At 32.7% G+C, this 72,089-nt stretch overlaps 7 protein-coding genes across 7 annotated transcripts; 4 read left to right on the top strand and 3 right to left on the bottom strand.

Moving 5' to 3' along the window:
* Positions 1–7,534: 7,534 nt before the first annotated feature.
* Positions 7,535–14,261, bottom strand: LOC130941318 (indole-3-acetaldehyde oxidase-like). Its single transcript, XM_057869783.1, has 10 exons — positions 13,975–14,261; positions 11,765–13,420; positions 11,047–11,306; positions 10,733–10,942; positions 10,422–10,640; positions 9,328–10,293; positions 9,134–9,229; positions 8,872–8,970; positions 8,491–8,680; positions 7,535–8,066 (listed from the first exon to the last, which is right to left on the bottom strand). The coding sequence occupies exons 1-10, from the start codon at positions 14,201–14,203 to the stop codon at positions 7,849–7,851; spliced, it is 4,143 nt and encodes a 1,380-aa protein (XP_057725766.1). The 5' UTR covers positions 14,204–14,261; the 3' UTR covers positions 7,535–7,848.
* A 1,102-nt stretch (positions 14,262–15,363) lies between these two features.
* LOC130940919 (indole-3-acetaldehyde oxidase-like) lies at positions 15,364–22,057 on the bottom strand. The gene is made up of 9 exons (XM_057869204.1): positions 21,793–22,057; positions 19,058–20,767; positions 18,706–18,968; positions 18,422–18,631; positions 18,096–18,314; positions 16,771–17,832; positions 16,487–16,585; positions 15,931–16,120; positions 15,364–15,765 (listed from the first exon to the last, which is right to left on the bottom strand). Exons 1-9 carry the CDS (start codon positions 21,950–21,952, stop codon positions 15,533–15,535), a joined length of 4,146 nt encoding a protein of 1,381 aa, XP_057725187.1. The 5' UTR covers positions 21,953–22,057; the 3' UTR covers positions 15,364–15,532.
* A 9,394-nt stretch (positions 22,058–31,451) lies between these two features.
* LOC130941831 (uncharacterized) lies at positions 31,452–33,592 on the top strand. The gene is made up of 2 exons (XM_057870432.1): positions 31,452–31,633; positions 32,624–33,592. The coding sequence occupies exons 1-2, from the start codon at positions 31,528–31,530 to the stop codon at positions 33,448–33,450; spliced, it is 933 nt and encodes a 310-aa protein (XP_057726415.1). The 5' UTR covers positions 31,452–31,527; the 3' UTR covers positions 33,451–33,592.
* Positions 33,593–48,936: 15,344 nt separating this feature from the next.
* Positions 48,937–51,539, top strand: LOC130939310 (uncharacterized). Its single transcript, XM_057867423.1, has 2 exons — positions 48,937–49,138; positions 50,614–51,539. The coding sequence occupies exons 1-2, from the start codon at positions 48,985–48,987 to the stop codon at positions 51,537–51,539; spliced, it is 1,080 nt and encodes a 359-aa protein (XP_057723406.1). The 5' UTR covers positions 48,937–48,984.
* A 4,629-nt stretch (positions 51,540–56,168) lies between these two features.
* Positions 56,169–57,872, top strand: LOC130942082 (inactive protein RESTRICTED TEV MOVEMENT 2-like). The gene is made up of 2 exons (XM_057870766.1): positions 56,169–56,322; positions 56,864–57,872. Exons 1-2 carry the CDS (start codon positions 56,217–56,219, stop codon positions 57,748–57,750), a joined length of 993 nt encoding a protein of 330 aa, XP_057726749.1. The 5' UTR covers positions 56,169–56,216; the 3' UTR covers positions 57,751–57,872.
* Positions 57,873–60,123: 2,251 nt separating this feature from the next.
* On the top strand, positions 60,124–62,141 carry LOC130942127 (uncharacterized). The gene is made up of 2 exons (XM_057870824.1): positions 60,124–60,312; positions 61,423–62,141. The coding sequence occupies exons 1-2, from the start codon at positions 60,210–60,212 to the stop codon at positions 62,139–62,141; spliced, it is 822 nt and encodes a 273-aa protein (XP_057726807.1). The 5' UTR covers positions 60,124–60,209.
* A 93-nt stretch (positions 62,142–62,234) lies between these two features.
* Positions 62,235–67,470, bottom strand: LOC130942126 (molybdopterin biosynthesis protein CNX1). The gene is made up of 13 exons (XM_057870823.1): positions 67,216–67,470; positions 66,991–67,117; positions 66,064–66,194; positions 65,684–65,785; positions 65,407–65,490; positions 65,069–65,296; positions 64,705–64,883; positions 64,516–64,620; positions 64,117–64,422; positions 63,468–63,625; positions 63,270–63,376; positions 62,985–63,041; positions 62,235–62,697 (listed from the first exon to the last, which is right to left on the bottom strand). The coding sequence occupies exons 1-13, from the start codon at positions 67,366–67,368 to the stop codon at positions 62,479–62,481; spliced, it is 1,956 nt and encodes a 651-aa protein (XP_057726806.1). The 5' UTR covers positions 67,369–67,470; the 3' UTR covers positions 62,235–62,478.
* Positions 67,471–72,089: the final 4,619 nt, after the last annotated feature.

The raw sequence follows: 72,089 nt of genomic DNA, 5'->3' as shown, positions 1-72,089 counted from the left end.
GAGGTTAAACAAAATATCAACAACTTCAAGTTTATCATCATTGAAATCATAATGTTTATTTTGAATAAGATCGTCTGTTTTTATTTTCTTGATATTTATCATCCTCTTATCCTCCTCGTTAGTCCCTTCTCTCATTCCGTGACTTGTACCCTCAGATTCAAGTCAGTAACCAAATGGGTTTATTGCCTTTTTCTTACTGGAGAATGACACCTCAACTGCAGAGTCATCAGAATCCACGAGAGGTTCTTTCAGTTTGTTCTTGCCACTAGATGAAGAACGTAGTCTACTTTGGAACCATTAGCCACATAGTTTGGCTCTATTAGAGGTGCACATGGGCTGGGTGAAGCCGGGTTTTAGGTGACCCAGACTCGGCCCGAAATATAGACCGGGTCTATTTATTAGACCCGGACCCGACCTTAGATCCGATGAAACCAACAGTCTTTCGGGCCACAATTAAACCGGGTGAAAACCGGGCCATAACCAAACCTTCTTCAAAATTAAAACATAATCACAATCAATACCAAAGCATCATCACAATCAATAGTCCAATACTAATATTGTCTAATAACACTAAATATTTAAGTCAATACAAATAACATAATAATATGCATTAGTCTAAAGTCAATACAAATAACACAATAATATTTAAGTCAATACAAATAACATGTTAAGGTTTACAATACATAAGAATAATCATCCTCTATCAATAGCCATTAATGTTGTCAACTTGTTCCTTGTGATGTGGATGCATTAGTGAAACCTACAAAAGATATAAAATAACTCATTTTTCATATAAATGATTATTACTTGAAATAAATAAGTCACAAATAATAAAGATATCATAAATGTACCTTCAACAATCTTCTGACTGTTATCAAATTGATCAAACTCTTGATCTCCAACGTCTTGTTTAGAAGGGCACAACCAACTTTGAGTGTATATCAAAGCTTCAGCCATTAATGGTGACAAAGAGCTACGAAAGACATCAAGCACACGTCCACCGGTGCTGAAGCATGATTCAGAAGCAACAGTTGAAACCGGAATACCCAATGCAAGTTTTACACCCCAATGCAAGTTTTATACAGAGATTTGTAAGATTATGAAAGAATCAATGGGGAAAAACCTCAAATTTCTAATTCTAATTAAATCCATAAGAACAAGGAAAATGTACTATGAATCCACTTTACATGGAAACTATGTCTACTCATTCAATATATACTCTTCACTTAGACTAAGTTTGACTAATGTGAGACTTAATTTTTTACACTTCAAATTCCAATACAGCAAACAAATAGTCAAATAATAATAGAAATAGAAATAGACGTACATGTTTCCATTTGAAATAATAATTAAAAAAAAATAACAATGCTAGATATGTTGCATGAGAAATTTTAGGTGCTGCACTAAATTATCCCACATCCATTTACAGTTACAAGCAATCTAATAATAAGAAGAGTAATAAATAGTTGGAATCAATAACAAATGAACAATGATATACATAATTACATATATAAGGAGATAAGGTATTGCTTCCATCTTATAAAGAAAGATTTAATCCTCTAAAACTCCATGCTGAAATGGAGAAAAGGGGTCTATCACCCCAACAAACAAGTAAGCAACCATGGCCTTCTCTAATCATATATTTGTGTCCATAGTTGTGCAAAACCTCCTTAGCATGCAACTTATCATTGTCTCTCAAAGGCAGCCTCACAAAACCGGCCAGATCGAGCCGCCGAATCCAATTCTCAAGCTTCTCATACCTCTCCTTTCTCTCAAACCCCTTACAAAAAATAAGCTAAACACACAATCACACATCAACAGCCACACACACCTAATCAGAGTTCTAATAATGAAAATCAACACCTACAACCAAAATTCACAAATTCTGTTTATCAAAAATTCTAATCCTTAATCAAAATATTAATGACATAATAAAATTAATTACTTACCTGAACGGAAGACCTGAAAAGAAAATCGGAGAAGAGAGCAGAGCAGAGCAACGTCGCCGAGAAGCAGGACAGCACTGTACGTCGTCACTGTCGTCCATCGAACGAAGAGCTTCGGCGGTGACTGGGGTGAAACACGGAGGGTTGTGAAGAGATGAGAAAGGGAGGAGCCGGCGACTGCGTGTTGCGTGCTGCGAGAGTTGGAGTAGGCCGTGGGGAGAGAAGATGAGGTCAGGGTCACCGGATCAGCCTGCGCCGTGGGGAGTGGCGACTGCCAGAGCCGGAGTGGGGCGTGGGGAGTGCCGGAGTGGGGACTTGGGGTGTGGGGGTAAGCCTCAATGGCTGAGGGCTGAGGCGCTGAGCTGTTGAAGGAGGCACGAGGGCGAGGCAGTGAATGCGTGTTCTCTCATCTGTGTTGCCCTAGCCCAATAACGCGTTTCAGCGTTTGTGTGTGTGTAATGTTTATTTGGCCGGGCTACCGGGCCGGGTCCGGGTGACCCGAGCCATGGCCCGGTCCCGGCTTCACTTCCCTTTTTGATTTCACTTTTTTTCCCGGGTCACTTTGGGTCCGGGTCTTCGCGGCCCAAATTCCTTCGGGGCCGGGCCGGGTCGTCGGGCCGGTTCGGGTCTGTGCACCCCTAGGCTCTATGTATTTCCATTTTTTTTTTTAGTAATTAGGAGAACGTGAATTGAGCACAAATTTTAGAAAGTTAAGGTTAAAGTTTGGCTCTGATACCATATTAAATTCTTATTTTATTTTTATTTATTATCTTATCTTTTTCTTCTAGAAACAAAATTTGTCATGCTTATCTTTTTTTTTAAGTTTGTTATGCTTATCTTTCTCTTACAGAATCATCTAGATATTCTGGTTGTTTTAACTTATTTTAAAATTCAAAATCAGTTTAGTAATTAGTATAAATAGGTAGCATTGTTCTCCATACAACAAAATCACAACAATAAAATTTTTTCATCTTTTCTCATTCTTTCATAATTTTATTATGGTATCAGAGCCACAATATTCCCCTTGAGGGGGATACATAAACTATCATCTTTTTGATGAGAAATCACCATGCTTTTTTTTTTCTCGTCTAAACTTTCTAGTTCTGTGGGAAGCAATAAATTTTTTTCTTGACCTACCGTGACGGTATCGAAAGCCGGTTTTGTTGCGAATTCAAATCTGAGTGATGGAGAGTTTTTTTTCGATAAGCACAGCGATCCTGCTGCCACCCATATCACTTATCAAGTTCTTGAAATGTTGTGGCAATTCAGAGGGTTCTAAGTTGACTGGTTTCTTTTATTCTTTCTTGGACGAAGAATCCACTGAGCTAACGGTCTTCTTGAAATTCTTGTTTGAAACCCATTCTTGATCGGCACTCGGGCCTGAATCCACGGCACTGGGGCTATTTCTTTCTTGGTTGACTGGTTTCTTTATTTCTTTCTTGGACCCAGAATCCATTGAGCTAACAGTTTTCTTGGAAGCCTCCTTTAAAACCTGTACCTGGTCGGCACTGGGGTTTGAATTCGCAGCAATATTTGAAGTCTCTAAAGTAACCATCTCTAGGAAGTTTCCAGAGAGGTTAAACAAAATATCAACAACTTCAAGTTTATTATCGTTGAAATCATATTGTTTATTTTGAATAAGACCGTATGTTTTTATTTTCTTGATATTTATCATCCTCTTATTCTCCTCGTTAGCCCATTCTCTCATTCCGTGACTTGTACCCTCAGATTCAAGACAGTAACCAAATGTGTTTGCTGCCTTTCTCTTGCTTGAGAATGACACCTCAACTGCATAATCATCAAAATCCACGAGAGGTTCTTTCAGTTTGTTCCTACCGCTGGATGAAGAACGTAGTCTGCTTTGGAACCATTGGCCGCGTAGTTTGGCTCTATGCATTTCCATTCTTTTCTTTAGTAATTAAGAGAACGTGAATTGGGCACAAATTTTAGAAAGTTAAGGTTAAAGTTTGGCTCTGATATCATATTAAATTCTTATTTTATTTTTATTTATTATCTTATCTTTTTCTTCTAGAAACAAAATTTGTCATGCTTATCTTTTTTTAAGTTTGTTATGCTTATCTTTCTCTAACATAATCATCTAGATATTCTGGTTGTTTTAACTTATTTTAAAATTTCAAAATTAGTTTAGTAATTAGTATAAATAGGTAGCATTATTCTCCATACAACAAAATCACAACAATAAAATTTTTTCATTTTTCTCATTCTTTCACAATTTTATTATGGTATCAGAGCCATGATGTTCTCCTTGAGGGGGTCTATAAACTATCATCTTTTCGGTAAGAAATTACCATGCTTTTTTTTCTTTTTCTTGTCCAAACTTTCTAGTTCTGTGGGAAGCAATAAATCTTGTCCTTGACCTACCGTGACGGTATCGAAAGCCGGTTTTGTTGCGGATTCAAATCTGATTATCTGAGTGATAAAGAGTTTTTTCGATAAGCACGGTGATCCTACTGCCACCCATATCACTTATCAAGTTCTTGAAATTTTGTGGCAATTTAGAGGGTTCTTGGTTGACTGGTTTCTTTGATTCTTTCTTGGACGAAGAATACACTGAGCTAACGGTTTTCTTGGAATTCTTGTTTGAAACCCATTCTTGATCGGCACTCGGGCCTGAATTTACGGCACTGGGGCTGTTTCTTTCTTGGTTGACTGGTTTCTTTATTTCTTTCTTGGACCCAGAATCTATTGAGCTAACGATTTTCTTGGACGCCTCCTTTGAATCCTGTACTTGGTCGGCACTAGAGCTTGAATTCGCAGCACTGTTTGAAGTCTCTAAATTAACCATCTCTAAGAAGTTTTCGAGGAGGTTAAACGGAATATCAACAACTTCATGTTCATTATCGTTGAAATCATACTGTTTATTTTGAATAAGACAGTATGTTTTCGTTTTCTTGATATTCATCATCCTCTTATCCTCCTCGTTAGCCGCTTCTATCATTCTGTGACTTGTACCTTCAAATTCAAAATAGTAACCAAATATGTTTGCTGTCTTTCTCTTGCTTGAGAATGACACCTCAACTGCAGAATCATCAGAATCCACAAGAGGTTCTTTCAGTTTGTTCCTGCCACAGGATGAAGAATGTAGTCTGCTTTGGAACTATTGGCCGCGTAGTTTGGCTCTATGCATTTTCATTCTTTTCTTTAGTAATGAAGAGAACGTGAATTGGGTACAAAAGTTTGGAAAGTTAATGTTAAATTTTGGCTCTGATACTATATTAAATTCTTATTTTATTTTTATTTATTATCTTATCTTTTTCTTTTAGAAACAAAATTTGTCATGCTTATCTTTTTTTAAGTTTGTTATGCTTATCTTTCTCTAACAGAATCATTTAGATATTCTGGTTGTTTTAGCTTATTTTAAAATTCAAAATCAGTTTAGTAATTAGTATAAATAAGTAGTATTGTTCTCCATACAACAAAATCACAACAATAAAATTTCTTCAATTTTTCTCATTCTTTCATAATTTTATTATGGTATCAGAGCCATGAGGAAGATACATAAGTTATTATCTTTTCGGTGAGAAATCACCATGCTTTTTTTTATTTCCTTTTTCTCGTCCAAACTTTCTAGTTCTGTGAAAAACAAGATATCTTTGTTCTTGACCTACTGTGACGGTATCGAAAGCCGGTTTAGTTGCAGATTCAAATTCGAGTGATAGAGAATTTTTTCGATAAGCAGAGTGATCCTACTACCACCCATATTACTTATCAAGTTCTTGAAATTTTGTGGCAATTCAGATGATTCTTGGTTGACTGATTTCTTTGATTCTTTCTTGGACCGAGAATCCACTGCGGTCTTCTTGGAATTCTTGTTTAAAACCCATTCTTGATCGGCACTCGGGCCTAAATTCAAGGCACGGGGATTGTTTCTTTCTTGGTTGACTGGTTTATTTATTTCTTTCTTGGACGCAGAATCCATTGAGCTAACGATTTTCTTGGAAAACTCCTTTGAAACCTGTTTTTGGTCCACACTGGGGCTTGAATTCGCAGTACTGTTTGAAGTCTCTAAATTAACCCTCTCTAAGAAGTCCCCAAGGAGGTTAAACAGAATATCAACAACTTCATATTCATCATCGTTGAAATCATACTGTTTATTTTAAATAAGACAGCCTGTTTTTCTTTTCTTGATATTCATCATCCTCTTATCCTCCTCGTTAGCCCCTTCTCTCATTCTGTGACTTGTACCCTCAGATTCAAGACAATAACCAAACACGTTTGCTGTCTTTCTCTTGCTTGAGAACGGCACCTCAACTGTAGAATCATCAGAATCCACGAGAGGTTTTTTCAGTTTGTTCTTGCCGCTGGATGAAGAATGTAGTCTGAATTGGAACCATTGGCCGCGAAATTTGGCTCTATGCATTTCCATTCTTTTCTTTAGTAATGAAGATAACGTGAATTGAGTACAAATTTTGGAAAGTTAACGTTAAAGTTTGACTCTAATACCATATTAAATTCTTATTTTTTTTATTTATTATCTTATATTTTTTCTCTAGAAACAAAATTTGCCATGCTTATCTTTTTTTAAGTTAGTTATGCTTATCTTTCTCTAACAGAATCATCTAGATATTATGGTTGTTTTAACTTATTTTAAAATTCAAAATCAGTTTAGTAATTAATATAAATAGGTAGCATTGTTCTCCATACAACAAGGTCACAACAATAAAACTTCTTCATCTTTTCTTATTCTTTCATAATTTTATTATGGTATCAGAGCCATAGTATCCTCCTTAAGGAGGATACATAAGCTATCATCTTTTCGGTGAGAAATCATCATGCTTTTTTTTACCGATAAAAATAATTTCGTTCTTGCTACTAATTTGATACTTTCTCACCTCACCAAATAATCCATCATTTTCGTCTTATCCTTCCGATTCTAATGGACCCAAATTACCGTGCTCTATGCGCCCCCTTCCCTCTCTCTTATCGCGCTCTACGCGCCTTCTCTCTTATCGCGCTTCCTTCCGGCAATTCCTTCCCGGCAATTCCGTATGCGCCTTCTAAAGCTCTCTCTTTTCGCGCTCTACGCGCCCTCTAAAGCCCTCTATTATCGTGCTCTACGCGTTTTCTGAAGATCGCTACTTGCTCTCTCTCCCTCAAGCACGGCATCGCCTTTTATGTTTCTGCATTACCGCACCACACCCGTCTTCCTCAACCATTTCATCGGAACTTATCTAACCGGTGGATTATTGACATCTTCCATCCACCAACTTGTGAAACATATTAAATTCTTATTTTATTTTTATTTATTATCTTATCTTTTTCTTCTAGAAACAAAATTTGTTATGTTTATTTTTTTTTTAAATTAGTTATACTTATATTTCTTTAACAGAATCATCTAGAAATTTTGGTTATTTTAGCTTATTTTAAAATTCAAAATCAATTTAGTAATTAGTATAAATAAGTAGCATTGTTCTACATATAACAATATCACAATAAAATTTCTTCATCTTTTTTCATTCTATCATAATTTTATTACATTTTGTTGCCAAGGTGTGGGTTAAAAACAAGTTCTTTACCCTATTGAAATTAGACGTTCAGAACATAAAGTTTATAAAATCGAATATTTATATCTGGCTTAATAACAAAAACTACTAAAATAAATGTTACTAATAAATAATATAACTTCCTACCAACTACATTTCATGTTTTCCTCTCACCTACTCATTTTTGCATATGGAAAAAACCTGTACTAAGAACATTTTATGCCTAAGATATGCCAATCTAAAGCCAAGTTTCTAGAGTTTAGTTGACTCATTCTTGATACCAAAACTATTCATCTGCATTGACTTTTGTGTTTCTTATTTTAAACATACATCAAAACTTACGTATATTAAATCAAAACATCACTTTCCTATAACCAACCTATTCAGTGTTGTAGAATTTATTTATTGCCCACCTTCCATTTCAAGTATCTTTGTACAATGTCAAGTCCAATATGTTCCTTAACCACAGGCATGGTTGCAGGGACCTCCAAGTCAAATGTTGAATCTGGTCCAACAAAATTGCTCCATGAAAGAACCTGTTTCCTTGCTTCTTTAATAGCTGCTCTTGTGGCACAGTGAACTGAAGCTGCCAATAGTAAAGGTGGCTCGCCGGAAGCTGCATAAAAAATATTCTATTTTCTAAATTTTTTTTAACTTATCCACTTATGGGGATCTAGCTTCTGATATCATTATCAAATCTATGTATGTATATTCATGATATCATTCTCAAATTCTCATTCATCCTATACTAATTTGAGTATCCATCCTTTTTGCTTTTACCGGATTTTCAGATGATTTGATGGGATAGAAGTTACAAATTTAATGATGATAAAAACACCCCCCCTCCCACTTTATCACTTTACCAATCTCCTCACTTTTAGACTTTAGAGGATCTTTTTCAGATTTGATGTATGTTTGTATTTGACTTCTATGCATTCAATCAAACCACTCATACATTTATGAAGAACCAATGAAAGAGAATGTATAAAAATCCTAGTTTCAATAACAAGTTATATGCACTTAAGAGAATTCAATGTTACCCTTTGAAGAGAGAACCCTCTTCTGGTGATGACCACTGTTGAGGATCTGAACATTGAATTGTTTAGGTATGGTGTCAATTGTAGGGATTTTGTAGTTCCAAGTGCCATCTGCTAATACCAAACCATCAGCATTTGTTTCATATTCCTCAAGCATGAAGAACCCCAACCCTTGAACAAAAGCTCCTTCAATCTACATGCAATTATAAGGAGCACTTAGAACACTTTTTATAGCATAAGGACCAAACTGAAAATTGAATGAAACTAGAGATATTTTCAGAGTAATTTCACAAATAAAAACCACTCTAAGGCCTCCAGTTCTGGCACTGACATTAGTCTTGAGCTTGCATAGCAAATGTCTATTTATGTACACGGTCTGCTTACCTGTCCTAAATCAACAGCAGGGTTTAGACTCTGTCCGCAATCATAGATAATATCCGTTCGCAGAAATCTGGTTTCTCCAGTCAGAAGATCTATCTCCACCTGAGAAATAACTTCCATAATTTATCATAGCTTTATCTGATGATTTGGTTCAGTAATATGTTGTGTGACAACAGGACAAGCAATATATTCAAGAAAAGCAACTTAGGGGAACTTTAAGAAAATACAAAATTTGATTTGAGATGTGCACATGAAGAAAACTTACCTCACTTGCTGCAGCACCATAATTAAGGTACATCATGGAATCCATACCAGGCACATATAATGTGGATGCAGATAAATTCACAGCTTGCATGTAAGCCTGTAGGTTCATAAATTGTCAACATGTTAATTTAAGAGAATGCTGTCAAACAATATCAAAAGAATTAATGTATCTATTCATAGTTTATATCCAAATACCTGAAGAATAAGTGTCTCCCATTTGATAGATCCCATTTCCTTTTGCAGCCTTTCCTTTAGAGGCTTTAGCCTCTCAACCAAGATATTGCAACAAAGTCTAACTGCCTCACAACTCGACTCCGATGTAGTGCTGCCAGCAGTGAACCCCCCTTGAACCATGCTCACAGTATCAGATTGTACAACTCGGACCTTGTAAACGAGGCCTTCCGTTCCATCGCATTGGATTGCACTGAGAGCAAATGCAGTCATCTGTTTCACCTTTGTCCAAAGACCCTGTCCTATTTCTATTCCTCCAACTTCAGCTACAACAGAGCCGTCCGAGAAAATGCTTACTTTACCAGGGGTTGGCCTTAGACTCAGTTGAAACACAACCGGTATCCGGGAAATTCCCCTTTTTCTCCAAGTGTTAATCTTGTTGAACTCTTTCACCATTTTGGTTCTTTGATCATAGTTCGCCAAAGCAGCTATCTTGCTCCATATTGAAGGCAAGGTATACTCATGAGGTTCGCCGAAACTATGCTCATGGAACAACTTAAGACTCTCATGTGTATGAAGATTAATACTTCTGACAGAATCTACATCCAGTGAAAGCATAGCTGCAACATTTTCTATTATAGCTTCGGCGATATAAGATCCCTGCACCTCCCCAGGGCCCCTCATTGCAGATCTACTAGGATGATTTGTTCTGCATACCTTTATATCAAATGATAAAGCACCCCAATCATACTTTTTAATTGCACCAACTATGTTATGTGGCATTATTGCACTTATATCCACATATATCCCTGCATTGACCAGTATCTGAAGTTCTAATGCAGTAATTTTCCCATCATTCCTAAATCCAACACTGTAAGTTATCTTCATTGGATGCCTTCCCCCAGCAATTATCATATCCGCCTTTCGATTTAGATAGATTCTGACAGGGCGGCGTAATTTGTGCGCAGCGAGTGCACATGATGCTGCAACCTGCAAACATCATATAATTTATATCCAAATAAGAATCATGCTGCAGGAAAACTGATTGCTTGAATAACAAGTTAATAGAAATGTATGCAATCCAAAATCAAGAAATTAATGCATAACTAAATACTTACAGGTATGCTTTTTATGGCCTTGCCACCAAAACCTCCTCCAACCCTTCTTGTAATCATGCGAATATTATTTTCGGGAATACCTAAGCATCTTGCTATAGTTGCATGTGAATACTCAGGGCATTGGCTTGAAGAGTAAATTATAATGCAATTATCTTCATCTGGTACAGCAAGTGCAGTTTGTGTCTCCATATAGAAATAATATTGAGATCCAAGCTTCATCTGATTTTAAATTGAGATGATAATGAATATGGTTGAGCAATCTAACCGTTTCAACATACATAATTCAGAAGCAAACTTGCATAAACATGTACCTCTTTAGAAATAATCTTGTGATCTGCTTCAGCCATTCCTTTTGATAAATCACCAACATGTTTTGGATAGAGAAATGGAGGAACTTCGAAAAAGCTAGATTTTTCGACAGCATCTTCCACTGACAGAATAGGCCGATCAAGATCTTCAGTATCATAATCAACAACTGCAGAGTTTGCAGCCACATCTGCAAGTTTCTGAGTATCTGCAACCTACAGAAGCTGTACAGTGAATAAAATGGAATTTCCATGTATCAATGTCCAAAGAAACAAAAGAGAATCTCACACATTGTTGGATCAAAAAGTGAAGAACTCACCACAAAGGCGAGACGATCTCCAACACATCTAGCAATCTCTTCAGCAAACAAAGGTTCAATGCCAAATATAGTCTTTGATCCAATGTTCTCTCCACCAATGGGAATGTCTTTACTTGAAATTACTCCCCTCACTCCATCCAGTAGTAAATCCGGCCTCAGCTTTATACTCCTTACCCTTGCTAAAGGCTTCGCGCTATAGATATATGCTCCATATAAGCAATTGTTTGGTGATGGAATATCATCAGTAAACACAGCCTCACCTACATATGATAAATTCATAAAAATGTACTTGTTACTGAACAGAAAATACAAAGAAAAAATAAAATTGAAAAGCATAATACAAGCCACAAACTGAATAAAATAACACTGCTTGACAGACAAAAAGACTTGTCTAATGCAAGCGAGGGATACATCAATTCTTTGGTTGCTGTTATCTAAAATTCAGCTAGATACCAACCCGTGAAGCGAAAAAGGAAATGTAATTGTCTTGCTAGAATAAATGTGAGGCTGCTTCTGTAACTAAAGCAATTTGAACATCGGCTCCCAAGGCGAAAGCCTTACCATTTTAATGAGGCCAACCATCAATTCAAATGTAATTTAGTAAGAAACCTTTTCAATGTAAAAGTTGAAGTTTAAGACTTGAAAATGTTAATAGAAATGCATAAAAAGTAAAGCTATCAATAATCTTTTTAAGAAAACAAGTTGGAACTAAACAAACCTGAAGCTTGCAGTGTAGCTCCAGATTTCATGATTGGCTCGCCAACAGGGTGATATTCATTTCCTGCTTCAAGTACTTGGTTTCCAGAAGACAGCAAAGTTGGAATTTCATCATGGTGAGCCTGGTTAGGATTCGTATAACCGTAACCATTGGTTATTTTAGCAGGACTGTCAATCATGGGGTTAAAGAACTTAAAAAGAAAACCGGCTGCCAAGCTTGAACGGTAGCCAGCTTTTGTGGTACCACTTTCGGGTACAATAGTAGCTATAAGCAAATTGACAGCATCATGCAAAATACTAAAACTTAACAGTTTTCCATCTAAAAGTTGCTCAACATTTTTTGCTCTGATTGCATGTTTAGTTCCATAAGCACCAAAAGACAGCCTACAAGAATCAATCATGGTTCCCCCTGAATCTTTGCATTGTGAAACCTTGACTAGGAATGCAGCATTCAGATAAGGAAGGGCATTTCCGAGTGGCCGAGGAGAAGCTCGATAGGTTTCAAACAGGAATTCACTTTTCTGATCCGAAGATTTGTTTTTATTAAGTCCCAAACTTGGAATTTTAATGCTCAAAAGTACACTCTCCAAACTCAGTGGTGGTCTTTCTAGAAATTCCTCCAGCGCAATCCACTCGAGTTTTGTACCACTCATTATCTGAACCATTGAATCTACAGCAAGAAGTATTGTGGCAATGTCCGAAGGGAAATTGTTCTTTTGCGCTATTACTAAATTGCCACCTATGCTAGCTGTGTTCCGAATAAAACTTGAGGCAACTTTTTCCATATGGTCTGCAATCTTTACAAGTATCATAACAAAATCTGAGAGAAACTCACCACTGCTTTCTTCCTTTAGTACTTCAATAGCTTTAGATATAGTCACTGCCGCTCCAATTTCGATTCCAGTTTGGTCCTTCGTGATCTTTGAGAGCTCTGGAACACCCCTTAGAGCAATATACCTGTCATAGTCATAGTTATCTTTGTAATATCCCATAGCAGTATTACTAACAATAAGTTTTATCCGGTTTCCACTGACTTGGTTCGATTCGAATAAGCGCTGTAGCTCCATTATACTACTAGGACTATGCCAACTCCTCTTATCCGAAGCCAAGAACAACACATCAGGTTTGATTTCCTTCAAAAACATTGGAAATATAACATTTTTATGATTTTGTTCATATTGAGGCAACCTACTAAGCTTTAAGTCCTTGTTCTCTCCCTTCCTCCAAAAACTGTTGAATCCTAAATCCTCCATATCAACATCACCTGCAAAGCTTTTGCAGGCATCGGCAATGGGCCGATAACCGGTACAGCGACAGAGGTTACCTGCAATAGCCTTTTCAGCCTCAGTAACAGTCACTTTTGAGAACCCTGGAGGCGTGTCCAAGCGATTGGTCTTTTCAGCATTGACAAGAGTACCGAAGAGCGAAACACACATTCCAGGAGTGCAAAAGCCACATTGTGAAGCATGGAACCCTGCAACTCTTTTGTGAATTGGGTGGAGTCCATCTTTACTGTTTCCAATGCCTTCACTTGTTGTAATTGAACAGCCATGTATGCTGCAAAGTAGTGTAAGGCAAGAACTCGCCGTAAAGTCTTCAATTCTATCAAGTATAGGATCATACTTGGAGATCAAAACCACACAAGCTCCACAACCACCTGTAAAAAACAACCATTTCAAAATATGAAGTTCCAAGTTGGAAAAAAAAAAAGGTTGTGGCAAACACCATATCCACCTTCAAGTTCATTGAAAACCCCATCAGAAAAAATAACACTACTCACAAAGCTCAAGAATAACTGGAACCAGAACAAGGTCCTTTATCCTTATGCCTCAATCTATGAAGCATAAATTAGTTCAAAGCAAGGTCAATATAACAATCATCAATGTTTTAGGTTTATTCCAAAAAGGACCATAATCAATAATACTATATATACTATGGTCCATACCCAATAGTCAATATTTAATATCAAACTAATTCTTTCTAAAAAAGTTAGTTCAAAGCAAGGTGAATACTATAGGGGGAAAAATAATGAAAAACCAACTCAACAATCAATTGAATTACTTAATATAACACTAGTTGAATCAGATGATGCCACAGTGTTACATCAACACTTGACCTTTGTTCTAAGAAGAAAAATTGAAAAAAGTAAACAAATTCTTCAAAACAATAAATAAATAAATAAATAAATAAATAAAAGAGGGTAATCATCACCTTCACCACAACCGAGCTTGACACTCTTGAAGGTTGTCTGGGAACGCAAGAATTCAAGCAAAGTGGTTGATGGGTCAACTTTGGAGAGCTCAAACCTCTCACCATTAATAGCAAAAACCAAACTTGTTTGTGTTGGTATCTCAGAATTGATGTTGTTCTTCACTTCCATTGTTTTCTGAAGCTTAGTGAACAGTTCACACTTCACACTATTATTTTGTCTCCAGCTCATAAATTTCGTATGGTGTCAACTGATTTGGAACATGCAAATGTAATTACATCAACTAATCTCACTATTATTTTCTTGTTTATTTTTTACACGCTTATTATAATTACTTTGGTCATCTTCAATTTAGAACACACTGAACAATTTCATAGCTTATGGTAATTAGTATTTTTTTTTTATTAAATAAAAGTTAAGATTGATTTGACATCGTTCAACTCATCTACGCATGAGCATATCATTAGATTGCTCAATCAATACTAATAAAAGAGAGATTTTTAAAGTAATTAATTTTTAGTATTTTTTATTATTATTTAATCATTATAAATTTAAATTATTTTTAATAAATAAGTTTTATTAATTTATATGTATAAATTTTAAAAAATATCGATATAAATTATATTAATTTATGTGTATAAATTTTGATAAATATAAATAAAAATTATATATTTTTGTATATAAAATTTTTATAAATATAAATATAAATTATTATCAACTAAAAATAATAATAATTACTAATAATGTAATATTGTTTCTAATAAAAAAATTTAGTAGTTTATTTTTGTTTTAATAAAAAAATAATGATATAATATAAATAATTTAATTAAATATATTAAATTATTTAATATAATTATTTTTATAAATAAATATTTTCATACGAGTTACTATAAAGGTTTTTAAAATTATTCGAAAAAAGAAACAAAATTTGGGCCTTCTAGTTAGAATGGTATTATATACTACATATGAAATTTTGAATGGTTAAAAAATTAAAATTCATGTATGATAAAATAAATTATTATTAACTAATTTGGGTTGTTGGAGTTGAACTCACTCGTCAATGACAAACTCAATTCGCGACGAATTAATGCTTAACCTGTTGTTAGATTGGAAAATACCATAAGAAACAAAAAAAAAGTATTATTGCCAACGACTTATACTTCAAGTGATTATGATAACTTTTTTTATTTTTCAGTCTCAGACTAAACTATCTATTTTGATAGGATTAAATCTTATTAATTTGCATTTATTATTCACTCAAGTTCGATCTGAAAATTTTGGTTTACACCTGAAATTATAACACTAAATTATTTATCTGACAACATAATAATTAGTTCATCTGAATATATATTATAGTAAGCTCAAGCGGTGCATCGAGATGTACCAAAAGCATAATAATTTTATTGAGGGTTTAATTATACTATGTATACACTAACAATTAGTTGCGAAATTAATTATTATAATAAAATATAAATTGAAATAAAAAAAATTCAATACATAATAATTATTTTATTAGTTAATTTTTATGTATAAATAAATTTTTTATTGCTGTGCACATTTCTAATATGAGATCCTCGAGTTCTTTTCCATTTTCCATTTCAAGTATGTTTCCACAATGTCAAGTCCAATGAGTTCTTTAACCACAGGCATGGTTGCAGGAACCTTCAATTCAAATCTTGAATCCGTTCCATCTTTGTTGCTCCATGAAAGAACCTGCTTCCTTGCTTCTTTAACTGCTGCTCTTGTGGCACAGTGAACTGAAGCTGCTAGAAGTAATGGTGGCTCACCAGAGGCTGCATCAACAAATTTCGAAGCCTTCTCAATAACAGTCTGGTATAATTATTATCCATTTCTATTATTCAAAATTTTGTTGATTGCTAAATTTTACTTCATCAATTTAGGAATAATCATCTATTTGGATAAATTAATGTGCATTGATGAATCTTTGATCTTATTACCCTTTGAAGAGAGCACGCGTCGCTTGTGGTGGCCCGTGTTAAGGATTTGAACATTGAATTGTTTAGGTATGGTGTCTATTGTAGGGATTTTGTAGTTCCATGTGCCATCTGCTAATACCATACCATCAACATTTGTTTCATATTCCTCAAGCATGAAGAACCCTAAACCTTGAACAAAAGCTCCTTCAATCTACAACATGGATTAACAAAATGATTTAAGAAAATATTAATGTTTCACCTTAAGAATATGGAGTATGAATAGAGAAAGTTGAATGCTAATGTGATTCTGAGAAAGTAAGGAGTGTAGCACTCCTAAAAATTATATTGTTATAAAACACCCTAAACACTGAATACTAAATCCAAAATCCTAAATCTGAATCATAAATATAAAAATATAAAATATATTAAATAGAGAAATTAGATTTATTTAATTAACAAAGAGTGCAATACTTCTGACTTAATAAGAAGTGTTTAAGAATGAGTCTTAGCATTTTATACTCTTTTCTAAGTGGAAACTTTTTGTAAAAAAACATAATCTCCAAATTAAATAGCATACCTGTCCTAAATCCACAGCAGGGTTGAGACTCTGTCCACAATCATAGATAATATCTGTTTGCAAAAATCTAGTTTCTCCAGTCAGAAGATCTATTTCCACCTGAGAAGTAGTTTCCATTATTTAGGGAAGCATTACTATCATTATAAGATATCTTGGTTCAGTAACATGGATTTTATGACAGGATGACATAAGTGCTTAACTTTCAAGGGAAGTGGACTCTTACTGAACATGATACAACGCCATTTTTATTTGAGACATGCATCATTAAGAACACAATCACATACCTCACTCACTGCAGCACCATAATTTAGGTAATTCTTGGAATAAGTTGTTGGTACAAAAAATGAAGATGCTGATAAGTTCACAGATTGAATGTATGCTTGACGAAGAAGTGTCTCCCACTTGATTGATCCCATTTCTTTCTGCAACTTTTCCTTTAGAGGCTTTAACCTCTCAACCAAGATATTGCAGCTAAGTCTAACTGCTTCGCAGCTTGATTCCGATGTAGTGCTACCAGCAGTCAGCCCCCCTTGAATCAAGCTCACAGTATCTGATTGTACCACTCGAATCTTGTCCAATAGGCCTTCGGTTCCTTCACATTGAATCTCACCAAGTCCAAATGCAGCCATCTGTTTCACCTTTGTCCAAAGACCTTGACCCAATTCAATTCCTCCTACTTCAACAACAACCGATCCATCCGAGAAAATACTTACTTTTCCAGGAGTTGGTCTTAGCCCCATTTCAAACACAACCGGTAGACGAGATAATCCCCTCTTCTTCCAAGTGTTGACTCTGTTGAACTCTTTTACCATCTCGACTCGCTGGTCATAGTTTACAGAAACAGATAACTTGTTCCATAAGGAAGGCAATGTATACTCGTAAGGTTCTCCGAAAGACTCTGGATAGAATAACTCGAGACTCGTGTGTGTGTGAAGATTTATGCTTCTCACAGAATCTACATCAATTGAAAGTGTAGCTGCAACATTTTCTAATATAGCTTCTGCAATGAATGATCCCTGCAACTCCCCAGGGGCTCTCATTGCACATCTATTAGGATGATTTGTTTTGCATAACTTTATATCGAAAGATAGAGCACCCCAATCATACTTTTTAAGCCCAGAAACGAGTCTGGCCGGCATTATTGCACTTACATCCAAGTACAACCCTGCGTTCATCAAAACCTCAATATCTAATGCTGTAATCTTCCCATTATTCTTAAACCCAACACTGTAAGTAATCTTCATGGGATGCCTGCCACCTGCCATGATCATATCTGTCTTACGATTTAGATAGATCCTGACGGGGCGACGCAATTTGTGTGCTGCAAGTGCACATGAAGTAGCAGCCTGCAAGATGTGAATGTAACAATTTGAACTATGTTTATATCGTTTTATATTATTAATTCATATCTTAACATATTTAAACACTTAACACAGAAAACACATGAATTATATTGGAATCAAAGCAAAAGCAGTGACTTCTTCAATTTGTAGTTGTTGCATTAGTAACTCTTCAAACTACAGAAAATTAGATAATAATATTAAAATATGATGTAGAATTATAACAATTAAGCAATGTGTAAAAGAACAGTGCACAGCCAAATACTTACACAAATGGATTTCATGGACTTCCCACCAAAACCTCCCCCAACCCTTCTAGTAATAACACGAACATTATTCTCAGGAACACCCAAGCATGCGGCTATGGTAGCATGTGCATACTGAGGGCACTGAATTGAACTGTAAACTGCAATGCAGTTGTCTTCATCTGGTATAGCAAGTGCAGTATGTGTCTCCATATAGAAATAGTATTGAGATGGAAGATTCATCTGTATTTTGACATTAATTTTTCAAAAGAAAACTTAAACATCACTCTTCAGAAACCAAGGTGGATAACCAAATAACAAAGGTAAAGATTAAAACACGTTACATATACCTTGGCAGAAAGAATCTTGTGATCTGCTTCAGCCATTCCTTTTGATATGTCTCCAACATGTTTTGGGCGGAGAAATGGAGGAACTTCATGAAGGCTAGATCTTTTAACAGCATCTTCCACAGTTAATATTGGTGGCTCAAGATTATCAACATCATAATCAACAATAGCAGAGTTTGCAGCCGTATCAGCGAGTTTCTGAGTATCTGCAACCTAAAAAGGAAGCTATAGTTGGTGAGTAAAGGGCAAGTACTTACAAACCATCAATAAACGGTTTATGAACTCACCACAAAGGCAAGACGATCGCCAATGTATCTAGCTATCTCTTCTGCAAATAAAGGTTCAGAAGAAAATAAGGCTCTTGCTCCAAGGTTTTGACCACCATCCGGGATGTCTTTACTTGAAATGATGTCCACCACTCCCTTATGTCTCTGTAATTCAGGTCTGAGTTCTATACTTGTTATCCGTGCTAAAGGCTTTGTGCTATAGATATATGCTCCATGAAGGCAATTTGGTGGTGATGGTATGTCATCTACAAAGACAGCCTCACCTACGTATGATTTATATGTTAATGTTCACTTGTTACTAAGCATGTATTAAATTATATGAAAAGTCATTATTGATAGGCATCAAACAAACCTGAAGCTTGTATTGCGGCTCCAGATTTCGTGATCGGCTCTCCAACTGGATGATACTTATTGCTGTCTTCAATTACTTGTTTTCCAGATGAAAGTAACATTGGAGTTTTATCATGTTGAGCCTGGTTTTGATTCCCATTTAATTGGATTGATCCATTGACAGGCAAACTAGTACAGCCATTTATCAATTTGGAAGGACCATCTATCAAGAAGTTGAAGAACTTTAAAAGAAAACCAGCTGCCAAACTTGAACGATAAGCTGCATCTAAGGTACCACCATCAGGTACAATAATGGATGCCAGCAAGTTGACAGCTTCATGTAGAATATGAACACTTGGCACTTTTCCTACTAAAAAGTCCTCAACTTTTTTTGCTCTGATTGCATGCTTAGTCCCATAAGCACCAAAAGATAGCCTGCAAGCATCAATTGTTGTTTCGCCAGTGTCTTTAGACATGAACACCTTAGCCAGGAATGCAGCATTTAAGTATGGAAGGGCATTTCCAAGGGGTCGAGGCGAAGCTCGGTAAGTTTCAAAGAGGAATTTACGTCCTTGATTATCGGATTTACCTCCTTGATTATCGGATTTACCTTCAATAAGTTCAAAACTTGGAATTTTGATGCTTAAAAGTACACTCTCCAAACTTAGTGATGGTCTTTCAAAAAACTCCTCCAATGCAAGCCACTCAAATTTTGCACCAGTCATTATTTGAACCATTGAATCCACAGCAAGAAGAATTGTGGCCATGTCTGAAGGAAAATTATTCTTTTGAGCCATCACTAAATTGCCTCCTACACTGGCTGTGTTCCGAATAAATCTGGAGGCGACTTTACTCATATGGTCAGCGAGCTTTCCAAGAATCATTGCAGAATCCTCTGTAAGAAAATCACTTCTGCTCTCTTCTTTTAGCACTTCAATAGCTTTAGATATTGGCACCGCTGCTCCAATTTCAATTCCAGTTTGATCCTTTCCTATCTTTGAGAGCTCAGAGATGCCCCTTAGATCAATATACTTGTCATAGCCATCACTTTCCTTGTAGTATCCCATACCGGTATTGCTAACAACAAGCTTGATCCGAGTGCCGTTGGCTCGGTTTAATTTCAACAAGCTCTGAAGCTCCTTCAGACTAGTAGGACTGTGCCAGCAGCTACCTTCATCTGAAGACAAGATCACATCATTCTTGATTTCCTTCAAAAACAGAGGAAATTTAACATTGTTATGGTTCTTGCCATATTGAGGTAAACTACTAAGCATTAAGTCCTTGTTCTCTCCTTTTCTCCAGAAAGAGTTGAAGCCCAAATCTTCTATATCAACATTGGCTGCAAAGCTTTTGCAGGCATCTGCAATTGGTCGGTAACCGGTACAGCGGCAGAGGTTACCTGCAATAGCCTCTTCCGCCTCTGCTGCTGTCAGTTTGGAGAATCCGGAAGGCGGATCCGGACGATTGGTCTTTTCAGCATTGACAAGAGTTCCAAAGAGTGAAACGCACATTCCCGGAGTACAAAAGCCGCATTGTGTGGCATGAAATCCTGCAATTCTTTCCTGAATTGGGTGGAATCCATTTTTGCTATTTCCAATGCCTTCACTTGTTGTAATTGAACATCCATGAATGCTGCAAAGTAGTGTGAGACATGAACTTGCTGTAAAATCCTCAACTCTGTCAAGAACAGGATCATATTTGGATATTAGAACCACACAAGCTCCACAACCACCTGGAAACCAACCATATCCATGTATGTAAGTAACAAGTTGAAAAGAAGCCTTTTGTGGATTACTAATAATGAAAATGTTAGAAATAAAAGGTAAGCCTGGTGCTCAAACATTCTGCGTTAAAGCAGGATCAGAATCAGGGAAGGATAGCACTTAAAGGGCCTACTATAGACAGTTTAAGCTAATAATTGCATTTGTGACTAATTACCACGAGTTGAGTAAGTGACCTTAAGAGAAGGGGGGGGGGGGGGGGGGTTTCAAGTATTACTTGTTAGTCAGATTTCATTTCCATGAGAATCAAATATATTCAAGGAGAAGGTGGGAATTGAAATGATAGTTTGGAATCAAACTTGTTTAAAAATAACTTTTCAAATTTTGAACCAAATATGGGAATATGATATTCCATCTTAAAATTTTTAAGAATTATTTATAATTCTCCCAACCACACACATTTAAGATCACACGGAGACTAATGCTCCAGGCTCCCCTTTGTTAAAAATATAAAGGCAAATAAGATTTTTCTTTTTCTTAAATCTAAATCATAGTTACATGAAATCAACGACTAGGTGATATACCGTGTACCAATTCATAATTTATCTGCTTATGAAAAGCCATAAATATACTTTCTACGTAAAATAATTTACATGTAGTGTACTGGATACCCGTTCCAGTAACATATTGCATCTAGATATAAACTACCTTCTTTTTCATATGAACCAGAAAATTACACAAATATACAATTGAGGAATAACTGGAATCAGTACATACAGACTCCAGATTTATCCCAAATTCAAGACACTCAGAAATCCCAACTCCAACAAGCCCATTAAGACCTCCTATAAAAGAAGTCAAAATCCAAGTAAAGGAAGAAGATTATCCAAACTATGAACTTAAACTGAAGAGAATTTTGAAGTTGCAACACTGAGAACTAAACATTTCAAAAGTCAGATGATCAAACAGCTACTAGCTAGGCTATGAAAATTCTGAAATGCTTTTATCACTTTACAAACACAAAAATGATCATCACCTTCACCACAACTGAGCTTGACACTCTTGAAGGTTGTCTGGGAACGCAAGAACTCCAGCAAAGTGGTAGATGGGTCAACTTTGGAGAGCTCAAACCTCTCGCCATTAACAGCAAAAACCAAACTTTTTGTTGATATCTCAGTCTCATAGTTCACTTCCATAATTTCCCAGAGTTCCTCAACTCTTGTTTTTTTTTTTTTTTTTGTTTCTCCACTCTTAAAAGTTCAAACAAGATAAAAAGAAAACGTGCATGTTATCTCCACACGCCACAGTATATATAACTTTGTCAACTGTTTGTGACGTGTTATTTATAGGTTAGGTTCTTCTGCTCCTACTTGCTCTCAATGAATGCATAGAAAATAAGTGGAGATAGAAAATAAGTGGCATTGTAGTGTTGTACTAAGAGACCCCACAAGATTAAAATCCAAGAAAAATAAGATCAGAATGAATGCATAGTGGTGGAAGGTTTCGCAATCACTTACACAGTTACACATTTTACCATAGTCTTGGAAGATTGAATTTGGATCTTTTAAATTTTGAATTTTATTTAAAATAAAAGAGTAAATTATGATCTCTCACTATTTATTTTATAAATAAAATAAAAAATAAATAAAAAAAATTATTCAAAAATAAAAGATCACACTTTACATTTTAAAATACAAATTTAAAATTTAAAGAATTGAAATCTTCAAAAATTACTTTTGAGATAAGTGTTAAGAGAATATTGTTACTCTTAATTTGATAATATTATTTCTTTTATAAATTTATGCAATACAAAAAAATCATGTGTAATGATATTATAAAAAATTAGAGTGAAATTATCATTTCACAAGTGTTAATTTCATGTTCATGTATATGATATCTGAAGTTTTAAACATAATTAATTTGATATTGGTATCCAGTAATAATGACCATAATAATGACGACTTGACTTTACGAATAAAAGTTAGAAAGGATATTTATTATATTTTTTTAATAAAATTTTACATTTAAATAAAATGCTTAATTAAATTATGCGTTTTTTTTTTTCGTTTTCTTCTTCTTCGTTTCTTCTTTCTCTTCTTTTTACTAATATTTTAGTTACTATTTTTTTTTCTCTTTTTTCTTTTCTCTTAGTTATCGTCGTCACCACCATAATCACTACCTTCTTCTCCTCCTCTTTTCTTTTTTTATTTAATTTCTTTTTTTCATTTGTTTTTCTCCTCCTCTTTCGCCGCCATCATCATCATCGTTATTATTATTATATCGTCTCGTCATCTTTTTTATCGTTATCGTCGTTATTATTATCGTTATCTTTGAATTTTTATCATATTAATGACATTGTTTGATCTAAAATTAATTTGATTGTGTTTTTTGTTCATGATTTAGTCTTGTTTGTGTGCTTGTTTTCGAACTAAGTTTGCGCGTCGCAATCATTAAGTAATTTCAATGTAAAAACTAAGAAATTTATATGATTTTTATTATGATAAAGTTCTACATAATTCAAAACTCACTACAACAATGAGGAGTCCAACCTTTTCTTCTTCAAGGTGAGGGAGAATATTATCTACAACCCGACTAAAAAGCACACAATGTATCTGATTATTCTTGTACATTAATTTGCAGGCAAATGACCAAAATAAATCAATTGAGAATCAAATTTACCGGATTACAACTTTTCGAGATTGCATACGCAAATGCATTTTTTACATAACTATAGAAATCGCGACAGGGGTCCCACGGATTTCAAATGCACGTAAACCGCTACACCCCTCTAGCAGTTTATGTTGAGATTCGTAATGGCCAGAAACTGCGATAGGAGTCCAGCGATTTCTTCAATGCTGGGCAAATGTGCATAAACCGTGATAGGGGTGTAGCGGTTTATGCATGCACCAAAAACGCCTATAAATATCAACCAGGAGGGAGTGGTGTGATGGTAGAGGATCATTTTCACAAAATCACAAATGAATTGTGAGGAGAGTTTTTTTGTTCTAGTACATTGTTTTGGAAAAATTAAAAAAAGCAAAAGTTACGGTGTTAAGTTCACTAATAAAAAATCGGTGAGTGTTTTTATCCGGTCAACAAATACTTTGTCAAAGTTAAAGACGAGTATATTACGAAAGACAGGGTTGTGTAGGGCCAAGTGGGTGAGAAGGTGTTCTACAAGATTCCGATTGTGGTTGTATCAACTGATGTTCAATATGAAACATTTGTATAGGGTCGGACGAAGACATGCAGGTTTTTTTTCATTGTCGGCGCAGTTTTCTGAAAGTGAGAATACGCGATTTGCATGCTAAGTTGGAAGATGGTGTCAACAGTTCCGGGGCATCAGCGCCGAATCCTCAGTCGACGACGGTGGGGGTGCTTCTACCTTGATGCCTGTCGTTGCACCTAGTTGTCTGTTAGCTAAACCTCCATCTATTCCAGCTAGGATAGCTAGGTCACCTGATTTGATTCCCGGTCTTTTAGGTGACGGTGAACCAAATCGGGTTGAAAATGCGATGCGAGAAGATGATTCAGACGATGAGCCAGCTCACATCTTGGAGGACAGTGACGAGGATACTCCTAGGAACCCACCAACACATCAGGGGTCATCCAGTTTTGGGTCACAACAATACCCTCCACATTTTTCAACGCTGAACTTGGAAGCTGTCGGCCAGCAACCGGACATAGATCCCACCTTCGGAAGTCAAGGATTACACGAGAAAAATCCTTCTGGGGAACCACTGTATATGAACCCAATTTCCACTCTTGTCACCAAATAATTGAGTGGATAGCAGTATCATAATGTACGCACGTTCATATATGCGTACGGTATCCTCAATCGCATCGGCCGGTAACACCCTGAATCTTTCATGAAACCAGGTGAAATGGACTGTAAACTGCTTTACCTTATTCGGCGGCGGAAGCTCGCCAAATAATTCATGAAACCACTCCTAAGCCATCATCCATCAGCTTCTCAAAATCTGTAAGACACCCAGATACAGCTTTATTATCCACGGGCAACCCTAGCTGGTATGCAACATCATGCAGCGTGATAGTGCACTCTCCGAATGGCATATGAAATGTGTGCGTCTCAGGACGCCACCTCTCAATGAATGCGCTGACTAGGGGCTCATCCAACCAGAACCACCTCGTGTTGAGCTTGGCCAGGTGGTACAAACCATCCCTCTCCATATAGAATATGATTCTGTCATGCAAAGGCATGTTCTGTTGTCTCCGAACACTATAAATACACCTACTTGACTGTAGCATGTGGGAAAAATAACCAAACCAAATAAAATTTCATCACTAACAAGTTTAAATCATAAATTATAAATGAAAACAAACATTATAAGTGTCCTGTCTATCCAATCTTAACTAAAATTTCAGATATAGTTCAGTTACCATTATTTTTCAAATCTTAAATTTAAATAATAATAAAATTTAAATTTAAAACTCAAATCTTTAATTTAAAATAATCAAATTCTAAATTTATAATTCTAAAATTTAAATCTTAAATTTTAAATACTAAACTACAAAACTTATAATTTTAAAATTTAAGAATATAAAATACAATTATTAGATTCTATTTCAAAAATTTAATCTTTAAATTTTAAATCCTAAACAACTAGAATTATAATATTAAAATTTAAACTTAAATATTTAAAAGCTAAAATTTTAAATCTTAGTTTTCAAATACGATACTTAAACAATAACCCTACAAGCCTTACAATTTGAACCCTGTATCTCAAATACAAGAGGAACTATTTTACTTAAACATTTGATCCTACCTTTAAATTTTATGTCTTAATAACTTTGAAATTCTAAACTGGCCAATCATAATTTGAACTCTGTATCTCAAATACAAGAAGAACTATTCTACGTAAACATTTGATCCTATCTTTAAATTTTACGTCTTAACTTTGAAATTCTAAATTGGTCAATCCTATATTGTGTATTCTAATTACTGCATCTGAATACTGCATCTTATGTTATATGAAATTCAATAACTAAAAGAAAACAAACTTACCTCTTCGTTGATACTGTCAACAACGTGTGCAACGCCGTTGAGTCAGTAAACGTTGCATTCGTTCGCCATGGTCCCGCGCCCAACTAAATCTAAATTCCCAAATCCTCTAAACCTTAAGAACTTTGTCTTTCTCACCAAAATTTTCTCTCTCTCTAAAACGTTACTTTCTCTCTCTCAAAATTTTAAAATAGTGCAAAGTGAATAATCCGCGACTCCCTCTAGCGTATTTATACTAAAGCATAAACCGCTACACCTCTATCGCAATTTATACACATTTGCCCAGCATTGAAGAAATCGCTGGACCCTGTCGCGATTTCTGACCATTACGAATCTCAACATAAACCGCTAGAGGGGTGTAGCGGTTTACGTGCATTTAGAATCCGTGGACCCCTATCGCGATTTCTATAGTTATGTAAAAAATGCATTTGCGTATGTAATCTCAAAAAGTTGTAATCCGATTTTGATTTCCAATTGATTTATTTTGGTCATTCATCCTTAACTTGCTAATGAGATGTCGAAGTACTAAAGTGTTAATCATTCCATAACCACTTGCGTTAGGCCATGATAAATGATTCTAGGTCTTACAACTGTTTCTTCTTCTTCTTCTTTATCATCATCGTCTTTTTTTTCTTTCTTATTTATCTTTTCCTTTTTATTTTACATTCTTAAGTTTTTTTTTTCTTATTTTACTCTCTTTACAAGAATAAAAACAATGAATCTACATTCATTCAACTAAAAAAAATAAAAAAATAAACATTAAAAAAGATATTTTTATGCTTTTGTAGCAACATTTCAGTATAAAATACTAAGAAATTTATATGTATTTCTTAAGAAATTTTAATGTATTTTTTTCTAATAAATTCTGCATAATTCAAAACTCTTTTTCTTCTTCTTCTTTTACCTTTTTCTCTAATATACATCATTAAAAAAATATTTTTGTGCTTCTGTAACAAAGTTTCGGTGTAAAAACTAAAAAATTTATGTGTATTTGTTAATAAATTTCGATGTATTGTTATTCTAATAAATTTTGCATAATTCAAAACTCTTCCTCATCTTCTGCTGCTTCTTTTTTTTCATCATCATCTTCTTTTTTATGTATCCTTTTCTATTTTATTTTCCTTCTCAAATTTTTTCTTATTATACTCTCTTAACAAGAATAAAAACAAAAAAAATCAAACAAACAAAAATAACACATAATACTGTAAAATTACTAGAAAGGTGATGAACCTACATTCATTCAACTAAAAGAAATAAAGAAAAAAAAAGAAAAATACAGCATTAAAGAAAATATTTTTATACTTTTATAGAAAAGTTTCGATGTAAAAACTAAGATGAACCTACTTCCTCTTCCTCCTCCTCATATTTTGTTGCTTCTTCTTCATCTTTTTTTTATTATTTTATTTTTTCATAATTCTTTTTGTTTCATTCTCTTAAGAGAAATAAAATAAAATAAAATCAATGTTGCAAAATTACTAGAAAAAAAAGAAAAAAAGAAAAATGCAATAATAATAGCAGCATAAAAGAACGGCAATGGAAAAAAAATTAAATACGCGAAGAAGATGGAAGACGATGAAAAAAAAAGAGAAATGCGAAGAAAAAGAAGGAAGAATTGAAAAGGAAGAAGGAAAGCGAAAAAGAAAAAAAAAATATGTTTGTATTAATAAAGTGCGTGTGTATATATTACGTGTGATGGAAATAATTTTTGTTGAATTTAAACCAATTTAATTAAATTTTGTTATCAACTTGAATGTTTAACAAGACCGTGTTTTTTTTAATGATGTATATGTAAATGGGTAACTATTAATATAAAAAATAATATTATACATTTAAATTTTTTTTTGTTAACTAAGTCTAAATAACCAAATTAATATAATATAACAAAAATTAGTTATAACTAATATTATTAATCCAAATTTTATTATTTAACTTGATTAAATTTAATTTATAAAAAGACTTGCATTGGACTAATATAAATTTTTATAAACCAACAAAAGACTAATCACAGATATTCCGTTTGTTTCTTTTGTTGATGTCCGAATACGGACCGTTACTCTTTTATTTTGGGGCTGTAATTTTCTGCTCTCTTTAATAAAAGTTCAATAACTTGGAAAAAAAAAACTAATCAGTGTTTAATGATAGATACTTCCCATTGTTAACTAATATAATCATGTCCTTTAATTTTAGAAATTAGGGGTCAGCAATTTTATTAAATTCTGATCAGCATGTAATCAGTAAAAAATAGTAAACTATTAGATGAAATTTCACACCATTCTCACACCATTAAAATTATTATTAATGGCTATTTGATGGCTACAAATCTTAAAAGTTGCTGGTCCTAACACTCCTCTTAATTTTATTATCTTTTCTGTGTAGTTATCCAACTATATATTGTTAATTTGCCCAAAAAAATTAATATATTTATATTTTAGCTTGATGATTTCAGTGGCTAAGAGAAGGGGGGTTGAATTTTAGCCCCCTTTTTCTTGAATACACTTTTTGGTCTTTGAGAAGACTTTTTTGTTTTTTGTCTCGTCCCTAACCACGAGACTTTTTATTTTTGTCTCGTCACTTGGTACGAGATATTTTTAATTTTAGCTCCTATTCAGCAGAAACAGAAATGGAGTAGTAGAGAGAGAAGATTACACCCAGATATATCCTGGTTCAGCTGCTAAGTGCAATGCAGCCTACATCCAGTCTCCATCACAATAATGATGGAATTTCACTATAATCATCCAAATTACAAACTGTAAAGTGCTAACCCAACTTACAAGGGGATTTCCACAGAATCATGAAACACAACATAGATGAACAAAGGAACTCTAAGACATCTATGGCTTTTTCTTTTAATTTTGCACTCTCTGCCTTTTTTCGCTCTATGGCTTTTTCATACAAACCTCACTGTTTGCCTTTTTTCCATGAGACTCAAGACATGACAAAATTAAACAGAAAAATTACAAAACAGAATACATTGAAGGAGAAGAAAATCTGTAAGCTTAGGTAGCTATGAGACTTCTGTGCCTTGCACTCTCACTTTCTTCCCTTGAATCAAACCGTGACTGTTCACTCCTTTTATAGAGAAGAGAAGCCTTCACAGTTGAAACAAAACCAAGCTTAACTTCTTTTCCTTCAAAACAGAACCGGTTCGGCCACAGAGAGAGAAGAGGTAACTCATGCAAAACCCAACATGCAAATACCTTTAGTTCTTCCTTGGTCATCACTCTTCATCAATCCGAGCGCTCCATCCTTAGCTTACTCTCCAAGATGGATTTTTGGCCTTTGATGCTTCATGATGATGATGGCTTCATCTGCTCCAATCTCTGTCTCTTTCATCACTTCGCCACTCTAGCTACTTCCTGTGGTGGTTGAGCAGAATCAGAGACAAGCCATGCCTCCAAAGATCTCCTACTTGCTGGCTGAATCTCCTTTCTTTTGGGTATGGAGAGCTCGAGATTACCTCACCAAATCTTACCACTTTTGGTGATAATCTCAGCCACAGCATACTTTTATTGAGTTATGTTTTCTTGCCATCATTAGTTTGATGGTCTTGATGCATGCAGCTTCTTCTTTCTTTTGGTAGCTTAACATAGCTTCCATTATTTCCTGGATAATAACCGAAGAAGAGAAGCAAATAGAGAGAGAAGAGAGAAATTTAAAAAGCATTGATTTAGGAATGAAAGAGAATGAGATTAAATGAAATGATTCTTTCCTTGCTGAGTAGCGTGTAGACATTAGTGCTACAATCAAATCAAGTGTCTTGCTTTCTCTCTCATAGTTCCCATGCAATAAATGACAATGTAATAAATTTTGGAATTCATCACATGGTGAAATGCTTGGATCCGAGGGAAGCAATTTTGCTTTCCTTCTTTCATTTGTTTCGGATCATGCATGAGGAATTAACATTGTGCTTAGTTGTTACAATTATTTAATTTTGACCCAATAGTAACATTTGCTTTCCTGATAAATTTTGGGTCATGCATAGAGCAAATAGGAAAACATTTTCAGCTTGGACTTGTAACCATAATGGATTATATTGGCCCAAGTAACAAAAAATTAATTCAGCCATACTCATCATATTTTATCAAAACCAAAGGCTGAATGTAATTTAGCTTGCACCAGAAATTTGCTTTTCAGCCCAAATAATCCTGCATTGCAAAAATTAATTTAATCATTCAATCCAATGTTAATTTAATAATTCTTGTAATTAATCATAGTAATAATATTTGATCATCACTTAATTAAAAATAGAATTTTCCAAACTCAGCTGTATCAGTTTATTTATTTATTTTATCAATCTAATAGTTGTTGATGTATGTTCAAGTATTGGGAGTTTGGGACTATCTAAAATATTTGGAATTAAAAGCAAAATCTAGTACCATGATTTTTCTTTTACATATCCAACATTATTTTATCGGGTATTTTAGTATGTCTATATTCTATATTATAGTAATTATAATGATTATAATATTTTAAAAAATATTATTAAAATAATATTATTATTTAATATTACTTTTAAAAAATATTGCTAAAAAAATATCAAAATAAAAAAATATAACTTTAATTTTAATAATATTTATATAAATACTATAAATACTATAAACATTGAGATAATGTACGGATTTAAATTCACATTAAATTAAGATAAAAATTTATATATAATTATTTTTATATAAAATTAATAATTAAAATTTATTAAATAATTTAATAGATTTAACTAAATTATTATCTAATAATTTTTAATTATAAACTTTACATTAAAACAACTATATATAAATTTATATTTTTAATGAATTAATGCAAATATTATCACACATTCTCGTTATATTTTTCATTTCTTGAATATATAAGTCATTATTATTACCCTATCATTTTTCAAGCAATGTGTCCTTATCGTCGGATCTTATGTATCTTTCCCTTCTTCATATTTTATTAATAAAATGTAAAATAGTCAAAAGAAAATTATCCAATGTATTACCAAACACATTTTTAATTATGCAATTAATTTTAATTATATAATTTAACTTACTAATTTATATCAAACTTAAGAATTCAACTGATGATAACATAATTAAATTCAATTTAGTTCCTATAATTGAAATTCAACTCAATTCTCATATATCATCATAATATTGTTCTTTTAAATAAAAAAAATATATTGCAAACACCCTGAAGTAGTGGAATATTACTTTAAAACTCATCTCATACATTCATGAGTTATAATAAGACCTAAAAATGATGCCCACATACATTATGAAAGAATATCTTAATGTTTGGAGAAGAATAACAACAAAACCCTCACAAATAAAGAACCCTTATCATCAATATCATTGCCCAAATAATTATGAATCTTTATACTATTACACACGTTTTCATGCAAGTGCATCATAAAGAACGAACCAAATATATATTGCCTATCCTAGCATTCAAGTAAAGTATACTTTTAACAAGTCCAAAAAAGATAATAAATAAATAAAAGCAAAGTATAATTTAGAACAAGCTAAGAAAATGTTATTTAATTATCTTTTTTCTTAGTTTTGCATAGAAGAAAACCTCCTGAAGACTTGAACTAAATCAAACTTTGCAAGAAAAGGAAGAACTGAAACCGAAGAAAACAAAGCCACCAGTGTGTATAAAAGTACGTAACAGAACCACAGATAATTTCATTCACAAATTAAAATTCCTAGTCCTATAGAGAACAAAGAGAGAGAGAGAAGAAACCAAATTACTAATTAGGGCGAAAATAATATAATGGCTATGAATCAAGGAAATGCACAGCTAGAATACCAAGATATCGAACCACCCTTTGATTGGGATCATAAAAAAGAAAGTGACACACTCATTGTTTCTCTTCCAGGTTCAACTTCTTTTAATTTCTTTTACATTATTAAGTATGCCATTAATTACTCTTATTATGATAATAATATTAAGAATTTAATTATCAGTCACTATAAAACTATTTTATAAATGTATCCAATCACATAATTTATATTAGAAAAAATAATTATTTTTTATATTAAATATGTGAATGGTCAACTAATAAAACGTTGTGATTGAATGTAAAATGTTTTATACTGTTAATATATTAAAATTAAATTCATAGTATTAATGAGTTCTTTTTTTGTTGGGAAATTGGCAGTACTAGTAGTAGTTTATATATGTACAATTCCATATATTTTTTTTCAGTTGTGATTGGATTACAATCCAAAAATTTATTATAAAACACATACATATGAAAATAGCCGCAATTTTATATGAAAATTTCGTTTATGTATCCATCCTGACTCATCAGCTATATATTCTTAAATGACAATAAAAATAAATTTAGATACGAGCAAATTAAATTTTAGTATTATTTAAACATTGCTATTAATTAAGAAAATGAACCATCCGTAGTAGAGGAAATTTAATAAATAAATCAATAAATATTGAAAGAAAAATATTAGTATTTAACTGCTATATATAAATATGTAATCAAATCATCGTGAAAAAATTGTCTGTTATGGTAACACGCTTTTGAATTAATAGATAATTAGATAAAGAAACATTGATAATATATATAATAATACAAAATTAAATGTCTGAAGAATTTCTTAACACGAACAATAATATAATAAAAAATATTCAAAATTTAGTCACTAAATTAAGTATTATATTTTTATATATAAATATTTATAGTATTTAATTTATTTTTAATGTATATTTTTTATTTTAATATGTGTTTTATACAAATGACTTGGTGACTGATTTTTTATATATATAATATGATTATATATAATATTGTTTACGAGTTAAGCAAATAAAAAACAAATGTTATGAAATCTAATTTGGTTTTATACATATACAGGATTCAAGAGGGAGCAATTAAGGGTGCAAGTAACCTCAACTCGTTTAATAAGGTTGAGTGGTGAAAGAAGGATTGGTGATAGCAACAAAATCCGCAAGTTTTACAAAGAGCTACCAATTCCTTCAGATACCGACACAAGTTCCATCTCTGCCAAATTTGAAAATGGAATCCTTTATGTTAAGCTTCCCAAACTCATCACTTCCATTGATGAACCACCAGTACCACCACCAACACCAGCACCAGCACCAGCATCAGTACCACCACCAACACCGACGACACCTCCTGTAGTGAGGCCTCAGCAACAACCACAACCACAATCAAAACCCGAGCCACCAATTTCTCATTATGAAGATCCACAAAAACAAAGAGTAGTAGACAAAGCACCTGTGTCAGCATCTGCACCAGGACCAGCTCCAACAACAGCATCAGCATCAGCACCAGCACCGACACCAATACCACAATTGGAAGAGAATAAAAATAATGATGATAATATTGCAAGAAAAGGTGGTAAGGATGACAAGAGAGGTGTTATTGATGAAGGTACAAGTTCTAGGGTTAAGGAAATGCAAGGAAGAATGGGAAAGAGTGAAGGTGAAGGCGAAGGAAGCAAATTAGGGTTAGGGTTAGAGAAAAGGTTAAGTACGGTTTCAAGGCAAGGAGAGGAGTATAGGAATGCTGTTTATGGATTGGTTGAAGAATTGAAGAAGCAAAAGAAAATGGCAAATTTGGTTGTGGTGGTGTTTTTGGTGGTGTTGCTTGTGCTCTACGTTAACAATGCTATCAGGTCATCTTTTGGTGGAGCAGGACCAAAAATCCAAGAGTTATAATAAGTTATTTTATTTCATTGTATATGTTTATAGTGTGTTCATATATATTCTATATATGGCTTAAGATTTGTATGTTTGTGTGTGCAATTGCATGTATTATGCAGCTTATATATATGTGTAAGAGAATAAAAGGGATTTATGTCAGTAATTAATAATTGTTGTTGATACTAAATTATAGTTAGATTTAATTTGCTAAATTTTAGCTTTTATTTTTTAAAAATAATTTAATAAAGTTGTCTTTTAAAAAAAATAAAAAATTGCAGCACCTATGATAAAATCAAATAAAAAATTACTTTCAATAAATACAAGTAATAATAATTATATTTAGTAAAATAATTTTAAAAATTCATATCAGACATAAATGTAATAATAAATTTTAATATTTATTAATAAATAAAATTATATTATAATTTTTAATTTTGATAAATATAAACTATTTTTAAAAAACACATCTTTAATTAAGTATTTTCAAAAACATTTATAATTCTTAAAACCTACAAATACACTATTTTTTATTTATCAAATATAAAATAAAATAATTTATTTTTTAAAATTACAAGCACCATTCCAAAATATTTTACCAAACCAAGCCTATACATCCTTTTTTTTTCTAAAGTCTTCCTAAATTCACCAGATTGAAAATTAATCTGTTGTGATCTAAGTTCTATTTAAAATGTTTTGAAAATTTTTTAATTAATAGATATAGTGGTGATGTAGGTCTATAAAAAAAGAAATGCTACACATCTATGTAATTATGTAACCAAGTTGATCCAACACCAAAAAAACCCAATACCATTAAATGAAACATGAAATACACGCACCCAATACACACGAAATCGTCCAACGCTTCTTCTTCTTCTTCTTCTTCTTCTTCTTTTCACGCTCTTTAACACGGAGCGTCTTCTTCTTCGCCCTCTTCTTCGCATTCCTCCTTTTTCGCGTTCCTTCTTCCTCACGTGTTTTCTCCTTATCGTCATTCTTTTGTGAAGGAGGAGTAAAAGGTGAGGAAGAAGAGTTTTGAATAGTGCAGAATGAACCGAACATAGTACTCATGGTGAACCGAATACAGTACTCATGGTGAACCGAAATCATAGTTATGGTGAAGCGAAAACAATACAATTGTATAGTACTGAGTGAACGAAACATAATCCATTATATAAAATCAAATTCAAATAGCTTTCTGCAGAATGAACCGAACACAATACTCATGGTGAACCGAACACAGTACTCATATGGTGAACCGAAATCTTAGTTATGGTGAACCAAAAACAATACAATTGTATAGTACTGAGTAAACGAAACATAATCCATTATATAAAATCAAATTCAAATAACTCTGTCTACAATTTACATATTATCAATTCAATTCAATTCAATTCAGTACACCTCCATCCATTTAATTCAATTCAAATTAGCAATTACATTCCATTCAATTCGATTCAAAATTGAATAATCCAAACTTTTGTCAGTTTGATTCGTTTCAGGAGAGTAATCCAAATCGCTCTCCTGTTTACCAAAAAATCAAGGTTGCGAGAACCAAACCGGTCAATAAACCGGTAGAGTGACTGGTTCACTGGTTCAGTGGTTCAACAGGGATTCAACCAGGGTTCAACCGATTTTATTAACTATTAAATAAAAAAATTAAATATAAATTTTTTAATATTTAAAAAAACATCATCAATCATCAACAAAATTAATTCAGAAAATTTAACAAAACACCTAAACTATCATCCATCAAAATTTAACAAAACCATTCACACCATACTAATTGGACAAGAACAAACCAGAAATGTTTTAGTCCATGCCAGCATTGTTTCAACTTCCAAGCAGGTACTTCATGGCCGCAAAGGGTCTTCATGGATGCTCTAATCTCAGCTGACAACAAAATCACCACAACTATATTCCAATACAAAGGCATCTCAAACACTGATCCCTTCTCTTTTTCAACATCAACTTCCTGCCAGAAATGACTTATCTTTTGCACAGAGTCTCAACAAAAAATTCAGAAGCTTAAACTCTGATCAATACCCTGCTCTTGTTCCTCTCAAAGTTGATAGAAACCTCATCTACACTATTGGTTTAGGCATGAATCCTTGCCCTACGTGTGTCAATAGAACAAGACTAGTTGTTTCTTTGAACAAAATTTCAGAAAATTATGAACAAAATTAACTCAGCAAACTCCACAAATTCCATAGTAAAACTTAAATAAGTAAACAATAACATCAGAAAATTTAGCTAATCAGCAAATCAATTTGAAAAAAATAACAAGTATTATCAGAAATCAATTGCTAAACCCTAAACCAGCAAGTAGACGCCGAGGAGATGGCTATGAAGTGCGAAACTGCGAACAAAATATTACTTACCAGCGGCGAGGTGGAAGGTGAGCAACGGCGACGACAGAGGACGCGACACCGACGAACAGAAAGAAGGCGAGCTCGGTGATGACAACGATGCGGTGGGGGCTGCGATGGTCAAACCCGTCGCTGCGGTGGCGGCGGGCTGCGGTTGCTGCGCGATTGGGGGCTGCGGTGGCTTCTATGGTTCTCAGAGAAGAGAGGAGAGGAGATGCATTTGTGGCTTTGTGAAGAAGAAGAACAAATGGGGCTGCGTTTGATTTAGGGTTCACTGCTTCAGTTTTGCTGTTTTGTGTTTTTCCTTTTTTTTTAATTTAAGTGACAAAACGGTGCGTTTAGGAGGGTGTATTTTCGAACCGGAAACCCTCTTAAAAACCGAACGATTCTACCGGTTCACTGGTTAATCATCGGTTTGACCGGTTTTTACCGATTTTTTGCCAAATAGTTTCTAGGCTTGCCCAGACTGGCTAGTTGACCGGTTCCAAATTAATCTGGTTGAACCGGCCGGTCTGGTTCGGTTTTCAGAACCATGCAAAAAATTATGAACCCCTAAATCCTGAACACTGAACCCAGAACCCTGAACCCTGAACCCATAAGCACTAAATCCCTAAAACCCTAAAACCTAAACTCTAAATCCTACACCCTAAATCCTAAACCCTAAACCCTGAACTCTGAACTCTGAACCCTGAACGCTAAACCCTAAACCCTGAACCCGAACCCTGAACACTGAACTTTGAACCCTAAATGCTAAACCCTAAACCCTAAATCCTGAACCCTACCGTAAACCTTAAACCTTTAAAACCCTGAACCCTAAACCCTAGACCCCTAAACCCCAAACCCTCAACGATGAATACAGTGAATCGAAATTAATACATGGGGCGAACCAAAAGTTTGAAACACACTGAACCCCTGTACACTGAACCCTGAACCCATAAACCCTAAACTCTAAAACCCTAAATCCTGAAACCCTATCGTCATTCTTTTGTTATTGTTGCTGCTGTATATTTTTGTCTTTTCCTCCTTTTCTCTCTAGTGAAGAAGCAGTAGAAGGTGGAGAAGAAGAGTTTTGAATAGTGCAGAATGAACCGAATATAGTACTCATGGTGAACTGAACACAGTACTCATGGTGAACCGAAATCTTAGTTATGGTGAACCGAAATCTTAATTATGGTGAAACAATTATATAGTGCTTAGGGAAGAAAACAGAACATATTGGTCTAATTTTTGTTAGACTCCTTTGATGAGTTTGGAAAACTCTTATTTAGTTTTGATGATGAACAAATATTATTAAAATATTTAATTACAAAATTATTAATTTGATCTTAATTCATATTTGCTTAATTAATAATTTTGTTGTGCAGATTTTATGTTGGGCCGAAAAATAAGTTTGTGGTTTAAGCCCAATAATCAGCCTTGCTACAAGTTATATATTAAGTGGCTGAATCTTTATATTGATGGGCCAAGTTCAATGTTGTTACAACCAAGCCCATGGTTAATTTTGATGAAAGTTTCCTGCTTGATCCGAAACAAGATTCATCAGGAAAGCAAATGTTAACTAGTTGGGTCAGCTTTAATTTTAATGCTACAAAGCCCAAATCTTATTATTGATGAATGCTTCCAAACTTGGTCCGAAACTAAGATAAAATGAAAGCAAAATTCTTCCAACGGATCCAAGTTTTTAACCATGTGATGGATTTCAAAATCTATTACATTGTTAATTGATGCATGGGAACTATGAGAGAGAAAAGTTCAGCTGAATTGATTGATGGCCATAATGACTACACGCCACTCTAAGCTAGGGAAGTAAAAGCAACTTTTACCAACAAAGTGGTTTATCACATTGAATTACTTTTCTTCTAAGTTGTTTATTCTCTCTCATCTCTTTCTCTTTTCCTCTTCGGTCCTTGTCCAGGAAATTATGGAAGCTAAGTTGAGCTACCAAAAGGAAGAAGAAGCTACATGCATCAAGACCATCAAGTTAATGATGGCAGGAAAAAGAAAAGTATGTAGTGGCTGAGATTGTCACCAAATGTGGTTAGATTTGGTGAGGTAATCTCGAGCTCTTCATGCTCAGAAAAGGAAGATGAAGATTCGGCCAGCAAGGGAGACTCTTGAAGCATGGCTTGTCTTTGATTCTGCTTAACCACCACAGGAAGTAGTTAGAGTGGCGAAGTGATGGTTGAGGCAGAGATTGAAACAGATGAAGTCATCATCATCATGAAGCATCAAGGGCCAGAAATCCATCTTGGAGAGCAAGCCAAGGATGGAGAGCTCGGATTGATGAAGAGTGATGATCAAGAAAGGACTAGAGGTAATTGCATGTTGGGTTAAGCATGGTTATCTCTTCTCTCTCTATGTGGTCGAACCGGTTCTGTTTGTTGAAGGAGGAAGAAGTTGGTTCAGTTTTTTGTCTTCAATAGTGGAAGTTTTCCTCTTCTATAATAAGAGAGAACAGCCACTGTTTGAAGCAAGGAGAAAATTTGAGAGTGCAAGGCACAGAGTTCTCAGAGCTACCTGAGCTAACAGTTTTCTCTTCTCCTTCAATGTATTCTGTTTTGTAATTTTTCTGTTTAATTTTGTCATGTCTTGAGTCTCATGGAAAAAGGCAAACAGTGAGGTTTGTATGAAAAAGCCATAGAGCGGAAAAAGGCAGAGAGTGCAAAATTAAAAGAAAAAGCCATAGATGTCTTAGAGTTCCTTTGTTCATCTATGTTGTGTTTCATGATTCTGTGGGAATCCCCTTGTAAGTTGGGTTAGCACTTTACAAGTTGTAATCAGATTGATTATAGTGAAATTCCATCATGTTTGTGATGGAGACTGGATGTAGGCTGCACTGCACTTAGCAGCTGAACCAGGATATATCTGGGTGTGATCTTCCTTCTCTCTCTACTCCATTTCTGTTTTCTACTACACAGGAGCAAAAACCAGAATTATCTCGTGCCAAGTGACGAGACAAAGAGAAAAGTCTCGTGGCTTGGGACGAGACAAAAGAAAAAGTCTCGTGTGCAGTGAAGAGATAAAAAGAGTAAAAGTTTCCACAATTGGTCTGACAAGTCAGCAAGTGTAATCAAGTAAAAAAGGGGCTAAGATTCAACCCCCCTTCTCTTAGCCACTGAAACCATCAATTGGTATCAGAGCTTGGTCTCAAAGAGATCAAGCTTTGCAGCTTGGAGTAAAGATCCTCATGGCAGAAAACAGTGGCGCAAATGTGGTGTTCTATAATCTGACTGAAGGTCAATCAAGCAACAGACCCCCTCTCTTCAATGGGAAAAAATATACCTATTGGAAGGAGAGGATGAAGATATTTGTACAAGCCGTGGATTACAAACTTTGGAAGATCATCTTGGAAGGTCCTAAATTTCCAACTACCACAAATGCTCAAGGAGTAATTTCTCTTAAACCAGAAGCAAGCTGGACCAAGGAAGATAGGAAGAAGGTGTAGTTAAATGCCAAGGCAATAAATCTGCTCAACTATGCTATCAGCTTTGAGGAGTACCGACGAGTATCACGATGCACAACGGCAAAGGAAATCTGGGACAAGTTGCAAATCACTCATGAAGGAACCACCATTGTAAAGAAGACTCGGACAGACATGTTAAACAGAGAATATGAAATATTTGCAATGAAGGAAGAAGAGTCCATTGATGAACTGTTCGAACAGTTCAATGCCATCATTGTTGGCTTAGATGCTCTTAGAATCACACATTCAGAATCTGTGCTAGTAAGAAGAGTGTTGAGATGTCTCACAAAAGAGTGGAAAACAAAAGCTTTAATTATTTCTGAGAGTAGTACCTTAGATTCCATGACACTTGATGATTTGAGAGGAAATCTTCTTGCTTTTGAAAACACCTATTTGAAAAAAGATTCAAAAAAGAAAGAAGTTGCTTTTTCTTCTGTGACTAACCCTCTGGATGATGAATCCAGTGATAACTCCTCTGAAAATGAGTTTGTGATGTTTGCAAAAAATTTCAGGAAAATGATGAAACTCAAAGGTAAAGGCAGCAGCTCAAGGAAGATGAAGAAAGACCTTAGCAAAGTAATCTGTTACAATTGCAAGGAAATAGGGCATTTCAAATCTGATTGTCCCAAGTTAAAGAAGGAGGAAAAGCCGAAAAAGGGAAAGAAGAAGGGACTGATGGCTTCATGGGAAGATTTGGAAAATGACTCAGATGATGATGATGAAGAATCAGAGACCAAGTCACAACAATGTCTTATGGTAGATCATGTAAATCAGGTAGTCTTTCATAACCTTAACACTGAAGATCTTCATCTTATGATAGACCACCTTTCTGAAAAAATAAGATGCTTTCTGCTGGAAAATCAAGAACTTGAACAACAAATCACCATTCTTCAAGCTGAAAACAGTTTTCTAAAAAAAAAAAGTGAGAGAGGCCGAAACTGCTTGTGATCTTGTTGAAGAGAATAAGCAGTTAAGAGCCCAAGTTAGAAGCTGTGAAAGTGACCATTTGGTCCTTGCATATGTGGATTGTTTTAAAAGAAATGAGGAGTTGCTTAAAGAGGTTAAAAGACTTAAAGAAGACTTAGCCAAGTTCACACAAAGTTCTGAAAATCGTAATCAAATCTTGGCTAGTCAAAAACCTCTTTATGATAAACCTGGGTTGGGATTTTATAAAACAGAAAAATCTCATTTTGAAAACATTCACTCATCTTCAAATGATACAAAGTATCAAGACCCAACTCACTTTAATAAAACAGCAACTTCAAGATTTTGTAGGCTATGCAATAGAAATGGACACTTTCCTATTCAATGTTTCTTTGGTGAAAGAATGGTTGGTTATAAAGTTTGTAAAGTTGTTTTTGATTACAATGGTTTAGGACATAGAAGATGGTTTAACGTAAAAGGATCCAAAAAGATTTGGATACCTAAGGTCACTTAAGCTTGTTTTGTAGGTGTGCCTAGCATCCAAAAAGAAGGAGAACATGTGGTATATGGACAGCGAATGCTCTAGGCATATGACCGAAAAGACAACCTTCTTCATAAAGCTAGATGAGTATGATGGAGGACTTGTCAGTTTTGGTTATGATGCAAAAGGAAAAATAGTGGCTGTTGGGAAAGTTGGTAAAAATTTTTCTTCTTGTATAAATGATGTGCTTCTTGTAAATGGTTTGAAACATAACTTACTTAGTGTTAGTCAATTGTGTGATTTAGGTTTTGATGTTATTTTTAAAAAATTTGTTTGTTTGGTTGTTTGTGAGAAAACTGGGGATGTTCTATTTGAAGCTAAAAGATGCAACAATGTGTATGGATTAACTCTTGAGGATTTAAAGGAACAAAATGTAACATGCTTTACTTCTCTTGAATCTGAAAAATGGTTTTGGCATAGAAAGTTGGGTCATGCTAGCATGTACCAAATTTCTAAGCTAGTTAAAAGGAATTTGGTTAGAGGAATTCCAAACATCAAGTTTGATAAGGATCTTACTTGTGATGCTTGCCAATTGGGCAAACAAGTAAAATCCTCTTTTAAATCAAAAGATGGAATCTCAACCAAAAGGCCATTAGAAATGTTACATATTGATCTTTTTTGTCCTACTAGAACTCAAAGTTTAGGAGGTAAACACTATGGCCTTGTAGTGGTAGATGATTACTCTAGATTTGGTTGGGTACTTTTCCTTGCTCATAAGAATGATGCCTTCCATGCCTTCTCCACTCTTTGCAAGAAAATTCAAAATGAAAAAGATTTAAAAATTGCCCATTTGAGAAGCGATCATGGAAAGGAATTTGAAAATCAAGAATTTGAAAAATTTTGTGATGACTTAGGAATTTCTCATAACTTTTCATGCCCTATAACTCCCCAACAAAATGAGGTGGTTGAGAGAAGGAACAGAAGCCTTCAAGAGATGACTAGGGCTATGCTATGTGAGAATGAAATTCCTAAATTTTTGTGGGCTGAAACTGTGAACACAGCATGTTATATTTTGAATAGAACAATCATTAGAAAAGGGTTAAAGAAAACCCCTTATGAGCTATGGAAAGGAACCCCTCCAAATCTTAAGTACTTTCATGTTTTTGGATGCAAATGTTTTGTGCTTAATAATAAAGAAAATCTTGAAAAATTTGATCCAAAATCCTATGAAGGAATGTTTGTTGGATATTCCACCACAAGCAAGGCTTATAGAATTTATCTCAAGGAGCATAGGATTATAGAGGAATCCATACATGTTACTTTTTGTGATTCTAACTTAATTCCCAGTACTGTGATAGATAGTGATTCAGATGGTGAAGAAGCTGGAACAAGCAAAGAAAATCCCAAATCTGTACAAAATGAAGAATCTGCCAGTTCAGTTTTGTCTCGTCAGATTGGAGGAGACATTTCCATTTTGTCTCCTGAGCAGGCACGAGCAACTAAAACAGTGAGACCACCAGAAGTTCATCAAAGCTCTACACCTATCCGAAAGCCTAGAGAATGGAAGTCTATGAGGGGTTATCCTCATGACTTCATCATTGGTGGTGATCCCTCTCAAGGTGTAACAACAAGATCCTCCACCAAAAGGCAAATCGAACCTAGCAACTTTGCTCTCTTGTCACAAATGGAGCCCAACAATGTCAAACAAGCTCTTGAAGATCCATCATGGGTCAAGGCCATGCAAGAGGAGCTTGCTCAATTTGACAAGAATGAGGTTTGGACATTAGTACCTCATCCGGATGGTAAAAAGGTAACGGGTACTAAGTGGGTATTCAAAAATAAACTTGGTGAGGATGGACAAGTTGTTCGTAACAAGGCTAGATTAGTGGCCCAAGGTTATGATCAAGAAGAGGGTATAGATTTTGATGAGTCTTTTGCTCCAGTAGCTAGAATGGAAGCAATTAGGTTGCTTCTTGCCTATGTTGCCTATAAGGGTTTCAAAATGTTTCAAATGGATGTCAAATGTGCTTTCCTTAATGGCTTTATTGATAGAGAAGTGTATGTGGCTCAACCCCCCAGTTTTGAACATAAAGAATTTCCAAATCATGTTTTCAAACTAACTAAGGTCCTTTATGGTCTTAGACAAGCTCCAAGAGCTTGGTATGAAAGGCTTAGTGCTTTCTTGTTGGAAAATCAATTTAAAAGGGGTACCACCGACACTACTTTATTCATAAAAGCATCTAATGATGATATACTTCTTGTTCAAGTTTATGTTGATGACATTGTATTTGGATCGGCCAATGTTTCCTTGTGTGAAGAGTTTGGAAAACTCATGACTAGTGAGTTTGAGATGAGATTAATGGGAGAGCTAACTTTCTTTCTTGGCCTCCAAATTAAACAAACTCCTAGTGGTACTTTTATTCACCAAGGAAAGTATGCAAAAGAACTTATCAAAAAGTTTGGCCTAGAGAATTCCAAATCAATGGGTACACCAATGCATCCTAATACAAAACTTGAAAAGGATGATGATGGCCAAGACGTGGATGAAACAAGGTATAGAGGGATGATAGGTTCACTTATGTACCTCACCTCCTCTAGACCGGATATTGTCCAAAGTGTGGGTGTATGTTCAATGTTTCAATCTCACCCAAAAGAATCCCATCTCATGGCTGTTAAACGCATCATTAGATACATTAAGGGGACTTGTAATTATGGATTATGGTATCCTAAATCTGATGACTTTTGTGCAGTAGGGTTTTGTGATGCAGATTATGCGGGGGATATAGTGGATAGACGGAGCACATCGGGCATGTGTTGCTTCCTTGGAAGCTCACTCAACATGTGGTCAAGCAAAAAGCAAGCCACAATGGCTTTATCCACAGCTGAAGCAGAATATATTTTCGCATCTGCATGTTTCTCTCAATTAATTTGGTTAAAAACACAATTGGAAGATTACAAATTAAAAATCAATAGTATACCCTTATTTTGTGATAATATGAGTGCTATAAACATTTCAAAAAACCCTATCCTGCACTCAAGAACCAAGCACATTGAGATAAAATATCATTTTATTAGAGAACATGTGCAAAAGGGTACTATTGATATTCAATTTGTAAAATCTGAAGACCAAATTGCTGATATTTTTACAAAACCCCTTTGTGAAGACAGATTCTGCACCTTGAGAAAAAGTTTGGGAATGTTTGATTTAAGTTCCATTGATAACTTGTGAAATATTAATTCTGCCCAGTTTTATCTCGTAGGAATGGAGGAGATAAATTTAGGATGTGTTGAACGGGCCATGATACAGGGGGAGACTGAACTGAAGTTAATTATTTTGGGCCCCACCAAATCTCTTTGACATCACTCTGACCCGTTCCTCATTTTTTTTGGAAGTTGTTAAATCAAATCTTTATCCTTCCCTCATCCCTTGATTCTATGACCTATTTTCACTTGTTTTGAATTAATATGGACTGCATTGCTTTTTTTTCTCATTTTTGCAGGGTCCCTCCTTGATGAACAAAAAAAAAAGGGCTGAATTGAAACTGTTATGTTTCATTGATTTGTTGCACTATTTTACAGACCTGTTTTGCTTTGTTTTATGCTTTGATCTGGCTCTGTTTTGAGCACTCTGTGTTAGTGGATTATTTTTGAGTTGAGCTTTGATTCTCATTTGCTCAAATGCATGTGTGCTGATTGGCCCTTTGTGTTTTGGTGAAAAATAAATATTCTGCCTTTTGTATGTTGTTTTCATTTATTTTGCAGTGCCCCTTGATGCCAAAAGGGGGAGAAATAATGCTAAAAATTGAAATCATGAAAACAGGGAATGAAATCCGTGTGGATTTATGATTATCCTTGTTATAAATATTGTATTTTTGAAGATTATGTTTTGTTGATATAATGCTGGTGATGCATTTGTTTTAATAATGTGGCTTCCTGGTGGTTAATATGTTTTTTATCTTGATGAATAAATTTTGGATTGGGAACATACTTCTGATTCATTTTGGTAAACATGCTTGCTGAATATTTTGTTTTTGGCAATTCCTTTAAGCATTGGGTATGAAAATAAATGTTGAGAATTGCTGTGATCATGCCGTGATTAAAAATATTTTCTTACCATAAGTATGTTGCTCTGATTTGATTGAAAAATATTTATTCTCAAAAATATTTTTGGTTGATTATGTTGTGAGTTTGAGCAGAAAATCAGTTTATGATATCAAATGAGTTTTGATTATCAATTAAAACTGCTCATAAATCAAGCATTTAGTATCATGAATAAATATGCTAAATAACATTGTTACTTGAAGCTTGATTCAAATGTTACAGGTTAGTGCTTCCCTTGGTAAAATAGCATACATTAAGGGGGAGCCATGTGACATTTAGAAAGGGGGAGAAATTTAAATTCAAAGGGAGTATTTCTTACTCAACCTTTAAATTTTTTTCCATTTCAATTTTAGTAATGTTTGTCATCAAGGAGGAGATTGATGAGTTTGGAAAACTCTTATTTAGTTTTGATGATGAACAAACATTATTAAAATATTTAATTACAAAATTATTAATTTGATCTTAATTCATATTTGCTTAATTAATAATTTTGTTGTGCAGATTTTATGTTGGGCTGAAAAATAAGTTTGTGGTTTAAGCCCAATAATCAGCCTTGCTACAAGTTATATATTAAGTGGCTGAATCTTTATATTGATGGGCCAAGTTCAATGTTGTTACAACCAAGCCCATGGTTAATTTTGATGAAAGTTTCCTGCTTGATCCGAAACAAGATTCATCAGGAAAACAAATGTTAACTAGTTGGGCCAGTTTTAATTTTAATGCTACAAAGCCCAAATCTTATTATTGATGAATGCTTCCAAACTTGGTCCGAAACCAAGATAAAATGAAAGCAAAATGCTTCCAACGGATCCAAACTTTTAACCATGTGATGGATTTCAAAATCTATTACATTGTTAATTGATGCATGGGAACTATGAGAGAGAAAAGTTCAGCTGAATTGATTGATGGCCATAATGACTACACGCCACTCTAAGCTAGGGAAGTAAAAGCAACTTTTACCAACAAAGTGGTTTATCACATTGAATTACTTTTCTTCTAAGTTGTTTATTCTCTCTCATATCTTTCTCTCTTCTTCTTCGGTCCTTGTCCAGGAAATTATGGAAGCTAAGTTGAGCTACCAAAAGGAAGAAGAAGCTACATGCATCAAGACCATCAAGTTAATGATGGCAGGAAAAAGAAAAGTATGTAGTGGCTGAGATTGTCACCAAATGTGGTTAGATTGGGTGAGGTAATCTCGAGCTCTTCATGCTCAGAAAAGGAAGATGAAGATTCGGCCAGCAAGGGAGACTCTTGAAGCATGGCTTGTCTTTGATTCTGCTCAACCACCAAAGGAAGTAGCTAGAGCGGCGAAGTGATGGTTGAGGCAGAGATTGAAGCAGATGAAGTCATCATCATCATGAAGCATCAAGGGCCAGAAATCCATCTTGGAGAGCAAGCCAAGGATGGAGAGCTCGGATTGATGAAGAGTGATGATCAAGAAAGGACTAGAGGTAATTGCATGTTGGGTTAAGCATGGTTATCTCTTATCTCTCTATGTGGCCGAACCGGTTCTGTTTGTTGAAGGAGGAAGAAGTTGGTTCGGTTTTTTGGCTTCAATAGTGGAAGTTTCCCTCTTCTATAATAAGAGAGAGTGTAAGACACAGAATTCTCAGAGCTACCTGAGCTAACAGTTTTCTCTTCTCCTTCAATGTATTCTGTTTTGTAATTTTTCTGTTTAATTTTGTCATGTCTTGAGTCTCATGGAAAAAGGCAAACAGTGAGGTTTGTATGAAAAAGCCATAGAGCGAAAAAAGGCAGAGAGTGCAAAATTAAAAGAAAAAGCCATAGATGTCTTAGAGTTCCTTTGTTCATCTATGTTGTGTTTCATGATTCTGTGGGAATCCCCTTGTAAGTTGGGTTAGCACTTTACAAGTTGTAATCAGATTGATTATAGTGAAATTCCATCATGTTTGTGATGGAGACTGGATGTAGGCTGCACTGCACTTAGCAGCTGAACCAGGATATATCTGGGTGTGATCTTCCTTCTCTCTCTACTCCATTTCTGTTTTCTACTACACAGGAGCAAAAACCAGAATTATCTCGTGCCAAGTGACGAGACAAAGAGAAAAGTCTCGTGGCTTGGGACGAGACAAAAGAAAAAGTCTCGTGTGCAGTGAAGAGATAAAAAGAGTAAAAGTTTCCACAATTGGTCTGACAAGTCAGCAAGTGTAATCAAGTAAAAAAGGGGGCTAAGATTCAACCCCCCCTTCTCTTAGCCACTGAAACCATCATCCTTTCTGCGGACCGAACCGAAAATATGAAAGTGATGAACCACCTCTTTAGTACTTACCGAACCAAAAAGTTACTCACATTTACTCAGAGTTACTCACAATTACTGACACTCACAATTACTCACAGTTACATATTATCAATTCAATTGAATTTAATTCAGATGTAGATCACCTCAGTCCATTCAATTCACTTCAAATAAAATTAGAAATTTCATTCCATTAAATTCGATTCAAAATTCAATAATCCAAACCTCATCAAATTGATGCGTTTGAGAAGAATCATCAAAATCGCACTCATTCAACTGATTTGAAGTTGATTCATTCATTGTTTCAATTCAAAAGTGCATATCGAAGAAGAAAGCGAAGAAGAAGATGAACGACGAAGATAATTGCGTTGAATCAATCCAGATCCATAATGCAGAGAAGAAAAACGCGAAAGAGGAGAACAACGAATTTAATTAGGTTGAACATGAAGAAGAACGCAAAAGAAGTTTACGTTATATGAAAAAGTTTACGTTGAAAAATGTTGATAACGTAAAATAAGGATTCGTTATATAAGTTATAAGAGGCGCGTGTAAAACAAACAGGAGTGTGGAACGTGGAATGAAAATTACTTAGATACCATCCATATAATTTTTACATGAATGTAGAGCTTTTCTCATAAAAAAAAAAAGAAAGAAAATGCAGTATTATAACACTTACCTTGGATGTATATCTTTAATATATACTTGTAAGTGTTTTTCTTTTATTTGTTTTTTAATTATTTTTAAATTTATTAATAATTAAATTTTTCTAGTTAATGAGAACTTGAGTTCATATTAAACGTGTTATAAGGATACGAGCCTCACATCTTCACTAATTAAAAAAAATATTATGAAAAGTTTAAAAACAATTACAAAATAATAAAAAAGTAACACGTACAAATACTAAAGGCAACACTCGAGATAAGTGTCAGAGTACTGTACTTTCATATTTTTTTTCTTTTTGTAAAACCATTTTTTATAATTATTGACCCATTATTATATCTATTAATTAAATAAGAAATTAAATTTCAAAAGACACTTATCACTGATCTTTAGAATAGTTTTAAAAAATTTGTACCATCTATATAATAAAAATCCTGTACAAAACCCAATAAATAACCACTATCATCAATATATATCACTGCCCAAATAATGAATGATTATGTAAACTATATTTTGTTAAAAAATTTTAAAAATATTCTTAAATTTTATTTTATTTTAATTTTATTTAATTTTTTTATTTACATCAAATATATATTCTAACAGCTAAATTTTTAAAAAATTTAAAACTGATATAATAATAATATATAATAATTATATCTAATTTGTTTATATTAAAAGTTATTTTTGTAAAATTATTATTAAAATAATTTTAAATTTTTTAAAAAATTAATCATCAAAAATATATTTAATATAAATAAAAAATTTTAAAATAAAATTAAAAAAAAACTTAAAAATATTTTAAAAAATTTTAATAAACTTTAAAAATAAAAAATATACTTTATTCATTATGCCATTTGCACAATTTCGGGAAGCTAAGCCCATAGTAATATTGAAGAAAAGTTTAGGGAGCAGTTATTTTTGTTTATATTGACCAACAATTTTAGTCAATACATATACTATATTAGTATATTTGGGTTTTTTTTTTTTTCTCTTAACATCATAGCATTGCTCCTAACATATTGTTCATAAGAAAAGAATAAAATATAGCTTAATATTAAAGTATACTTTAGAACCTTTTCTTTTTCCTCTTGCACAGAAGAAAACCCCTTAAACTAAAACAATCTTGCAAGAAAAAGAAGAACTAAATTCGAAGAAAACATATTGTCACCGGTGTCTACAAAAGTGACATAACCACAGATTTATTTTCATTCTCAAATTAAAATTCCTAGTCCTAGAACAAAAGCAGAAAGAAAAAATAATAAAAAAGAAGAGAGATACCAAATAATCAAGGGCGAAAATGTCTATGAATTCATCAATTGATTGGAATTGGGATGGAAAAAACTTGAAACAAGGAAATGCACGGCTAGAATACCAAGAATTTGAACCATCCTTTGATTGGATTTGGGATGACGAAAAAGGAATAAGTGACACGCTTGCTGTTTTTCTTCCAGGTTCAAATTCTTTTGTTTTATATTATTATATATGCCCTTAATTTCTTGTTGTTAATTTCATATTATATACAACACAATGTTTTAGATTTCTTCTTTGATTGGATTGCAATGGGAAAAAAGCATTGTAAAATATATTAGCCTCTCAATATACTTAAGCATTAACTCTTATAGAGAATATTATAAGTTATTTACGTTAATATTTATATTTTTATTATAAATTTCACATCTCTAAGAGATATAATACGTAAACTTTTTTTATAAATATAAAATATCTTTTATCTTTTGAATTTTTTTTTTTTTTGGATATGTGTGAGAAAGAGCTTATTCGCTCGTGTAGGTGGACCCTGACTTAATCTCCATGTTTATTTAATTTATTATTAGCCTTTTGGATTCACAATTTAAACTTGGAAAAAAATGAGAATAATAGGGAATTAACATATTTAATAGAAAAAATAGAGTTGACTGATATTAATTTAAATACAAAGTAAAACTATTGAAAAATAAGAGATAATTTTAGATAATATAATTAAAAATGCATTGAGGCCGAAAAGACAATTTCTTTTAAACGAAAAATGGCTTAAACATATACTAATTAAATCAAATACAAAAAATAATATACACACATTAAAAACTGGTTATTAAATTAGCATTCATATATTTATATATAAATATATATTATTTAATTTATTTTTAATATATATTTTATATTTTTATATATATTAATATATATAAATAACTGATTTAGTAATTAATTTTAATATAAATAACATAATTTAATCTAAACAGACATACATGTATGTGGCACTGAGAATATGACTTTTAATAATATTACATAACCAATAAATATTTTTATTTTAAATAAGTATTTAGATAACAATAATTTATATTTATATTTATAAAAATTTGTACACATAAAATATATAATTTATACTTATATTTATTAAAATTTATATATATGAGTTAACATTATTTTTATTTATATTTATCAAAATTTATATACATAAATTAATAAAATTTATTTGTTAAAAATAATTTGATATTTATACTAATCAAAATGTTTGACTAAAATTACTAAAAATTATTGACTATAAAAATTTTCTGAAAGACATTTTGCATTGCTATCAAAGACAGCTACTAAATACCCAATTATGTAGTTGATTGTTCATGTTTTTAACCAATTAAATGCTTCCTAGTGTTGATTGCGTATATATATTGCCAAAAGAAAAACTGCTTCCCTCTTTTATTTATTTATTGGAAAAGTATACGTATATAACGAAAATATTAAACAACGTGAATAATGAATATATCGGATGTTCAATTTATTAGGTGTGTAGATGATTTATCCTAATATTAAGATTTAGGTGGATAATTTAAAAATATAGTATATTTTTATTTTATTGGATCAATTTTAAAACTTATTATTTACATTGTTCACAAAAGAAATTCTTTATTTATTTACATTGTTGATATTGAAGGATTCAAAGAGGAGCAATCGAGGGTGGAAATAACCTCAAATGGTCTGCTAAGATTGAGTGGTGAAAGAAAGATCGGTGAAGCCATTAAAATTCGTAGATTTGAGAAAGAGCTTGCAATTCCTTCAGATACTGACACCAAATCCATCAACACCAAGTTTGAAAATGACATCCTTTATGTCAAGCTTCCCAGAGTCATCACTACTTCCGTCAAACCGCCGCCAACACCGGTCCCTCAGCAACAAATGATACACTTTGAATATAAAGTTCCTGATTATGAGTATGTGACGAAGGAAAGAGTAATGGACAAGGAGCCACTGGAAATTAAGACAATATTCTTGCGTGTAAAACAACAACCACAACCACAACCACAGTCGAAGCCTGAGGCGCCGGCAACTGCGCCAAACCCTACAACTGCACCTCCAGCAGTAGCAGGGCCTCAACAACAACCACAACCACAGTTACAATCGAAGCCTGAGGCACCAATTGATCCTTATCAAGATCAAGAAAAACAAAGAGTAATGGATGAGGCGCCTGCGCCTGCATCGGCACCAATACAGACACAAGCGCCTCCTCTACCATCATTGAAAAAGGAGAAAGAGAAGGAGGAGGAGAAAGGACAAAAAGAAGAAGAAAAAACTAATAATAATAATAATGCAAGAAAAGTTGACAACAATGAGAGAAGGCAAGAAGCAACAATGCCGTCTAGGGTTATGGAAATGAAGGGAGTAACTGGAGAAGTTATTGATGAAAGGCTAAGTACGGTTTCAGAGAAATCACAGGAGCATGGAAATGGTGTTTATCGTTGGGTTGAAGATTTGAAGAAGCATAAGACAAGGACGAATTTGGGTTTAATCTTTCTAGTGCTGTTACTTGTGCTCTACGTTAACAATGTTATCAACTCATATTTTGGTGGAGAAAGGCCATAAATAAACCAAGAGTTATTAGTTATTATTAATTTCCTTGTTTGTTTATATACTCTGATCAATGTTTACATAAGTGTCTAATTGACATAATACGTATTTATACATTTTAATTATTATATATTTATATATATACAACTAACTATTTATTTATATATTGAATTTAATTTTAATATATTGTCAATCTAAAATAATTTTACATATGTAATTTGTTCCGGAGCTTACCTAGAACCGGACGGTAGTTGGGCTTATTTGTGAGGCTCACGCGTTGGAGGAGTGTGGTCTCCGACTTGGTTTACGTTTGGGAGCCGCCTCCGAATTATGTATGTGAAAGAATGGGGGTGGTACCTGCAAAGATACTCCGATGCCTAAATCAGCAAGGGTATAAGCAGGTTTAGAGAGTATTGGGACTTGGAGATACCTGAGGGGTGTCAGGGTATTTATAGTGGTGAACCAATAACCACCGTTGAAGTAGTGCCACTTTTTTAGGGTGTTAACCGTCCCTTTATCTTGGGGAAGTTAAGATATGGCTTCTGGAAGTGGGTAGAGAGATTTTAGGGGCAGTTACTCATTTGAATGAGTGATTATCTGCCAGCTAATCTTCATTCCCGACTTCTTTAGAGTTAGTCGTAATAGGAACCGACTTTATAAGAAGGAGGTCGGTACAAGACGACGCTCAACCTTTTTGGGTTGGACCTTTTGTTGGGACTGGCCCTTATCGTTGGACCAAGGTATGAACATATTTAATTATGTAACGTTATATAAAAAAAATAATTATTTTTTATATTAATTACGTGAATAATCATTAAAAAACAAATATAATTATATTATTATATAAAATATTTTACTCTGTTAATATATCAAAATTAAACTTAAAATTTGTGTGAATAGGTGTGCGTACGTAAATTAGATGCATGTCTTATGTAATATAAAGGAGTAAAAGGGGTTGGAATAAATCAGATAAGTTGTTAAATATTGATTCGGGCGAAAATTTTTATCATTTCTTTTTTAGCACATACATACAATATATGGTTTGATTTATATGTTTGTCTTTTTTATTTCTTTATTTAATGTATTTATTTAATTTCTGTGCTCTCTCTAGGTTAAATATTTTTGTAATCCTTTTCAACCATTATATATATATATATATATATATATATATATATATATGGACATATTTATTTTGAGTTTAAATATTGCATTTTTTATTTTTTTAGAGGGTACTTTAGGACACCACAATAAAATATAAAAAGTAATTATTTAATATAAATCAGTCTCCAAATATTTTAAAAGTGTATATTTTAGTCTCTAAAAAAAATTAATATACAGATTAATTTTTAATATTTTTTCTGTTAAACATAACAGTTTCTCTTCTATTTTTTTACATAATTTGCTAACGAAGAATGCTGAGTTGAAAAATAAATTCGCACACGTGACAGTTAAGTACTCACGTGGGCGAAAAAGAAAAAGCAATTCATGACCTGTAATCACAAAACAGCATCATATGGTGTCTTCTCATATTGAAGGTCTTGTTCTTCATAGTTAAAGGTTATGTTAAAATCCATGGGATATCGCCACCAACATCAATGGCAACGTCACTGCCAAACTCACAATTGTCAGTGAAAAATCAAACAGCGAAGAGGAGGACTGCTTCAATTTCAACAACGGCGTGGAGGAACACATGGCAAAACAAGTGGATGAAGAATAGGAGGAAGAAACAGAAGCAGAAGAAGACGATGACAATAGCAAAGGCAATGGAGGGAAACAAATTGGATCTGCTTCTCAGCAACTTTCGAGAATTCCTTTCACCAATCTCAGCCAGGTCGTTTTGTTTGATTCTCACGATGAAGACGACGTTGATTTTGCTTTTAATGTGATGATTTTGCCTGTGACGATTCTCCTCAAGTGCGCGACGACGATGTTCAGTTCGAGCCAGGTTGGATCAGGCATTAATTCAATCAAAAAATGAAAAATGAATTGAAAGAGTGAAAGAGGAAGAGGGGAAGATTGAAAGAGGGAGGAGGAGAGGAAAGAAAAGGGTGGCAATTGCATGACTGGGGATGGAGGCAACAAAAGACAGAACATAAAATGCCAAAGAAGTTATTGTCGAGTGACAGAGGAGGGCAACAGAAAAAATGTTTTTTTTTTTGTGCGATGAAAGAGTTGCAATGATAACGATGCCAGATATAAAATTTCACAATAGAAAGGGTGGATGGTGAGGAGAGTGAGGCGATGGCGGTGATTGGGTCTAAATGTGGAAGAAAAATGAGAGGAAAGGAAGAAAAAGAGGAAAGAATAGAAGACGGAAGAAGGGATGTAGAAATAGTGGCGATAGTATAGTGGCTAGTAAGTTATGCCCGGAACTGTTTTGTATTTCTCACACACAGATATTTAACTGTCATATGTGTAAGTTTATCTGTTAACTCAATATTTTTTGTTAGTAAGTTATACTAGAAAATATATAGAGTACTATTATCTCTACCAAAAAAAGGTTAAAAAATTGATTTATATATTAATTTATTTTAAAGACTATAATATTTGCTTTTAAAATTTTTTAAAACTAATTTGAATAATCACTCAAATGTAAAATAGCAAACTTAAACTAATAACATTATTGTATATAGCTCGTAGGTTAAACATAGATGTTAGGGTTACGTACGATTTTGATCTTTATAGTATAAGCAGAAAAGTTTTTTCGTCCCTAACCTTTTTTTGCATACAAAATCATTCCTAAAGTTCAATGTTATTTTAAAACCGTCTTTCAAACGAAAATACCCTTCTCTTCTTCTTCTTCATCACATCATCTTTTCTTTTTCTTCATCAGAAGCAAAAACAGCACCCAGCCCTTCCCCTCCTACTTGACTCTCCCTCCTCCCTCTCCTTCACCGTCAAAACCCTCTGCAAAGTAAAAAAAATGTCCAAGCTTCTCACAATTGAAGCACGTGCTCTTTTCACCATTTCCACCAGCACCCGAACCACCTTCTCTATTGTAATTCCTAGCCAAGTGACCAACCTTACTACACCTATAGCAATCACCACTGTTACTGCCACTTTCGCTGCAGTCCCTCGCTATGTGCCCAAACTTACCGCCGCCACCACCTCCACTACAATCCCTCACCATGTGCCCAAACTCGCCGCACTTAAAGTAGCTCTGGCTATTTGCTCCCCTTTCGCCGCAACTGTAGCATGTACCGCTACTGCCACTACTGCCATTGCCAGCACAGCTGCAATCTCTAGCAAGATGACCGAAATCACCACACTGGTAGCAAGCTCCTCCGCCTCCAACACCAGCACTAGCGCTGCATCTGTTATTGTTACGCGCTTAGATCTTTTTCTTCCCTCCTCTTCCCTCTCTTTTTTGTTAATGTTTGTTTGATGATGATGATGATTTTTTTGTTTTTTGTTAACGATGATAATTTTGGTGATGAATTATTGTTTTGATTTTGATTTATATTATTTGATGTTATTGTTGAAGATTATTTCTTGGTATAGATGATGATGGAATGATAGTGAATGGAAGTGGTAGTGGTTAAAAAAAAGGAAAAAGAATATTTTTATTATTTAAAAATTAATTTATCTAAAAAGATAATTTTAAAATTGTATTAAATTTTAGAGATGATTTTGTATAAAAATAATAGTTAAAAACAAAAAAATTTTAAATTTAAATTATAAAAACCAAAATCGTATTTAATCCTATATTTTACCTACTTCCTCCCCTATCATGGCTCTGTTTTCGGTACCATTTGCTTATGTCATTCAAGATGTTATTTGTGTTAATAAGAGCCCCTGTATAGTTTTTTTTTTTCCTTGTTATATTAGCATTGCATTGGAAGAATTAGTCAAATTTTATATATATATACGTGGAATAAAAATATTATATATATATAACAAAAATAAATTATCAAATTAATAAATATATATTTTTTAATTTATTTTTAATATATTTTATATTTTAATATATATTTTATATAAATAACTGATTTAATAATTGATTGTTAGTGCATAAATAACATGATAAAATTCAAAGTAAAGAAAGTTGGGTTCTCTATCATCGAAGAGCCATTTAAAAACCAAGATGATGAGTTATAACTTCTAACTATTTCCTTCTGAAATGCAATTTATTTTAAAATTTTATTAGGTAAATAATAATTTTTGTAAACAATGTAAATAATAAATTTTAAAATTAATAAAATAAAAAAATATTACATTTTAAATTATTCACCTAAATCTTAATATTAAGATAATTATTTGTGTATCTAGTAAATTAAACATCTAATATATATATGATTCTGTACTTTTACTTTGTTTTATTCTTAGAGTTACTGTTAATTAATTCATCTCCACCGCCCAAAAGAGAAAAAGAAAACTATAAAAAGCCAAAATCCTTATCTTTGTCCCATAAAAGATTTGCATTGACGAATAATAGAAAACATGCTAAGCAATTTTATTTCAGAGGTTTTAGCATCGCCAATACAAAAAGTCACGCAAGGATTGTACGAAAAGAAAGTAATAATAATTATTAAAAAAAAAAAGATCAGAGGACTCTACGTTATATCCATTTATTCATGTGTATATAAGCAACAATTCTTAGAGCTTTCATTTCATTCTCCAACATAAGAGATAATAATAACATAATTACATAACAATCTAATAGCGAAAATTATCATAAAAAAAAAATAAAAGATGGCACAATCATCAGCAGCACCTAACCGTGTTTATCAAGATTTTGAACCATTTTATGAATGGAATGAAGATCAAGCAAGTGCTACCCTCACTGTAATGCTGCCAGGTAATTAATAACTTTTCTTTTAATTTTTTCCCCAATCCATTATCAGTATTATTATATTTTTTAATTACAAAATTTTTTTACCCAATATTCGCATGCAACCTACCCATAAACTTTAACATCTCCATTTAATATCATGCAAGGGTCCATTGAACTTCAAATCTTTAAAGAGAAAATATAAGAAAATATTTTGTAACAAGTTAATATTAATTAATTTTAAAGTTTAGTTTTATAATTTAAAATTTAGCGTTAATAATTTATAATTTATTAAGATCTAAAATTTAAAATAAATAAAATTATTTTAAAAAATTGACTAATGTTAATAAAAAAAATTAATTCCCCAACATTACTTATCTGTAAAACATGTTAGCTAATTGGTTTTCTGTTGTATTTAATTTTAATATATGTTATCCTAGAAATTTCTACTTAGTATTATATAAATATATTTCTTTAATTTGGGGATATAATTAAGATATGTCTCTATTATATACATGTTACATTTTTTGCTTTTTCATTTATACTTTCAATGTGTGTGTGTGTGTAGGATTTAGAAGAGAGCAATTGAAAGTTCAAGTGACATCAAAGCCTGTCCTAAGGATTAATGGTGAAAGAGAAGTCACTCAGAATGTATGGCGACGTTTTGCAAAAGAATTCAACATCCCTTCATATTGTGACACCAATGAGGTCACTGCCAAGTTTGAGCGTGGCATGCTCAATGTCAAGTTTCCCAAGATTCAAGGTTCACCTCCTAAGCCACAAGAACGAGCAGACGCAATTACAACCGCTCCGGAAGAGCCTAGGGCAAAGCTTGAATCGTCTCAGCCTCAGTCTCAGCCTCAGCCAAATCAGGAGGCTCGACTTGAGCCTCCTATGATAACAAAACAAGAAGATGATCAGGAGAAATTATTAAAGGATGAGAATGAGACTAAACCTAGGTTCAGGCCTCAGAAGTCTGAGCCTGAACCTAGGGCATCAACTCCAGAGGTGGATGAACAAAATTTATCGAAAAGCGAAAAAGAGTCAATTATTAAAGAAGAGAAAGAGAAGAGCAAAGAATCAACACCATCTAATAATAACCAAGTGGTTGGTGATGATGATGGTGACAAGAAAGTGAAGTTTAAAGGCTTGTCAAACAAAGAAGAAAGTTCATTATTAGCACCAAGAGTAAATGAGAAACAAGGTGCTAAGATGGTTCAAAGGTTGAAAACAAGGGTGTTAGATTTCACCCTTAGTTTGAGATCATCAAGTGATGATGATAGAAACAAAGATGTTGACCAACGTTTGGTCAAAGGAATAATTAAGAAGCCTAAGATATTGATGAACATAATTGTGGCCATTTTATTGGTTATGGTACTTGGAATCTATGTCAAAAACGCATTCAAGTCATCATCATCATCTCAGGGAGAAGCTAATTTGCATCAGGAATTTTAATCCACATGTAAAATGCATATTATGCTTTTGTAGTAAAAGCATAATAAGTTCAATAAAGGAGTGTATTAAGATCAATTTTAAAGAATAATTGGCATCATGGCATGTGCTTGTTCATGCATTTGTGAAAGCATAATTTCAATAAAGAAGTAAAAAAGAAGAGTTTTTATTTAAGATTATTATTGCAGACAATACTGTATTTGGGCTAATGAATAATTATTTATTTCACATCCAATGTGATATTGCTCTTGATTTTATTTGTAGTATAGTTATTTCTACTTTTTTTAATATATATTTCTTTTTAACATATACAATTGTTTTATAACTGAATAAGACAGAAAATAAATAAAGAGAAAACATTATCGGAAGTTAAAAGGGATGCTTAACTCATTCCACCTTTTAAAATAAAAGAATATATATACAAAGGTGTAGTGAAATTTCAGAAGATTGAGTTTTATGATGAAATAACTTTTGATGAAATAACTTTTGGATTATTTATGATGACCGAGTCTTGTGATGTTAAAAGCTTAGTCCAAGATTTAATTAAGAATTTTTTTTTTCTCGTACACATACCATGATTATTTATTTGGACAATGAAATACCAGCTGTTTAATTAGGAAAATAAAATAAAATAATATCTTCAACAAAGACACAAAGGTATTATTTTCGGGTGGACATACCATCCATATATGTGATAGGGGATGGATAATAATTTTGAATAAAATTGTATATGAAATGGCACAAATTCAGTTAACATATTAATTACTGTGTATAGAGATATAAATTGACCTCATAGTGTCTCAAAAAATACGAAGTAGGTTCATAATTATAGTGAAAACTCATATGCAGTCGTCTTTATGTAAATTGAAAATGATAGTAAAAAAATTGTTAGATAATAATTTAGTTAAATTTATTAAATTATTTAACAATTTTTGACTATCAACTTTACGTTTTTACCCATAATTATACTCTTTGAAATTATAATAAAACTCGGTGCCCAGATATAGTTAAATCAAATCCACACTTATAATCAAATAATAGAGTCATACTTATGATAATATAGGTACGTATTGTATGTATATGTATAATACGTATTTTTTTGTATTGATAATAGATTCATAGATAATTTTTTGTATTCATGAAATATGTTTAATAATTTAATATGAAATGCAATAATAATTATTTTCGAGTAAGGCTACTCGTTGATTTATTTGTTGCAATTAAAACTAAAATAAATATTCTTTTGCATGTGATAACTTGTATGTTTGTACTTTTATTTGAATTTTAATTATAAATGCGAATCTAAATTGATTAAATTATTTAAAAATTTTAATTATAAAAGTAAATCAAGTTTAATTATATTATTTATAAAATTTATTTATAAATGTGAAATTAATTTGATTCTATTATTTATAAAATTTGGCTAAAAATATAAATATTAAACTGAGTATACTGTTATTTTTATCTATGAAAATGTAATATATTAACAAATTTATTCATAAATAAAATTAATTTTGTACTCAAGAAAAACAAAAAATTATCATTTATAATTAAAATTTAAAATATTGATAAATCTACACATAAATAAAATTAACATTTTGGTCTTTTATTTTGTTGTATAAAAACTATCTTTTATAAATGTAAAACTAATTTCATTCATTTATAATTAAATTTGTTAATATTTTAAAATTTTATAGTTTAAAATAATAGTTTATTCATATTAAACCGTTTAATTTTCTGATATAAGTCGAGTGGCTCATTTATTGTGTCTATCTAGCGTAATTAGATGAGTAATATTATATCGCTCGTAAATATTATTATTTTTTATTAGTATTTAATTAGTAATAAATTTGTATTTATATTTATTAAAATTTTGTACATATTAATTAATATAATTTATACCCATGTTTTTTTAGAATTTACTCAAATAAATTAATAAAATTTATTTATTAAAACAATTTAATGTTTATACTAACTAAATAATAATAAAAAAAATAAAAATGGTTGATCCTAAAAATTTCTCTAATTAGATGTTAGAAAGTCTTAAAAGATGAATATACAATAATATCTTGATCTTTTAATAAAAGACAACATTAACTTTTTTTGTTTCAAGCAAAACATTGTCGGCAAAAGATGTAAACTCAGCAATTTTTGTTTGCAATCTGGTTTTAGAATTTCTAGGACATTAGGTCATCTCTTTAATTAAATAAAGCATAATATTTTTCTTTACCCTATAGAGACTAAAGTCCTTATCACTGCTTGCAGGAAAAGAAAGTAATAATTAAAGCAAAATCAAAATACAAGAATAAGAATATTATTTGCATGTAAAACACGTGCATACTATAATCTTCCATGATCAATCATCAATTCAATCAATCAATAAGTATAAAAGAAACGCAACCTTTATTATATATATATATAGAAAATCGAAAGCAAAAGAGAAACAAAGGGATATATTAAAAATGGACACAAAAATACAACCAATAGTTGATCGCATTTATGAAGACTTTGAACCATATTATGAATGGGATAAAGATGAAGGGTGTTTCACTTTTATGCTACCAGGTAGGGGCATGCTCAAACTCTTGGAATAATATTTTTTTTATAATAATAATAATTATGCAAAATAGAGATGACATTTTATTGCCTTTGATACCAATTTACAGCTTAATTTAATGTAACCTTATTGCATGGGTATTTTTTACATGATTGGTGTAGTTAGAGTTCTCATATAATAGTTGCAATTGGAAAATTGTGATGGATTTTTTTTACTTCTTTTTTATTTTAGATAAAGAACTTCCCTCTTTTTAATTTCTGGCTTCGACAATACAAGTACAACTCACTTAACTCTTTTCAAATTTTACATGAGTCTCATTAATTCTTAAAAGTTTGAAATTAAATTTTTAATTTTAATCCCTAAAGTTGTAGATAGGAGTCACATCTATTCTTATTATATTTTTCAACTATGTTATGTGTATACTGCATACCGTTATTTAACTATTCGTATAAAATATATATTAAAATATAAAATATATATTAAAAATAAATTAAATAATACATATTTATAAACAAATACATAATGATTAATTTCGTAACTAATTTTTAGTATGCACATAGTATTATTAATTATTTTTGTTATGTTATCATATTTTTATTGATATACCACATTAATGAGTAGTCATATTCAATGTAGCTTCTAAGGTATTAGGAATGCAAAATAAATTTAAATTAGTTCTTTGTTATTTGACTTATTTCTTAAAATGTGGTAGCAAATCAATCTGAATTAAGTAGATAATATCCACAAGGCCATATCATCAATCACTAGTTTAAACACATTCTTTATCAATATCATTTTTAGTGTCTTATTAGATAAAATTAATCCTTTCATGGTCTTCCAGATAATTACTTAAATACTTTTGATAAAATATATAATTGATGATAATATGTAGTTTACATAGATAAGGTTTTTTTGTTTTTTTTTTGTTTTTTGGCAATCTTACAGAAGAACCCATGTAAGAGTTGTTTGTGAAAATGGTTAACAAAACTTTTGTTCTGAGTTTCACACTTATGTATTATCAATTTGTCATTATTCATCAAGAATGTTGGAAAAAAAAACAATATTGGTAAAGGAAGAAACGAAAAGTACAAGAAAATCATCTAGTTTTCAACCTGCAGGATTTAGAAGGGACCATCTGAAGGTTCAAGTGACATCAAAACCAGCCCTAAAGCTGAAGGGCGAACGACAAATCAGCCCGAACCGATGGCGCCGTTTCGACCTGGAATTTCGCATTCCTTCTGACTATGACTTAGAAAAAGTGAGTGCCAAGTTTGAGTTTGAAGGTAGCAAGTTACAAGTAAAGTTTGCCAAACTGGATAATAAGCCTAAGGAAACAACAACAAACCCAGCAGAAGAAGCAGTTTCTTCAAGGCCCAAGGAAGAAGCAACAGAAAAGGTTCACCAGCAAAATGCTGCACAAGAAGAAGTTGCCCCAAAAGCAAAAGAAGACAAGCCTCAAGCAAGGAATGATAGTGAAGCCTCTGATCAAAAGATACCACATAAGGAGGAGAAGGAGCCAAGTGATGAGAAGGTAAACAACAAAACAGAAGCAAGCTTTAAAAAGGTGGCTCAAGAGAAGGGCAAGGCTAACAATGGCATAACTGAAACCAAAAATGCCAAGCCTATAACAAGATTCAAAACAAAGGTTTTGGATTTCAATCAGAGTTTAGGACCATCAAACTGGGTTTACAACAAAGAAGATAAAGACACGGGGATTAACAAGCGGAAGAGATTGGTGAACTGCAGTTTACTAACCTTATTGGTAGTGGGAATTGGGCTTTGTGCTAAAACTGCATTCTCATCATCTCGTGGAGGATCAAAATTCCAAGAGAAGTGATTTCTTCCCTTAAGTTCAAGAACATGTGGACTTGACAGTAGTATATTCATGACTAATTTCACAGAAATGTGTAAACTCAATAAAAGAATGCAATTATTGGAAAGAAAGACTTTTGCTATATTTCAGCCTAGTCGCACTGTAACTGTATTATTTGTTTGATATACAAAGTTACAAACATGTCATGTCCATTTCAATAGGACACTCAAATGTTCTGCCGCATCACCATATAGGTTTTCGCTTTCTGGTGTCTTTTGCTTCTCAGAATTTCTCTCTATATAAAGGGACAAGGGGCACAGGAAGAAAAGGGAAGCAAAACAAAAAAAAAATGTAAATAACTTTACCTGCAGCAGGAACAAGAGATATCAGTGCCGGCACCAATGGCTAACTTCCGGCTCTGTTCCCACACATCTACAGGGACTGCTTCGGCATGAGGTACATGACGAGGATGTTTTTCTCTCTTTTCTCCCTTAAGCTGCTTAAGACCATGCTTAAGTGAAGGCAATAAGGCCTCCATACACTCAGCAGCAGCGTTTGGGTTTCCGGGCATGTTAATGATCTGAATATCAACAAATCAAAGACCATGACTTAACAAATTAATCAAATCTATAAAACAATACAATGAATCCCTGGAGAACCATTCGAAGCAATCAATTAATATGAAACTTCCCTAAACTAAGTATGATACAACCATAATTGTCTAACGATTAGAAAGCCACAGTCCCAAGGCAATACCAACTATACAATACAAATGAAGGGATACGAAAGAGGCACAAACATGGGCAATTATCTCTCAATACATAAATATTTAAAGCAGATGACAATAATTCGCCACTATTGCCTTACCAAGGTGGATCCTCTGATTCCAGCAGCAGCGCGCGAAAGCATTGCAGATGGCGTCACCTATTTATGCAGATAAACCATAAAAAAGACAGTTGAGAATCTTGCTTAACTGGAAACAGCTCAATTGTCAAATCAATTGTGCATTATCGAAAAAGAAATTGACAAATGTTGGCTTCAACCCACCAGTGAAGTAGACCAAGAATGCACATGATGTCTACATATTTAAGCATGCATAAAATTTAATCATTTAATCAAACTGAAAAACCAGAAAATGCAAGAGTTTCATACCTTTAAACTTTCTTGCGTCATTACATACAGAAGACCAGGTGTTTCTTTCTCAATCAACTGTTTTGTAGCTTCTGGTGTTACATCTCGTGAGGTAAAGCCGGTCCCACCTTGATTGGAAAGGAAAATAAAATGGGAAATCAATTCAACAAAACTAGAATTGTTGGACTTCAATAGCGAAACTGATGTGTAGAAATGTACCAAGGGTAAGTATAAGATCCACATGTTCAACATCACTCCATCTTTTTAGAAACTCCTGAATTTTTGCCACATCATCTGGAGCCACAGCAGTAGCTACAACTTTTGCTCCTCCTAGTCTTTCCGAGGAAGAATTAACAACAGAAACAGCCCTGGGACCACTGTTGAAAAGTAAAGGAGTTAGCAAATTTTGATGCTTCCATTACGGGAGAAAAAAAAAAAACAGAACAAAAACAGCACACAAAATTTTCATACAAAGCACCATTGTGTACCATCCACTGAAACGTTTTCTTGAGATTGGAAAAGGGGTATATACACTGATAAGACATGAAATGCCTATTTAACCTTGTAGTTCCAGAAAAAGTTGGATATGGGCACTTTAACCATTCTAATGATCTTTTAATGCAGCAATTTCAAAAATAATAATAATAATAATAAGTTAAAAAAAATATGAATTTTGTTTCAGTGTGTGCAAAATTTCCATCAGAACCATCTAAAAGCAGCTCTATCTAGAAAGAGCACAGCAAACAATATCTATTGTAGCAGTCTGCTTATTCTAAAATCAACTCCAGATAAGGTATAAAAATGCTTTCCATTTTCCAGTGGTTATGTCACTTTGTTTGCATACATCATATAAAATATAGACTAATACCTCCGATCTGGACCCGCCCCTGTTGCAACTGTGTCGCTCACTGTAAGAATAGCCACTCTGACTTCAGAATCGGGTGAAGAATCTTCAGTTATTCGACGTGTTTTAGTTCCAGACGCAACAACTGGATCTGATGGTATACAATTCTCGCTGAAAGCCCCAGGTCCAAGGTCAGAAATTATAATAGCTGACACTACGGACCCTGCAGAAAGTACACTGCCTGTTGGCGGTAACTCCAGAAAGGCATTAGCTGACTTCATGCTAAGTAGCCGACTACTCATCTGATGGCCAGTGCTCTCAGCAATAAAACTGGAAATTCATGGGAAACAATAGATGCTCACTTTCAAGATCCCAAAATAATAATAATGACACTAAAATTAAAAAGAATAACAAGTAACTTACCCAGGACTGCCTGTTCCATCATTGTCAGTCCATGTAACAATGGCACGATGATATTCCGGTCTAAATGGATCAGTCTTTATGGGCTGATGAAGCCGAGCTTGTACCCTGAACAGAAAAGAGATTAAATGAATAAAAGTCAAAGCAAACTGGCCACCTTGAAAACATTAGTACTTGAGAAGTTTCTGAAACCTCAGATGATGAGGATTTGTCCATCCTGCAAGTTTACGTATTGCAGGGACCACAAAGAGGTTGAAGCAAACTAGAGAGCTGACAGGATTTCCAGGCAACCCAAAAGCTAAAATTTTCCTTTCTTTTGCTTGATAGTCAACCTCTGCAAATGTCAATGGCTTCCCTGGTTTAAGAAACACCTGGAAGATAGATAAATCGTATATTAAGATGATGAGATTTATAAAATCACACTCATCAAAGCATTAGACAGACAAATTGGTACATTTTATTATTTCTACAAAATAGAAACATTGCAACCATGTCCCAAAGTACACAATTTCAGAATCCTTTTAACTAGAAAAACTGAACAAAGCATGACAATTGCCTTATCAAAATGCACTTTTCCACGCTTTTCAAGCAAAGGCCTGATAAAATCTTTGTCTCCCATAGAAACACCTCCTGAAGTTAGCAGAATATTAATACCAGAAGCAAAAGCATTATCTAAGATCCTTCCTTGAACTTCTTCGTCATCCTTCGCAATACCAAGGTCCACAATTTTGCATTGATGTTGCGATGCTGCTGCAAGCAGCATGGCACGATTACAGTCCCTAATCTGCATTGGATCTACATCAGCTTAGATTACGTATTTAAAACATGTACCGGCCAAAACTTGTGGCTGATTAATGTGGCGAACCAAGTGCCTAGTCCTCTACGAAACAATACCTGACCACAATTAAGATGCCTGGTAGTTGGCTCTACAAGCTCATCTCCAGTGGAAAGTACAGCAATTGTTGGAGTAGGGTATACCTGCATTAAAGCATTTATCATAGTGAAACAGTAAATATGACAGGACATATCAATGTGCCCAGCTATATATATATATATATATATATATATATATATATATATATATATATATATATATATATATATATATATATATATATATATATATATATATATATGTTGGTTACACATTTGAGAAACTCTTAAAGAATACCTTCACCATGGTTACACCAACAGTAGCAAGCAAGCCGATCTCTGAAGCACCTAATCTTTCTCCAGAGGTTAATACAATTGCATCTTTCTCAATATCAAGTCCCTGTCAATGAATACTTTTAGATGAAATGAAAATTATAAAAATTATTTTAAAAAAAGATAAAATCAAAGATCATTTTATACAACTAGCAACGAAAGCAACAAAAAATTTCATTACTGTCATAAACATAAATAGAACTTAAAATTTCAAAATCCTGCTTCCCTCCCCTTCTGACACATTATCATCAAGGGGGCCAACACAAAATTGCAACACTTACCAAATATTGTATATTTGCTACCATTATCACAAGAACTAACTCCACATTAAGGAGAAGAACATACCACTCGTCGTATATCATTGCCTTTGGTGGTTTTTACCAATATTTTCACCCGCTTCTGCTCCCCTGAAGCATTTTCAACCTTTTCAGTATCCTCAACCTGAACAACTGCATCAGCACCCTCAGGTATGGGCCCTAGAAAAGGAAACCTCAAACTATTAACTGTAATCCAGCAACACAAACCCTAAAACAAGATATGAACTTTATTTGAAATAAAAAATAAAAAAGAAAAATAGGTATAGGATATGAAGCTTTACATATAAAATTGTCAATTATACCAATTGATCAGACCGAAAAATCACTTCAAAGCTACTCCAATTCTTTGTGTATGCTTACAATTTACATAGACTACTATATATAATTATGCCGCAATTAGTTGCTGCCTCATTATGCGGATTCTTGGATGTCACAGTTCACATCCAAAAAACAGCTTACATGCTTGCAAGGGTAAGGCTGCATATATAAAATGCATCTATACTCTTAAATTCACCACACCAAGTGAGAACTTCAAGTAATACAACAACAACTAAGCCTTGCGCCACTAGATGAGGTCGACTACAGGGACCAAATGACACAACAGTAGCCTATATTTAAATTTCTTTTAATAATTTCATCAAAGTTTTCTTAGGTCACCCTCTATCCTCTACTCTAACTATAGGACAACACCTCCATCTCATCCACTTCTTTAATTGAAAAATGGAACCTCAACAGGCCTCCTCCGAACATCTCCATACCACCTAAGATGATTGATTATCTACCCTAATTCCCTTTCTGATGCAATCATCATTCATTCCTAATCGTATCTACTCTTGTAAGACACCACTCATCAAACATCAAGCAATGTGCCAATTTCTATTACTATCATTTACTTAATCAAACAATAACGAAACGAAATTGAGGACAAATACAGTAAAATGAAGGAAACTAGAACCTCCAGTAGTAACATATGCTACAGTTCCAGGGGTGAGAGTAACATGAAGAGCATCATTCCCAGCTCTAGATTCAGCAATAACAGGATACTCCCCTGGACCATCATCAGCAACCACTGCATAACCATCCTGCACATAATTTCGTTCATTCAACAAAGTTGAGGAAAAGAAGAAAAAGGAACTAGGAACAAGAAAGTGGAATTGAATGAAGAGATGGAAAGTGTGACCTTGACAGAAGCAGGGTAAGGAGGGAGAGGGTCAGGGGCAAGAACGTCCTGGGCGAGGACCTTGCCCAGGGCGTCGTGGAGAGGAAGTGTCACCGGTGGAAGGCGGTTAGCGGCGGTTAAGACGGCTTTGAAAGCATCGGAAACGGATATCATTGTTGGAGTCGGTAACAACTAACAACACTTTGATGGTGTGGGCAGCAGCCAGCTCAAGAAACACTGTTTTATTATTACTTCATGTATTTGAATGTTGAAACGTGTTCAATTTTCCTTTGGATTCAAACTTGTATTGTGGCCAGGTTCAATTGGAATGGATCCTCAGAATGGGAATAAGGAAATAAAGTATAAATTTAAGTAGAAATTCAAGTGCAGTCAACTTTACACGTAAAATTTATGTAAAGTTGATAATTAAGAATTGTTTGATAAAAAAATTAGTTAAATTATTTAAATTATTTAAATTATTTAACAATTTTTAACTATTAACATTAAATAAAGTTTACTGTACCTAAATTTTTATCATAAATTTAACTCTTCAATATTTCTTTGTATTTTTTTTTTGTCATACTTATAAAAATAATAAGAGATTATACTTTATTTTTTAATTATTAAAAAAATTAAAAAAATGATTCCTAGTTTAATTTTATTTTGCACACTCAACTTTTAAAAAGTAAAGTTTCCAAAATATTATTTAAGTATATTTAAAAAATTAAAATATTTAAAATATAAAAAATATTTAAAAATATGAAATAAAATGTATTGTTTAATTACTAAACTAAAAGAATTATATTAAAAAAATTGAATTAATAGTTATTAAGTGATGATCACAAACAATAAATTTAGATAATTTTTTAATATTTTTTGTAAAGTATTTTAAAAATTAAATATTATTAAAAATAACGATACTTAAATAGTTTATTTTCTCAATCATATTATGTATTTATAAAAAAAATTGTTATTAAATTAGTCTTCTATGTAATATTTTTGTTATTTTATTGATAAAAATTATGTAATGTTGTGAGAGATTGTTGCATAAATTATTTGTTTGTCATTTTTTACCGACAAAAATGACTATTATTTGTGCCAAACGTTTAAATATTAGGAGAGTTATTTTTATGTTTTCATCATTTAAAATTATTTATTTTGGCATATAAATTTTTCGAATATAATTTTAGTAGTTTAATTATTCTATTTTGTATTGAAACAAGTATATTAATTTTACTTTTAATATGAAATAAATAAATAGACATATATAGAATGTGTTTGAATTCTGTTTTTAAAATAAGAATATAAAAAAGTGGCATACATATGTGAATATTTTTTTTATAAAATATAGAAAACATAAAATACTCTTATCTCGAACAACACCAAATATATATAGACAATTACTCTAATAAAAATATCAAAAATATTTTTTTATAATATTTTTTGTTTAAAAAGTATAATTTATTTATTTAACTATATTTTAAATAAAAATAATATTTTTATAACATATAAAAATTAAAATTTATAATTTATTATTTAATAATTAAAATAAAATTTTTACATGATAATAATTATAAAATTTTTATTGAAGTAGTCACCATATATATAGTTATTGTCTTTTAAAAGACCCAATACAGTGAAAATATGCCCCCAAAAGAAAAATGTCCCATATAAAATCCTGAATTTTGGGAAGTTATTTTTAAATTGAATCATATAACTAATCCATGTTTATCACAAATTAAAAATAAAAAAGCTAGTTGCCAAATGTCAATCATCACTTGCAAATTAAAAATAGGAAAAGTATACGTTATCAAAAGAGAGTCTGTCAACTATTACCAACACGTGATAAATTAGGATTAAACCATGATTAACTTAAATGTGGCTTTATTTAGTAGATGGGTTTCATGTCCAGCCCAACTCAAGTTGGCAGATTTTGACAGATAAAAAATTGGTAACGTAGCACTACTGTTAAAAATAAGCTAAAGTTTATTACGTTCATTGTCGTCTTCCCATAAAAGCGGCATCTTAACCAATATATTTATTGTATATTTGATAATCTAAACAATGATTATAAATTAAACAAATCTAAAAGATCACTATGAAAACACCAAATATATATATTTGTCCTATTGTTATGGAGTTAATATATGTACAGTAGTTGTCAAATGAATTCAGATAGCATACATGAACATGATCATTCCGAATAACGATAAAGAGTCAAATTTCATTGGTTCTTTCATATTGGTTTTGGGTCATTGAGATTGAGGCATGCATTGTCTTGTGTATATATATATATGACCATTGTCTCTTGACGCTGCAAAGGGACACATATATTATCTAAGCTTTGGGATCGGCTTCAAAAATCTTCATGATCAATGTATATCTATGGCTCCTAATTCCTATAGTTTTGCATGCACTATAGAAAAAGATTGTTATATGATAATTATTTGATGCAATATTTTGTGGACATCGTCTCTTCTAATATTTTTATATTTTATATTTTATAAAATAATAAATTAATATTTTATATTTTATTTAATAATAAAATATTTTTATATTTAATAATAAATTATTATTTTTATAATTTATTTAATAATAAATTAAAATAAATTATAAAAATTTAATTTATTTTTATTTTTATTAAAAAATATATATAATAATAAAAGTTATAATTATAAAAAATTAATAAAAATAATAAAAAAGTTATATCTCTTGTTAATATTTTTGTATTTTTTTATTAAAATAAATATAAAATATATTAATTTAATTTTTTTTAATCGTAATATTTTTATTCATATTTTATTTACTAAAATATAATTTTATATTTTAATATTTTTGGCTCAGTATATCGTACCTATATATAAACAAACGCAATTTTTGTGAATTTTGCATGAACCAAGATTTAATCAATCGTGTTAAATATATAAACAGAAATATTTATATAATATAAAATATGAAATGTACATTTAAAATACTTTTTTTTTAAATATTAGGTAAATTGCTCGGGTCCGAGTAGTCTTTATCAACAATGTCCAAACAACAAACTTCTCAAACGTTTCATATATAAGATAAGATTGATATAGATGTTCGACCAAAACAACTAAAAAAGGAAAGACTGATACAGATGTGAGTAGTTAAATTCATTGAAGCATCAATTATTTAATAAGATTATTATATATATTGTCGTGAAAAATGACGGCGAAAGTCATCCAAGAGATATCTTACTATATAGAAAATATGTCATGTTTTAATGTTTAAGTTTAGGAGGATGTTCCATAAAAATGTGTAAAACATCATCTTGTAAAGATTCTTATGTGTCGTATTATTATTAACATATTAATAAATCGGTTATTTTTTAATTTCTTAATATATTAGAATAAAATTAATTTTTTTATAACGATAACAATAATAATTTTTTATTTTTTAAATAAAAATTAGAGATATATTTATCTTTTTATAAAAAAATTTAAACATGATTCGGTTTAAATTGTGTAAATTGATTGGATCAAATCGGATTTAATAATTATAATGTAGATAATTGGATTTATTATTGTTACTATAATAAATCGATTTTATTCTGATTTATTAAAAAATAAATTATTAACCAGTTTAATAAAGATGTCTAATAATATTATGACACATGTAAACGTCTTAAAAGAAAAGACATTTTTAGTGTCTTTATCAAAATAATCTCGTAAATTTTATGTTGCACTTGATGGTTAATTACCATATATACTTTCTACTTTCTTTACTTTTTTATTTTATGTAACAATAGGTATCATCAATGTTCGGTTATATATTATTTGTACAAAAATTACTATTTTTTTTTGGCATTCTAAGGATATTTTGAACATTTTATTATTAGAAAATGATACAAATTTCCTTCGAGGGAAGCAAACTTGTTTTTCAAATTTTTATTGTTCTCTCTTAAAATAAATTTGGGTGCTCCCAAGAACTTTATGCTATATTTACTTATTTAGATAAGTGGTATAAAGTGAAGTAGAATGCATCCCAATGAAATTTAATAGGCTTCTATTGTTTGAATTGATAAAATTGTAACGTAATAAGCAGAATAGATTCAATTATCTATCAAATCCTTTTAGTTCTCTTCCTCTCAATAGGAGAGTTTTGGGTTGAAGTCATATTGTTATTATACAAAAAAAAAAAAAAAAAAAATTAGAGTAATTTGTAAATAACTCATCCTTGAACCGCATTCTATTAGGCTGCATTTAAATTGAGAGATAAAAATTAGAAGTTAAAGACTGAAAAATAAAGACGGAGATAAGTTTAACGTGTAAATTCAGGTGTAGTCGACTTTACGTAAAGTTGATAACTAAGAACTGTTAAATGAGTTGACTGATTTGACTAAATTTGTATCTAACAGCTCTCAGTTATCAACTTCGCATGAAGTTAACTACACATAAGTTTATACCTTAAGTTTAATTATTATGTTTTGTATAAAGTATACAAAATTAAGTTATATCCCAATATTTTATTTGATTTAAGATAAAACAAAGACTGAAATTATTGAAAATACTAAAATACTTCTATTTATATTTCAGTTAAAAAAATCCTAATCCCTTAAAATGCAATTCATCTCTCTCTCTCTCTCTCTCTCTCTCTCTCTCTCTCTCTCATGTCGCACCTCATGCCTCGTCTGGCTCTGCTTCTTCTGTCACCATTGTGTTGGCTCCTCTACAGATTTTGCTCTGTTCCTCTTCAAAGCTCTGCCTTTGTCAAAGTTTGACTCTCTCTCACCAGTAGCTTGCTCTGCGATTGTACAACACGGCAACATCCCAAAACGTAACTCTACTAAGGTTGTGGTTATTGCGCCTCTGTCCCCTGTACTCGTCGATGGTTCATCGTGCCGCCTCCGTTTTCTGTGCTCGTCGTGC

Source organism: Arachis stenosperma, chromosome 7 (genome assembly GCF_014773155.1).
Source record: "Arachis stenosperma cultivar V10309 chromosome 7, arast.V10309.gnm1.PFL2, whole genome shotgun sequence".
Classification (NCBI taxonomy): Eukaryota; Viridiplantae; Streptophyta; class Magnoliopsida; order Fabales; family Fabaceae; genus Arachis; species Arachis stenosperma.
The sequence above is the reverse complement of the archived record's forward strand: the minus strand, read 5'-3'. Positions and strand labels throughout refer to the sequence as shown.

Bases quoted from the DNA above. Each gene is read 5' to 3' on its own strand.
- LOC130941318 (XM_057869783.1), bottom strand. From the start codon at position 14,203: ATGAGCTGGAGACAAAATAATAGTGTGAAGTGTGAACTGTTCACTAAG. The intron at 10,943-11,046 runs GTGAGTTCTTCA...CAGCTTCTGTAG, and splicing joins GAGATCGTCTCGCCTTTGTG to GTTGCAGATACTCAGAAACT. The intron at 8,681-8,871 runs GTAAGCAGACCG...AATTGCATGTAG, and splicing joins CTGCTGTTGATTTAGGACAG to ATTGAAGGAGCTTTTGTTCA.
- LOC130940919 (XM_057869204.1), bottom strand. From the start codon at position 21,952: ATGGAAGTGAACTATGAGACTGAGATATCAACAAAAAGTTTGGTTTTT. The intron at 18,969-19,057 runs GTTTGTTTGATG...AATCATACGTAG, and splicing joins AGCCGCAATACAAGCTTCAG to GTGAGGCTGTCTTTGTAGAT. The intron at 18,315-18,421 runs GTATATGTAACG...GTCAAAATACAG, and splicing joins ACAAGATTCTTTCTGCCAAG to ATGAATCTTCCATCTCAATA.
- LOC130941831 (XM_057870432.1), top strand. From the start codon at position 31,528: ATGGCTATGAATCAAGGAAATGCACAGCTAGAATACCAAGATATCGAA. The intron at 31,634-32,623 runs GTTCAACTTCTT...ATACATATACAG, and splicing joins ACTCATTGTTTCTCTTCCAG to GATTCAAGAGGGAGCAATTA.
- LOC130939310 (XM_057867423.1), top strand. From the start codon at position 48,985: ATGTCTATGAATTCATCAATTGATTGGAATTGGGATGGAAAAAACTTG. The intron at 49,139-50,613 runs GTTCAAATTCTT...TTGATATTGAAG, and splicing joins GCTTGCTGTTTTTCTTCCAG to GATTCAAAGAGGAGCAATCG.
- LOC130942082 (XM_057870766.1), top strand. From the start codon at position 56,217: ATGGCACAATCATCAGCAGCACCTAACCGTGTTTATCAAGATTTTGAA. The intron at 56,323-56,863 runs GTAATTAATAAC...GTGTGTGTGTAG, and splicing joins CCTCACTGTAATGCTGCCAG to GATTTAGAAGAGAGCAATTG.
- LOC130942127 (XM_057870824.1), top strand. From the start codon at position 60,210: ATGGACACAAAAATACAACCAATAGTTGATCGCATTTATGAAGACTTT. The intron at 60,313-61,422 runs GTAGGGGCATGC...TTCAACCTGCAG, and splicing joins TTTCACTTTTATGCTACCAG to GATTTAGAAGGGACCATCTG.
- LOC130942126 (XM_057870823.1), bottom strand. From the start codon at position 67,368: ATGATATCCGTTTCCGATGCTTTCAAAGCCGTCTTAACCGCCGCTAAC. The intron at 64,423-64,515 runs GTAAGTTACTTG...ATGAATTTCCAG, and splicing joins GATGGAACAGGCAGTCCTGG to TTTTATTGCTGAGAGCACTG. The intron at 63,377-63,467 runs GTACATTTCTAC...TTTCCAATCAAG, and splicing joins GGATCTTATACTTACCCTTG to GTGGGACCGGCTTTACCTCA.